This window comes from Phocoena phocoena, chromosome 15 (assembly GCF_963924675.1).
Source record: "Phocoena phocoena chromosome 15, mPhoPho1.1, whole genome shotgun sequence".
NCBI classification, from domain to species: Eukaryota; Metazoa; Chordata; class Mammalia; order Artiodactyla; family Phocoenidae; genus Phocoena; species Phocoena phocoena.
Window position 1 is genome coordinate 78,301,942 of NC_089233.1, and position 72,089 is coordinate 78,374,030.

The following is a 72,089-nucleotide window of genomic DNA, read 5'->3' on the forward strand; positions in this document are numbered from 1 at the left end:
ACATCAAAGTGATTCAGTTATACCTACATATACATGCATCTATTGTTTTTCAAATTCTTTTCCCATTTAGGTTATTACAGAACACTGAGCAGAGTTCCCTGTGTTATACAGTAGGTCCTTGTTTGTTATCTATTTTAAATATAGTAGTGTGTACATGTCAATCCCAGACTCCCAATCTGTCCCTCCCCTAGACTGTTCCCCCCAGTAACCATAAATTCATTCTCTAAGTCTGTGAGTCTGTTTCTGTTCTGTAAATAAGTTCATTTGTATCATTTTTTTTAGATTCCACATATAAGTGATATCACATGGTATTTGTCTTTCTCTGTCTGACTTACTTCACTTAGTATGATAATCTCCAGGTCCATCCCATTATTTCATTCTTTATAAATGGCTGAGTAATATTCCATTGTATATATGTGCTACATCTTCTTTATCCATTGATCTGTCAATGGACATTTAGGTTGTTTCCATGTCTTGGCTATTGTAAATTGTGCTGCAGTGGACACTGGTGTATCCTCTTGGACCATGTTTTTTGCGGCATATTAAAAGCATATATTTTCAAAGTGTATGTCCATGAAAGCTCTTTGTAAGGTTTGGGAGAATACTGGAAGAGGATATTGGGAGAGTATCAAGAATAGAAGGAACTCTAGGGATCCATACCATTATTCTAAAACAAAAATTCACCTCTGGTATTTAGTGCTTAGCTGCTTTTCAGCTACTGGCCCCAGATGAAGCGGCAGTGTTAACATAATGCCTTGTACTTAGAGCCTCATGAATAGACCTCGATTGCTGTTCACACAGCAGTTCACCTGTAAGTCCTCATAACCCCAACTTCAAAGGCTCATCCCATTTAGAAGGAATTCTTTTTTTGTTTGCAGTTTAAATGATATAAGTACTCAGTGATCTGTAGACACCTCCTGCTGTTTCTGGTTTTCATCTCAAAAGAACCGGAGACTGTGTCACGTACTGCAGATTTAAAAACTCATTTGCGCAAGGAGAATCTTACTCTTAAAAGTTCCCTGTTATTAATTGTAGTTTTATTATTGATCCTTTTAAGAAACACAAATGACTTTATTTTTTTAATGACTTTTAAAAAAAGATTTATTTATTTATTTTTAATTTATTTTGGCTGCGCCAGGTCTTAGTTGCAGCACGTGGGATCTTCCTTGCGACCTGAGGGACCTTTTAGTTGCAGCACGTGGACTTCTTAGTTGCGGCATGCATGTGGGATCTAGTTCCCCGAACAGGGATCGAACCCGGGCCCCCTGTGTTGGGCGTGCAGAGTCTTACCCACTGGACCATCAGGGAAGTCCCCACAAATAACTTGAAAATGTTTTCCTTCAGCACACCTCAGCAGATGGTGCACTCAGTGAATGGTTGGTTTGGGATACAACAGGTAGAACCCTAGGTCTTGGCCTTGTGAATAAGGCCAAGATGAGACCATCATATAAGGCAAAATTCAACAGTCTATATTAAATAGAAGACAAAAGAAAACAAAAATCATGACTGATAACTGAGTCAGGTTCATAGAATTTTTAACACTTGCCATTGGTAGTCAGGGTCATGGAAACCAAGTTTCTTAATCCTACTTGCCCATGATGAGGACAGACCTAAGTCTACATAATCCCGGCTACATGGCCACTCCATGTGAATCAATAACATGCTTGTGGGATAGCGTTAGTACTGGCAGAAAAATTCTTAGCTGAACATCTGTTTCAGCCAAATAAAGAACTTTCTTATCAACAAAATGTAACCATGTCCATGAGAATCTTTTTATCAATTCTTTATCTTTCTACAGGCACAGGCAGGAAAATTTTAAAGAGAAAGATGAGAGAGCTCCAGATCTAGAGTATTGTCTTATAAAAATGTGTTTTCAGGCTGTTTAGATGATTAGCAAACCACAGTGCAACTAGAGGTCTCTCAACTCATCACAAGGACCAGACCTTCAAGATGATATGGGAAATTTCTGAAGGCTGTTGGAAAGAACTGTGTTTGCAAAATAAGAAAGGGAACTCCTTTTGTTGGGCACCTGCTCAACTGTAGACATTCTGCAAAATGCTTTCAGATATTTATCCACTCAACAACACTGTGAGGAAGGTACTAGGGTCTCTCTCTTACGGATGGAGGAATGGAGGTTCAAGATCACAGCTAGTACACAGCTGAGTACACATCCGTGAGCAGTTGGATAGATTGCGAATCTGTATTCTTCTATCGAGCTGTGTTGGCCCAGTCTCACTGTAGGTGTCACAGCCTTGTTGGGGATATATGACATGCACATGTGCAATGTTAAAAAGCAATGAAGGGACTTCCCTGACGGTCCAGTGGTTAAAACTTTGCCTTCCAATGCAGGGGGTGGGTGGGTGCGATCCCTGGTCGGGGAGCTAAGATCCTACATGCCTCGCAGCCAAAAAACCAAAACATAAAACAGAAGCAATATTGTTACAAATTCAATGAAGACTTCAAAAATGGTCCACATCAAAAAAAAAAAATCTAAAAAAAAAAAAAAGGAATACAAGACCAAGGACATGAGGAGAATGCAGCATGTGCTTAATTGACAAGTGAGAGCTAGGAGCTGTGAACTTGTTATGAACCAGAGCAACCTGGGAAGGCCTGGTCTCTCTGTAAGACTTAAGTAAATAGGTCCAGGTGAATTGTAGGCAGGCTGAAAGGTATGAATCTTGTGGGTGATAAGCACAAGGAATGCTTATCACGTTGCTGATAGACCTGTTTGACTATGAAAAGTTTGTGAAGGAAGCTTGAGAGTAGACTTCAATGGACCTTGAATTTCAGGTTATCTACACTTTTATGTAGAAGGTCAGTTTTTCTCTGGACCTTCCTTTATCCCCCCACCCCCTGCCCCACCACCTTGGGGGTCCCGACACATTGTCAGGGGTTATGAAGTTCCACGTGAAACTTTACTGTTTATTTTCTAAATTTTAATGATAATTAGAAAATATTATAAGCATATGGTAGAAAACCAACCTTGTCACTGTGTACTATCTCGTGACGGTGCTACCAAGTGGAGGCTAAAGGATGTCACAGCAGCCGCATGCGTAAGGATCTCGCAGTTGTTTGAATAGAGGAAAGTTGTGGCCACTGAATCTGTACACAACATCCAGTAGGATGGACATACCAGACTTCTCCTACAGAGTGAGTGTCCTACCTGTGTGAGCAGATCTCATTATGGAACTTACCAACTTGAAACCCTTCAGTATTGGACAGTACAGCTGTTAACACCCAAGGAAGAAATAACCTGCTTCTGAGACAGATGCTGTTGGTGCCCTGCCCATAGCTGGTTGGCACTCACTCTTCTTGCATGTGCCCAGGTGTCCAGCTACAAACACCTCTGACTCTTAGGGGCTTTCTCTTGGCAGGCCAGATGTGTTGGGGAGTTAATTTTGGGAGCAGCCATCCACCAATGACAAATGGGAATTGGAGGATAAATACCCCAGTTGCCTCCTTTCATGGTGGGTCAGTTCTGAGGTTTCCAGTTGCCACTGAGCCCCAGTTGCCTGCAGCAGTAACATGCCTATCACTGCATGCTGTATTAACCTCCCTTCCTTCCCTATATCACGTACCCACATTGCTTACCACTGCTTACTAAGATCAATTCCGAAACAAACCCCTGTATACAAATCTTTGTCTGAGGTTTGCTTCTGGGAAACCTAGCCTGATCCTGCTTCCAAAGCATTTGGAAGAAATATTCATTTGATGAACATTCCCAGAAGAACACAATACTAACCTTATCTTTTTTTTTTTTTTTGGTACGGGGGCCTCTCACTGCTGTGGCCTCTCCCGTTGCGGAGCACAGGCTCCGGACGCGCAGGCTCAGCGGCCATGGCTCATGGGCCCAGCCGCTCCGCGGCATGTGGGATCTTCCCGGACCGGGGCACAAACCCGCGTCCCCTGCATCGGCAGGCGGACTCTCAACCACTGCGCCACCAGAAAAGCCCTAACCTTATCTTTAAGTGAACAAAATAGTTCTGCAGCGTTATCAATATATGCCTTAATACAACTGACATACAAGGGTTATTCTTAGATTTGGGTTCTGATTATCCTGAATTAGAAATAAAAATTACAGCCATTAATACAGTTTTAGACAGCATGCTTGTGAGAATGGCTATTCCTTACATTAGCATTATTAAAGTTGAAATACAGAAACAGATTAAATACACAAACAAACCCGAGATTACATCCTTCTGCTATTAAACCAAATATCAGCGATTTTTATCCCAGCAAAATGACATAATCTGTCACATTAAATTAATGCTGGGAATTTAATTTTTATTGGTTTTGTAGTTGTGTTTGACTGTAATTTGAAAATTTATTCTGGATTTATAGTTATATCAAAGCTGTCAGTATAAGGAGTTTATAACTAGTTTTAGGTTTATACATATTGAAATTAAATTATAATGAATTTTAAAAATTACATTGAGGGTCTGTGAGAGTATATATATTTTCCTTTCTAAAGGAGACTACTTGAGCCTAAGGGAAAACCTCTTGAGGTGATTGGGGAGCCCCTGGAAGGTTTTGATCAATAAAGGGACTTCGTGAAAATGATGTTTCAAGACAAATAAATGGAAGATGAATTTAAGTAGAGAGCAGCAGTGCCTGGGTTACAGTAGAGACACAATACTATTTTCAAATGCTATATATATATGTATATATATATACACTTTACTGCAAGTAGAAAATGGAGAGTTAAAAGAAATTCATGACATTGTTTTTAAACTTTTTTATTGGAGTATAGTTGATTCACAATGTTGTGTTAGTTTCAGGTATACAGCAAAGGGATTCAGTTATACATATTCATGGCTCTTTGTATATGGGATGTGCATTAGTTCCAGGTCTGCTGGAGAAGAACCCCAAGACAAGAGTTCATGGACAAGTGATTTATTAGGGATGTGCTTCCAGGTGAAACAAGGAGAGATTTCAGGTGAAGTCCCCCAGAGGGAAACTGAAGCCTGACCCCACTTCAGTTTGGGGAACCATGGAATGTAGGTTATACTTCCAAGTTGATCTCAGTTTGAACTAAGGGAGCTGGGCTTTGACATTCCTACACCAGCCAGTCATTGTCAAAGGGCTGCCATGTTCCAGCACATCCAGCTTTCTGAAGTCAGACAGTAGAGGTGACAGCCTGGAAGCTACAGCACCCATAAGCCAGGGAACAAGTGCACAGAAATGACAAAAGGGCATCTGTGTGCAGTGCCGACCATGTCCATCACCAAAAATAAAGCATCAAGGTGACTTGAGTGCTTTGACCTATGAGGTGACAAATGGACATCTCATTGAAAGAGAAAAGGAATTTGGGAGGGGTCCTGGGAAGGAGATGATGAGTCATGACCACTGGAGTTTTAGGAAGAATGAAACACTCAGAACCCATTTGCTCATCCACTGCTCTGTTCCAAGCCGCCATCATTTCTTAGCCAGATCACAGCCTTACCAAATTACTTTCTTTTGCCTAAATATACCACTTGTGTGTTTACAACTCTGTGCCACTTTGTTCCCTTCCTGAGAGATGCCGTTTTCACCCTTTTCCATCCTTTTCATCCTTCAACAATCATCTCACATATTACCTGTTCTGTGAAGCCTATGCCAGAGTTAGTCAATGCCTCTTTTGTCTTCCCACAGTCCTCGGAGCTCACTGCTAGCAGAGCTCGTAGCATTCCACACTATTTGCCTATTCATGTCTGTCTCTTCAGGAAAGTGGAAACCATGTCTTATTCTTCTTGTATCTTCTGTGCCCATTAGTGATCAGGACTCTGCTTTCAGCTGTGATCTTCAAACCTCATTAACTGTAACCTCACAGTAAGAAATACAATATATGTTCATAACACACACACACACACACAGTTGAAACAAAACTTTTTTTTTTTTTTTTTTTGCGGTACACGGGTCTCTCACTGTTGTGGCCTCTCCTGTTGCCGAGCACAGGCTCCAGACGCGCAGGCTCAGCGGCCATGGCTCACTGGCCCAGCCGCTCCGCGGCATGTGGGATCTTCCCGGACCGGGGCACGAACCCGCGTCCCCTGCATCGACAGGCGGACTGTCAACCACTGCACCACCAGGGAAGCCCGAACAAAATTTACTACGACAGAATGCCACACACTCTGATATTTTCCATTCTCTTCTATTCGTTATTCACACGTTCGGGACAAAGCCCACCAAACCAACTTACTAATGACTCATGATTATCAGTTTGCAAAACTCTGCTTAGCATAAGCTCAAGAGCTATTTGTTGATCCGAATTGCAAAGTATTGGCTTATTTTGAAGCAAACTTCAGATATCATGTAATTTGATCCATAAATACCTCAGTATGCATTTCTAAAACATAAAAACTCTTTATTTCTTCATACTTAAAAATACAATTTTCACACCTAAAATATATGATAATTTCTTGGTATCAAGTATCCAGCCAGAGTTCAATGCCCCCAGTTATCTCATAGTTTTTAAGAAATTGTATCTGATTCCCATTTCTCTTAGATTTCTTTTAATCTATTAGTCATTTCTCTCTCTTTCTTTCACCCTCATCACAACACTTTAGGTCTTCTGTAATGTAGGTTTGCTGTATTATTTGAGTATATTCAAATCTGCTAGACAAGACAAGAAAGCAAATGGGATGGATGAAGCTCATAAGAGATTTTAAGCATTGATGATAAGTAATCTAGTGGCTTATGAGGTATAAGTGATACTCCCAGGCTGTGTTAAGAATGAATAATGAGTAAGGAAGAATCTTATGGAACAAAGGTAGAATTCATGAGATATGCTAAATATAGAGAGTAAATTGGTAATCCATAAGGATGATAGAAATGGAATAGATGGAATGTTTGGTGGAACAAACAAGAGTCTCACTTATAGACAGAAATGCACAGAAAGACCAAGTCAGAATGAATGATCATGACAGCTCTGGGTCGACAGCTATGTCATCCTTAAATCAGCCCCCTTTGGAGACCGCCAGTATGGTCCTGCTTTGTCCCTGCATGTGCTCTACCTAGAAATGCAGATAAAACCCATGGTGACTCAGCAGGCTAATTGGCTAGAGATAGCTGGGGACAGGTGTATTTGCCAGGATAGAGCAAGTGTGTGTCATTGGTCCCAAGCATCCTCCATTTGTGGTCCCCTTGCTCAGACCTCAACTTTGGTCCTTATAACCCCACTATGGGCTTGGGCGAGGCTGATGCAGGAGGGAGACACAGGATGCATGAATGTTTCCTAATCTATGACTAAATTGGTGTGGTGCTTCCACTTGCTTGCATTTTATTCCGTGTGATACCCCATCTCTTTCCCTTTTCTCCTTTTCTTAAAAAATTAATTTTTAAAAAAGACTTTACTTTTTCAAGGAAATTTTAGTTTCATAGCAAAATTGAGAGAGAAGTCACAGCAATTTCCCATATATCCCTTATCACCAAACATGCACAGCTTCCCCCCATTATCAACATCACCCACCAGAGTGGTACATTTGTTACAATCATTGGGCCTGCACTGATGCATCATTTTCACCCAAAGTCCATAGTTTACATTAGGGTTCACTCTTGGTGTTGTACATTCTGTGGGTTTGGACCTGTGTATGATGACACATATCTATTGTTATGGTGTCATACAGAGTAGTTTCACTGTCCTAAGAATCATCTGTACGCCACATATTCATTCCTCCACCCCCACCCTCACTTCTGGATATGTGTTTTCAGTTGATTTATTAAACTGTGATTCAAGCATCTTACTTTGGTCTGTGAACCTTTGTGTTCTGTGATAACTGGATTAGCTTCCCTGGCAATGTGCTTGGAGGTTACCAGTGCCTTAAGGCAACTTCCCACACATCTTTAATGCAACCTAATTTTAAGATGCTGATTATAATTCTTTTTAACTCACCTAATGCTGGACCCTGTTAGTTGCTGATCTAATTTCCTCACCATCGCCACCTCTACTTCTTTTCTGTAGAATCCTAGTTTTGTTCAGATACCCACACCTTCTTCATTCAACCAGTTGCCTTAGGGGAAGCCAGCCCCATTCCAGTTCCTCAGTAAACCTGATTGGTGTAAGGTTTTCTATTCAAATCCCATGTGCCAACAATTGACTCAGGAATGATCACTTGATATAATTCTGGCCAATGAGTTGTGGGCAGTCTGTTGGGCTGGGGGTGGGTGGAGTTCCTGGAAAAGGATTCTCTAGTCTTATGAGAAGACACACTTCATAGGATAGGAATCCTCTCTTATTCCTCTATATATTGAACCAGGAAGTGATGTGGAATTGCTAGGCCCATCTTGTCAATAGCCCCATGGGGATGCAGAGAATTGAGAAATGGACAGATTCTACCTTGTTAATACAGACATCATTGAGCAGACTCAACCCACCCTAGAACCCACATTACCTCTTCTATTTCTGTTGTTAAAACTTCTTCATTCTTGAAACCAGCTTGGGTCCAAGTTTTCATTTCTTTCAAGTGACAGCGTATTTAACTGAAAAACCTCCCCATAGCTCTGGTTTAAATGACTTAAACTGGCCATTTTTTAAAACATCTTTATTGGAGTAAAATTGCTTTATAGTGTTACGTTAGTTTCTGCTTTTTTAACAAAGTGAATCAGCTATACATATACATATAGCCCCATATCTCCTCTCTCTTGCGCCTCCCTCCCTTCCTCCCTATCCCACCCCTCTAGGTGGACACAAAGCACCGAGCTGATCTCCCTGTGCTATGCAGCTGCTTCCCAGTAGCTGTTTTACATTTGGTAGTGTATATATGTCAATGCTACTCTCTCACTTCATCCCAGCTTACCCTTCCCCCTCCCCGTGTCCTCAAGTCCATTCTCTACGTCTGCAACTTTATTCGTGTCCTGCCCCTAGGTTCTTCAGAACCTTTTTTTTTTTTTTAGATTCCATATATATGTGTTAGCATATGGTATTTGTTTTTCTCTTTCTGACTTCACTCTGTATGACAGACTCTAGGTCCATCCACCTCACTAGAAATGACTCAATTTCATTTTTTTTTCCTATGGCTGAGTAATATTCCATTGTATATATGTGCCACATATTCTTTATCCATTCATCTGTTGATGGACACTTAGGTTGCTTCCATGTCCTTGGCCATTTCTTAATATTTTATTGTAGCCTATCAATACTGGAATAACTTTGGGAGTTTATTAAAATACATATTCTGGGGTCCAGTGCAAACATACTGAGTTGGAATTTTAGGGAGGCACTGGTTCTCTTATACACACTAAGGCATCACACATAATAGCATAAACTTGATGAGATTCTTTTGAAAATTTATCCAAAACCTACAGATAAAGCTAAGGATGACTCCATGTCTTTCACTGTGAGTGATAAGAAACCCAAGAGTTATTTAATATTGAGGAGAATGCACCCATGTTCGACCTGCTGTTTGCCATTTGCTTAGAACCAGATAGCTTAAGTTGTATGTTAACCTGTAGATTTCTGTCTGGAGAAAAAGAACCTCAGGAAGACCTTCAAGATGGCGGAGGAATAAGACCTGGAGATCACCTTCCTTCCCACAAATACATCAAAAATACATCTACATGTGTAACAACTCCTACAGAACATCTACTGAACACTAGCAGAAGACCTCAGACTTCCCAGAAGGCAAGAAACTCCCCACATACCTGGGTAGGGCAAAAGAAAAAAGGAAAAACAGAGACAAAAGAATAGGGACGGGACCTGCACCTCTGGGAGGGAGCCGTGAAGGAGGAAAAGTTTCCACACACTAGAAGCCCCTTCGCGGGCAGAGACTGCGGGTGGTGGAGGGGGGAAGCTTCGGAGCTGCGGAGGAGAGCACAGCAACAGGGGTGCGGAGGGCAAAGCAGAGAGATTCCCGCACAGAGGATCGGTGCTGACCAGCACTCACCAGCCCGAGAGGCTTGTCTGCTCACCCGCTGGGGTGGGTGGGGGCTAGGAGCTGAGGCTTCGGAGGTCAGACCCCAGGGAGAGGACTGGGGTTGGCTGCGTGAACACAGGGTGAAGGGGGCTAGTACGCCACAGCTAGCCAGGAGGGAGTCCGGGAAAAAGTCTGGAGCTGCCGAAGAGGCAAGAGACTATTGTTACGGGGTGCGCGAGGAGAGGGGATTCAGAGCACTGCCTAAACGAGCTTCAGGGATGGGCACGAGCTGTGGCTATCAGTGTGGACACCAGAGACGGGCATGAGACGCTAAGGCTGCTGCTGCAGCCACCAAGAAGCCTGTGTTCAAGCACAGGTCACTCTCCATACCTCCCCTCCTGGGAGCCTGTGCAGCCCGCCACTGCCAGGGTCCCGTGATCCACGGACAACTTCCCCGGGAGGACGCACGGTGCGCCTCAGGCTGGTGCAATGTCGTGCCAGCCTCTGCCGCCGCAGGCTCACCCCACATTCCATACTCCTTCCTTCCCCCGGCCTGAGTGAGCCAGAGCCCCCTAATCAGCCACTGCTATAACCCCCTCCTGTCTGGGTGACGAACACATGCCAGAGGGTGACCTACACGCAGAGGCGGGGCCAAATCCAAAGCTGAACCCCAGGAGCTGTGCGAACAAAGAAGAGAAGGAAATCTCTCCCAACGGCCTTGGGAGCAGTGGATTAAATCTCCACAATCATCTTGATGTACCCTGCATCTATGGAATACCTGAATAGACAACAAATCATCCCAAAATTGAGGCAGTGAACTTTGGGAACAACTGTAGACTTGGGGTGTGCTTTCTGCATCTAATTTGTTTCTGGTTTTATGTTTATCTTAGTATAGTTTCTAGTGCTTGTTATTATTGGTGGATTTGTTTATTGGTTTGGTTGCTCTCTTTTTTTATTTTTAAATTTTTTAAAGAAATTTATTTTATTATTTTTTTCTTTCTTTTCTCCCGTTTCTTCTGAGCCATGTGGCTGACAGGGTCTGGGTGCTCTGGCTGGGTGTCGGGCCTGAGTCTCTGAGGTGGGAGAGCCGAGTTCAGGACATTGGACCACCAGAGACCTCCCAACCCTATGTAATAGTAGTTGGTGAGAGCTCTCCCAGAGATCTCCATCTCAACGCTAAGACCCAGCTCCACTCAATGAACAACAAGCCACAGTGCTGGACACACCATGCCAAATAACTAGCAAGATAGGAACACAACCCCAGCCATTAGCAGAGAGGCTGCCTAAAATCACACTAAGTTTGCAGACACCCCAAAACACATGTGGTCCTGCCCATGAGGAAGACAAGATCCATCCGTATCTACCAGAACAGAGGCACTCGTCCCCTCCACTAGGAAGCCTACAGAACCCACTGAACCAACCTTACCCACTGGGGGCAGACACCAAAAACAATGGGAACTATGAACCTGCAGCCTGCAAAAAGGAGACCCCAAACACAGTAAGTTAAGCAAAATGAGAAGACAGAGAACTACACAGCAGAGGAAGGAGCAAGGTAAAAACCCACCAGACCTAACAAATGAAGAGGAAATAGGCAGTCTACCTGAAAAAGAATTCAGAGTAATGATAATAAGGATGATCCAAAATCTTGGAAATAGAATGGAGAAAATACAAGAAATGTTTAACAAGGACCTAGAAGAACTAAAGAGCAAACAAACTGATGAACAACACAATAAATGAAATTAAAAAGTCTCTAGAAGGAATCAATAGCAGAATAACTGAGGCAGAATAACAGATAGGTGACCTGGAAGATAAAATAGTGTAAATAACTACCGCAGAGGAGAATAAAGAAAAAAGACTGAAGAGAATTGAGAGTCTCAGAGACCTATGGGACAACATTAAATGCATCAACTTTTGAATTATAGGGGTCCCAGAAGAAGAAGAGAAGAAAAAAATGGACTGAGAAAATATTTGAAGAGATTATAATTGAAAACTTCCCTAATATGGGAAAGGAAATAGTCAATCAAGGCTAGGAGGTGCAGAGAGCCGCATACAGGATAAATCCAAGGAGAAACACAACAAGACACAAATTAATCAAACTATTAAAAATTAAATACAAAGAAAAAATATTAAAAGGAGCAAGGGAAAAGCAACAAATAACATACAGGGGAATCCCCATAAGGTTAACAGCTGATCTTTCAGCAGAAACTCTGCAAGCCAGAAGGGAGTGGCAGGACATATTTAAAGTGATGAAAGGGAAAAACCTACAACCAAGATTAGTCTACCCAGCAAGGATCTCATTCAGATGTGACGGAGAAATTAAAACCTTTACAGACAAGCAAAAGCTAAGAGAATTCAGCACCACCAAACCAGCTTTACAACAAATGCTAAAGGAACTTCTCTAGGCAGTAAACACAAGAGAAGGAAAAGACCTACAATAACAAACCAAAACAATTAAGAAAATGGTAATAGGAAAATACATATTGATAATTACCTTAAATGTAAATGGATTTAATGCTCCAACCGAAAGACATAGACTGGCTGAATGGAAACAAAAACAAGATCCATATATATGCTGTCTACAAGAGACCCACTTCATATCTAGGGACACCTACGGACTGAAAGTGAGGGGATGGAAAAAGATATTCCATGCAAATGGAAATCAAAAGAAAGCTGGAGTAGCAATTCTCATATCAGAAAAAATAGCTTTTAAAATAAAGACTATTACGAGAGACAAAGAAAGACACTATATAATGATCAAGGGGTCAAACCAAGAAGAAGATATAACAATTGTAAATATTTATGCACCCAACATAGGAGCACCTCAATACATAAGGCAAATGCTAGCAGCCATAAAATGGGAAATTGACAGTAACCCAATCATAGTAGGGGACTTTAACACCCCACTTTCACCAATGGACAGATCAACCAAAGTGAAAATAAATAAGGAAACACAGCTTTAAATGACACATTAAACAAGATGGACTTAATTGATTTTAATGTCCTATTTATAAGACATTCCATTGAAAAACAACAGAATACACTTTTTTCTCAAGTGCTCATGGAACATTCTTCAGGATGGATCATATCTTGGGTCACAAATCAAGCCTCGGTTAATTTAAGAAAATTGAAATCATATCAAGTATCTTTTCTGACCAGAATGCCATGTGAGTAGATATTAATTACATGAAAAGAACTGTAAAAAATACAAACACATGGAGTCTAAACAATACGCTACTAAATAACCAAGAGATCAAAGAGGAAATCAAAAAATACCTAGAAACAAATGGCAATGAAAACACGATGACCCAAAACCTATAGGATGCAGCAAAACAGTTCTAAGAGGGAAGTTTACAGCAATACACTCCTACCTCAAGAAACAAGAAACACCTCAAATAAACAACCTAACTTTACACCTAAAGCAATTAGAGAAAAAAAAAACAACAAACCCCCAAAGTTAGCAGAAGGAAAGAAGTCATAAAGATCAGATCAGAAATAAAGAAAAAGAAATGAAGGAAATGATAGCAAAGATCAATACAACTAAAAGCTGGTTCTGTGAGAAGATAAACAAAGTTGATAAACCATTAACCAGCCTCATCAAGAAAAAAAGAGGGAAGACTCAAATCAATAGAGTTAGAAATGAAAAAGGAGAAGTAACAACGGACACTGCAGAAATGCAAAGAATCATGAGACATTACTACAGGCAATTCTATGCCAATAAAATGGACAACCTGGAAGAAATGGGCACATTCTTAGAAAAGCACAATCTTCCGAGACTGAACCAGGAAGAAATAGAAAATATAAACAGACCAGTCACAAGCACTGAAATTGAAACTGTGATTAAAAATCTTCCAACAACAACAAAAAAAAACCCCAGGACCGGATTGCTTCACAGACGAATTCTATCAAACATTTAGAGAAGAGGTAACACCTATTCTTCTCAAACTCTCCCAAAATGTGGCAGAGGGAGGAACACTCCCAAACTCATTCTATGAGGCCACCATCACCCTGATACCAAAACCAGACAAAGATGTCACAAAGAAAGAAAACTACAGGCCAATATCACTGATGAACATAGATGCAAAAATCCTCAACAAAATACTAGCAAACAGAATCCAACAGCACATTAAAAGGATCATACATCATGATCAAGTGGGGTTTATCCCAGGAATGCAAGGATTCTTCAATATATGCAAATCAATCAATGTGATACCCGATATTAACAAATTGTAGGAGAAAAACCATATGATCATCTCAATAGATGCAGAAAAATCTTTCGACAAAATTCAACACCCATTTATGATAAAAACCCTCCAGAAAGTAGGCATAGAGGGAACTTACCTCAACATAATAAAGGCCATGTATGACAAACCCACAGCCAACATTGTTCTCAGTGGTGAAAAACTGAAACCATTTCAACTAAGATCAGGAGCGAGACAAGGTTGCCCACTCTCACCACTATTATTCAACCTAGTTTTGGAAGTTTTAGCCACAGCAATTAGAGAAGAAAAAGAAACAAAAGGAATCCAAATCGGAAAGAAGTAAAACTGTCACTGTTTGCAGATGACATGATACTATACACAGAGAATCCTAAAGATGCTACCAGAAAACTACTAGAGCTAATCAATGAATTTGGTAAAGTAGCAGGGTACAAAATTAATGCACAGAAATCTCTTGCATTCCTATACACTAATGATGAAAAATCTGAAAGAGAAATTAAGGAAACACTCCCATTTACCATTGCAACAAAAAAGAATAAAATACCTAGGAATAAACCTACCTAAGAAGACAAAAGACGTGTATGCAGAAAACTATATGACACTGATGAAAGAAATTAAAGATGATACAAACAGATGGAGAGATATACCATGTTCTTGGATTGGTAGAATCAACATTGTGAAAATGACTATACTACCCAAAGCAATCTACAGATTCAATGCAATCCCTATCAAACAACCAAAGGCATTTTTCACAGAACTAGAAGAAAAAATTTTACAATTTGTATGGAAACACAAAAGACTCTGAATAGCCAAAGTAATCTTGAGAAAGAAAAATGGAGTTGGAGGAATCAGGCTCCCTGACTTCAGACTATACTACAAAGCTGCAGTAATCAAGACAGTCTGGTACTGACACAAAAACAGAAATATAGATCAATGGAACAGGATAGAAAGCTCTGAGATAATCCCACGCACCTATGGTCACTTTATCTTTGATAAAGGAGGCAAGAATAGACAATGGAGAAAAGACAGTCTCTTCAGTAAGTGGTACTGGGAAAACTGGACAGCTATATGTAAAAGAATGAAATTAGAACACTCCCTACCACCATACTCAAAAATAGATTCAAAATGGATTAAAGACCTAAATGTAAGGCCAGACACAATAAAGCTCTTAGAGGAAAACATAAGCAGAACACTCTTTGGCATAAATCACAGCAAGATCCTTTTTGACCCACCTCCTAGATAAATGGAAATAAAAACAAAATTAAACAAATGGAACCTAATAAAACTTAAAACTTTTGCACAGCAAAGGAAACCATAAACAAGACAAAAAGACAACACTTAGAATGGGAGAAATTATTTGCCAACGAAGCAACTGAGTAAGGATTAATCTCCAAAATATACAAGCAGCTCATGCAGCTCAATATCAAAAAAACAACCCAATCCAAAAATGGGCAGAAGACCTAAACAGACTTTCTCCAAACAAGATATACAGATTGCCAACAAACACATGAAAGGATGCTCAACATCACTAATCATTAGAGAAATGCAATCAAAACTACAGTGAGGTATCACCTCACACCAGTCAGAATGGCCATCAAAAGTCTATAAACAATAAACGCTGGAGAGGGTGTGGAGAGAAGGGAACCCTCTTGCACTGTTGGTGGGAATGTAAATTAATACAGCCACTATAGAGAACAGTAAGGAGGTTCCTTAAAAAGCTAAAATTATTACTACCATACGACCCAGCAATCCCACTACTGGGTATATACCCTGAGAAATCCATAATTCAAAAAGAGTCATGTACCACAATGTTCACTGCAGCTCTATTTACAATAGCCAGGACATGGAGGCAGTCTAAGTGTCCATCAACAGATGAATGGATAAAGAAGATGTGGCACATATATACAATGGTATATTACTCAGCCATACAAAGTAACGATATTGAGTTATTTGTAGTGAGGTGGAATGGACCTAGAGTCTGTCATACAGAGTGAAGTAAGTCAGAAAGAGAAAAGCAAATACCATATGCTAACACATATATATGGAATCAAAAAAAAAAAAAAAAGGTTCTGAAGAACCTATGGGCAGGACAGGAATAAAGACGCAGACGTAGAGATTGGACTTGAGGACCGGGGAGGTGGAAGGGTAAGCTGGGACGAAGTGAGAGAGTAGCATGGACATATATACACTACCAAATGTAAAATAGATAGCTAGTGGGAAGCAGCCACATAGCACAGGGAGATTAGCCGGGTGCTTTGTGTCCACCTAGAGGGGTGGGATAGGGAGGGTGGGAGGGAGACGCAAGAGGGAGGAGATACAGGTATATATGTATATGTATAGCTGATTCACTTTGTTAAAAAAGCAGAAACTAGCACACCATTGTAAAGCAATTATACTCCAATAAAGATGTTTTAAAAAGAAAAAGAACCCCAAACAGTTATGGTTTAGTGACTGTAGGACTTTGCCATGTTTTGAATCTCTTAGCAAATTCGTGTCGGCTCCTTTTGAACAACTTACAATATATACCTGCATTCCTTGCCTCCTCCTTTGAACCACTCAGCCATCATTTTGGTTCCCTCATTAATAAGTTGAGTAAAAATTTTGACACATTTATTCTATACTTGTATATCAGTCATGCTTTCAGCTTTTTGAGGATTAACCTTTAATGGGATTCCTAGCCCTTTTGTTCATTTCTTCACTCCCAAGGATGGCACGATTCCCTCCTCATTACCAGTAATGGTTGCTTATCTTGATACCTGCAGGACAAAGGTAAGGAAAGAACTCAGTCTTTTCATTTATGCAAGTGTATGTTTGTATGTTTCTAAAGTAAACACTATTGAGGCTATTATTTTACCTTTGGCCACTGTCCCTGGTGATTGTAAGTGATATCTCAAATGCATTTAGGTGCTGTGCTAATATCCTGTTTCACCGAGCAAATAATGGTTCTATTGTCTGGAATATATTTAGAGCATCCAAGGCAAGTGTGACCCAAAATTTTAATTAGCTTCCACTTAAAATCTAATTTCCAGCAGTTTGCATCATCATTTGGAACAGGTTTCTTTGGAGACAGGGTCACATAGGGGAGAGTGGTCAGCCAAGCAGAGCTGGGTTCGAATCCCAGTGCTGCTGAACCCTGGCGTGACCTTGGGCAGGTCCTTGAAATCAGTTATCTTTCATTTGGAAAAACGATAATGGCAGCTGTCTCATGATGTAGTTCTGTAAGTGTCAAGGAAGCAGTTGGATGGAGCGGCTCACTTCTGAGACGGAGCACGCAGACAGAGTCCAGGTGCTGCCGCATAGGTTTGCGATTTTGAATGAGTCACCTAATGTCTTGGGGCATCACTTTCTTTACCCAAAAAGTAAATAATAGTTTCTATCTTGTAGGATTATGGTAAATTGTTTGCTATAGTAAACATTATTTGTTAGAATATCACTTTCACATATATATATATATATATTTTTTTTATAAATTTATTTATTTTTGGCTGTATTTTGGGTCGTAGCTGTGTGTGGGCTTTTCTCCAGCTGGAGCGAACGGGGGCTACTCTTCGTTGCAGTGCATGGGCTTCTCATTGCGGTGGCTTCTCTTGTTGCGGAGCATGGGCTTTAGGTGCACGGGCTTCAGTAGTTGTGGCACATGGGCTCAGTAGTTGTGGCTTGTGGGCCCCAGAGCGCAGGCTCAGTAGTTGTGGCTCATGGGCTTAGCCATTCCACAGCATGTGGAATCTTCCCGGACCAAGGCTCAAACCTGCGTTCCCTGCATTGGCAGGCAGATTCCCAACCACTGCGCCACCAGGGAAGTCCACTTTCACATATTTTGCTCTATCTCCATACCATCTTGCAAACTTGTTGCAAATTTTGCTATATTTAGGTACCACTTATGCTATCATCTGCTTATTATTTTTATTTAATTAATGTCATTAAAGAAACATTTACCAATTGTCTACTTGTCTAGGCACTGTTGAGGTTTGGGAGATACAGAGGTGAACAAATAAGACAAAACTCCTTGCTCTCATGGAGCGCATGTCTCCATGAGGGTGATACCCGATATCACCTCCATCAATTGAAAAACCAATATCACTTGAAAAAGATGACGATTTATTTATTTATTACTTTTTAAAATTTTATTTTATTGACGGATAGTTGATTTACAATGTGTTAATTTCTGCTGTACGGCAAAGTGATTCAGTTATATGTGTATATACATTCTTTTTCATATTCTTTTCCATTATGGTTTATCATAGGATATTGAATGTAGTTAGTTCCCTGTGCTATATAGTTGGACCTTGTTGTTTATCCATTCTATGTATAATAATTTGCATCTGCTAATCCCCAAATCCCATTCCATCCCTCCCCCACCCCTTCTCCCCCTTGGCAACCACAAATCTGTTGTGGTCTTTATGTGTGTCTCTATTGTGTGTCTCTATGTCTGTGAGTCTGTTTCTGTTGAAAAAGATGAAGATTTAAAAAATGAAAATAGTAAAAGCAAAACAATGCTGGCCTCACAGAATCTAGCTTGATATGTTTGCCCTTCCTTTGTTTAAAAAAGAAATTTTCAGTTGTTAGGTGTTTGAGACAGCCTAGTACCACACAAGGTCTCTCCTTGATGTAATTGGGAACAGGATAGAGAAGCAGAAAAGGGGTAACTTTTCTCAGTGTGGGAGTTAGTGTTGCTCAGTTCTGTTGTCAAGGTTGACTCCGCCGGGCATATGTGGTCCACCTTTGGAATCGCCACTTGGATGCAACCTTATGCAACATTATACACTCAGCACTGTTCCTGGCACAGAGCGAAGGACAACAAATGTACCTTTTGGTTATAGAGATATTCATCATAAAACAGAACATGTTCGTTTGTGCACCTGCCTGGATGGGAAGGTCTGCAAATCGCCTGCAGAGTTATTAATTGCTCAGAGATTTCATGTATGCTTTCCTGAGGCTGCTATTTTCCTATTCCATCTTAGAATAGGCCTTCAGAGCTTCGAGATCTCCTGGGCCTCTCGTCTTTGTATCATTTGGCTCCTAGTACTAAAAGCCACATCCTGTTATGTTTGGTTGCTAGGTGGAGAAATGTTGTCATGGGCTTCAGCAATAATTTATCCACAGAGCTCAAGGAGCTGTCATGTTCTCCTGACAGCAAGCTGCAGCACTTTATCAGCCAGCCTGTAAATCAGGCGTGTGTGGGTGCGGATGCTAGCACTGTTTGATCTCTCCCAGACACTGTAATAACCTGCTTTTGTCTGATTGATTCCTTCACATCACCACGCACATTGCAACAGGGAGCGCAGTGCCCTCTGTTTATCTCCGCTGGTCATCTGCCGGAGGCCAACAGGGCAGAAAATGCTCTTCGTGCCGAGATGGAAGAGTTTTTGGAATTAGGGCCTTTCCATCATATCCCTGAGCTGGTTTCGTTCAGTAAATCAATGATAGCAGAATTGAATGCACCATAAATACCTCAAACCATATCTCTTACAAGAATGTAAGAGTAATTCATAGAAACAGGAAAGGTAACTTTGCGGGAAAGAATTACGACCCCTACAAGCCACAGACATTCAGGGCTTTTTACTGGCTGTGTTCACATCTCACCCTTTGAACTTTGGGGAAAGGAGAATACACTGCTGGCTGGTGTTTGCTTCCGGAAAGCGCAGGGGGCAAAATTGAGTTGAAGGGACCCTGTCGAGACTGATCACTGCTTTTCAATCTGAAAACAAGTTTTTCTCAATTTCTATCGGCTCCTGTTACACGTGGTCCCTCTTTATGAAGGAATGCGTCACATCATCCTCATGGAGCGAACCGGGCTCTGCCTTTTGATGGGTTATGAGTCACTCTTCTGCTACCCCTACATCAGGCCTTCATGTATGGGTTTTGCCAACCTTCCTGATGCTTAAAAGATCTCCCTACCCAGGAAACCTGGTCCCTGTTTCCTGTGCTCCTAATTGCTGACAGGTATTTTGGAGCAGATTTTGGCATCCCCAGTCCCCAGGAGTTGGGTTGAAATCCACGAGCTGACGACCGCCTTGGGCATGGCAGCAGCTTGCTGTACCGTGCCCCAAGAGCAGTCCCAGATGTCCACACCTGCCTTAGTTGAAAGCAGAGGTCAAGCTGTATTGTCGATGTGATTGACTAAATCCCATCGGACAGGAGGATTTTGTTGTAGCTTCCCCCTCTTGGATGGCGGCAAGATGAAGTTAAATAAAGAGGCCTTTCAGTTCAGAAATGAATGTAGCTCTGGAAGAAAAAAAGACAGCTTGAGTTGGCTGTTTTTGTGTAATCAGAGACACACACAGTTGTTCTTATTTTCATAATGGGAGTCAATACTATTAATGATTATTTATTCTAATATGCATACTAGCAGCAGTGGTCCTAACGTAGTGGTAGAGTAGGAATGAGCAAACAACGGCCAGTGGGCCAAATCCAGCCTGTTACCTGTTTCTGTCAAGAAAGTTTTATTGGAACATGGTCACATCCATTTATTTCCATATTGTCTGGGACTGATTTCTGCTACAACAGCCAAGTTGAGGAGTTATGACAGAGACATATGGAAAGCTGAAAATATTTACTATCTGGTGGCCCTTTACAGAAAACATTTGCAAACCCTTGGGTTAGAGGGTTTTTCCTGGTGTCAGACTGCCAGTTCCAATCTTGACTTTACCATTTACCAGCTGAGTAACCTTGGGTAATTACATAACCTCTCTGATCCTTGGCTTCCTCGTGTATAAAATGGGGATTATAATAATATTTATATATTATCAAGTTGGTGGTGGTCTGATGAGCACCTTAGCTATAACAAGCAGGTAACACTATTCCTTCTGAATGGCTTGTTACCTGTACCCTTGTGCCCACCTTGAGCAGGTGCACCTGACCTTCGCCTGGCATTTAACTCCTGATGTCCCACACGTGCCGTGCCAGTGCATTCACTGGTACGAATTTATGGGGGTGGACAGGGCAGAGTTACAGCCTCCTCAAACAAGGCTGCCTTTACAAGGACTTCAAAATATGTTCCCAGAGTTAGAAGATTTATTCCAAGGTCTGCACAAAATTGAGTTATTCTGGCTGTACAAATTAGAAAGATGGTGGCCTCAGTGGTGTTACAGGATGATCTACAACATATTTGAGAGTGCGTGTTCACTCTTTACAACTTTAAGAGGACTTAGATATAATTTAAACAAATTGCAGGTTAAATCACCTATGTGAAACCCATGACTCCTGAAGACCACATCTTGAAAACCACTCTCTATGCTCTCCCAGCAAACATTTCCTGTAAAGGGCCAGAGAGTATATATATATATATTTTTTTTGTGGTACGCGGGCCCCTCACTGCTGCGGCCTCCCCCGTCGCGGAGCACAGCCTCCGGAAGCGCGGGCTTAGCGGCCATGGCTCATGGGCCCAGCCACTCCGCGGCACGCGGGATCCTCCCGGGCCAGGGCACGAACCCGCGCCCCCCGCATCGGCAGGCGGACACCCAACCACTGCACCACCAGGGAAGCCCTAGAGAGTATATATTTTAGCCTTGCATCTACTCAGCTCTGCCATTGTAGCATGAAAACAGCCATAAGCGATAAGTACATAAATGGGCAAGGTGGTGTTCCAATAAAACTTTATTTACAAAAACAGGTGGTAGGCTATGGGCCCAGAGTTTGCCAGTCTTGCTCTACCATCTCTCTCTTAATAAAGCTCATAGTTAGTCCTATGGCAATTAGTTTATTAATCTTAATAAGGATCTTATGTGTAGGTATGTTGATAGCCTCATCACACACCTTTACCAATGAGGAAGTTGAGGGACAAGGAAATTAAGTAATTTGGTCAAGGTCACACTGCTAATAGTGATAGAAACAGGGCTTGAACCCAGCCTACCTGCTCTAGAGTCAGTACATTTAGCCACTATTCTACATTACCTCCTTTACTCTTAGTGCAAATAATGCTATTCCATACAAGAAAGTCATTCCAGCCTTTCAATTTCTTTCATGTACCTATAAACACTCCTTTATAGAAGATAATATTTTTGATTTTTCAAAGTGGCCCTTGTTGGATCAGTAACCAAAGCAGAGAATGCTTTGTCTTTATGGATGCTAATGGTTTGAGGTCATTTCCTGGGCATGTAACCAGGGCAGAGCCAGAAGATTCTACACTCCAAAGGGGGCCCCGTGCTTGAGGTTTAATGTTCTTGGCCACCATATTCAAACCCTTAATTTTTTCTGTAAATTTGTGTTTTGTAAGTCTGACGGGACATCACTTGTGTCAGGGACTTGGAGCTTCGGCTCACACTAGTTCCTGCTTTCTGCTGCCTGTCTGCCTCCCTGGGTGGGTTCTGGCAGCCCGCTTCCAGGCACTGCCCGATGTCGGCTGCTGCCCTCCGCCCTGGTGGGCTCACCCCATCAGTATCCCCATGCTCAAGCGAGCACAACATTAAAACACAAATTAGAAAACATGACCGATAGAAAGAGGGACCATAGAAGAAAGGAGAAGATTATTTCCTTTTTGTATGGGGGGACCCCATGTTTTCATTTTGCACTGGGACTCACGAATTATGTAGCTGGCCCTCTATGACTCTCAACAACAGCATCACCTGGGAGAATCTCAGGCCCGCCCCAGACCTGCCAAATCAGAATCTGCATTTTTACAAGACCCTCGGATGATTCCTGTCCTCTCATGTCTGAGATGCACAGCCCCGAAGATGGCTTCCACACGGCCTGATTATCTGATTTTAGGCTTCCACACGGACCTAAAATTAAAAACGTTTTAACTAGAGCTGCTTCATCTCAAGCATCTGCGTGTTTGCAGGTAGCAGTTAAGAGCCATCTCAGTGGATTACAATGAAGAAGCAAATGTGTGTGTTTGGGAGGCCTGGTATCATAAAGATATGAAGATAAAGCAAGACAGCCAGGCCCCTGAGGGTTACTTTGGGCGACCTCTGTTGACATTAGAACGATTGAGAGGGAGACAAAGAGCAGTACTTTCATCCTGCAGTTCTGTGCGCACTGAATATGCTTTAAGAAAAAACCCTTGGGCCATTGAGTGGTGGTGGCAGCCAGAAGGTCAGCAGGGTTTTAGACTACACCAGGGATGAACCAAGAACGGTGGCACCTTGTCCTGTAGAAAAGCACAGGGTATTTGGATCAGGGGTATTGGCACGGTGGTTGCCACTGTACCCCAAGGCAGATATACAGGCTGGAAAGAAGCTGAGTCCTGCAAGAAAGCTGGTCTTTTTTTTTTGTGGGAGATGCAGTGGGCAGTCACCTCTGCCCCCCTGCAAAGTCAGACGAAAGTAGCTAGAACCTTTTCCAAGCACACAATGTATACAGAGGTATTAAAGCAGGGGTTGCAGACTCCAGGGGCCATGGCAGGACAGCTGGTGACAGGTCCCTGCTAAAGGGGACGAGCCCTCAATTCAAGCCAGTGGTTGCCATGTGGGGATGTGGGCTCAGCATTCTCTGGGATTCTGCTTTTTTGAGAGAACCCCGAAACCTGGATTTTCATGTTAAAATAATGGTGATGAATCTTAAATTAAAAAAAACTCCTAGATCCCTCACTTGTGAAATGGCAACAGGATGTAGAACGAACATCTCCGGCTTCACTTGCTCTATATTCCCTGTTCCTCTTCAGCCCGTGACAAAGCCTGTTTTCCTTTGGAACTGCCGTCCCCTCCTCTCCCCAGGGTTTGGCTGGGACTGACTCTGTCTCCATTCTAGGGGACCCGGAGCCTAGTGGATCAGATCATCAACTCCTTCCTGGACATTGTGATGTGCTTACATCACTTGTGCCCAGGCTTGACCAATCACCTGTCCCATTTCCCTCAGTCTCAGCAACCGGTTGGGGGGTTGTGTGTACAAGAACCCAATCTGGGGCAGTGGGATGCAGTTCTAGAACTTTTATCCCAGTGTTGGGAAGAAGAGATCTGATCTTTTGGCTGAACCCAGGAGCTGCTGGGGAGCACCAGGTAGACAGAACATGGCTGGGGGGAGGCCAGTGTGGAGGGGAACAGAGCTGAGAGATGGGCAGAGTCTCATGCTGTTGTTGGAAGCTCCCCATCCATCCCTGCCTGAGGCCAGCTGTATGGGGGATTTTCAGTTTTGTTACCCAATACTTTTCATCTCTTTAAGTCATTTTTGAAGCATTTCCTTTCCCCCCCGCCCAGTAAGCCAGTTTAAATTCAAGTTCAGTCCCTTGAATCTGAAAAAAAATAAAAATCATTAGTGATACAGTAGTAGTTCTTCTACTTTGGGATAGGGGGTGGTTGAGAAAATTAAATGAGATAATCCACGTGAAATCCTTCGCATAGCGCTGAGATGGTAAGTGCCTGATTAGTGCTAGCTACTCTAGTTGTTCCTGGGAAGAGAAAATGTAGACTTGTGTTATATTTTCAGGCACTGAAACTCACCTGAAAAGGGTTTATGATGACAGATTGTAGAACTCCACTGTCAGTTCATACACCTGTCACATCAGTGGGAATCTGTTTGCCAGAAATTGTGCCACGGGTGACTCACACATGGACAAGGTGCAGCCCCTTCCTGAGGCTGTTCTGGGGGAGGGGAGAAGTCATGGGTAAGAGCATGGATTCTGGAGCCATAGAAACCTAGCTCCAAATCCTCTTTCCTCTGCTCAAGGGACTTCACCTCTGTGCCTCTGTTTCCTCTTCTGTAAAATGGAGATAAAGTTGATACATGCACCAAGTTAAAGGGGTGAATCCATGTGACAGCAAGCCTGGTAAGTTGTTCAATGAACGGAAACTGTCATTTCCTATCTTATCATTTCATATCACTATCCTGTCATATGACATCATATTATAAACTCCTAGGTTGCAAACTCTGTTGTGACAGCAATCTTATCTGCCTTTTATTGTTTTATCTCTAGACCCCAGCCCAGTACTTGGCATGAAGTAAAGCATGATGGAACTTTGTTATATGAAATGTTTTTTCTTTAGCAAATCCTTTTTGACTCAATTACTACAAATCACCTCCTGAATGGATGCCCTGAAACCAGCCTGGTCCCCGTTTGACCTGTTCTCTATGAATTCACTTTTCTACCATGGTCACTGAGTGACCACTGGGGGCCAGTGTTTGGGGCACTGGTGTTAAAGCAGTGAACAAGTCAGACAAGGAACACCCCTTAGTGGGTCTCAGAGTCTAGTGATAAACAAGTGGATATATACTCTAATATCAAGAAGGGGTGGGTGCTCTGGAGAAACAGAGGAAGGTAAAGGGTAGGAAATGGCAGTGGGTGTTTCTTTGGATCAGGTCCTCAGAGGAGACCTGTCTGGAGAGGGGACATTTGAGCAGAAACGTGAATGGAGTGAGGGGGTAAATGAAGCCATGTGGCTCTCTGAGGGGGCGGGGGAATAGCATGTGCAAAGGCCCTGGTTTGTTCAAGGACGAGTGAGGGGCTGGCATAACTGAGCATAGTGAGCGAAATTGGAGAGATGAGATCAAAAGCTAAGCCAGAGCCAGGTGATTCTTCACATTTTGGAAATGTCTTTTAAATTCCTACATTTGGTTTTCTTATCAATAATCACATCACATCAGTAATCAAAACTTTCTGTGACTTCCAGTTACTGTCCAAGTAACGTGACTTGAATTTGGAACCTCTGTGTAGCTTCTACCAATTTCTCTTTGCTTCGGCATGGCTGGTTTTTGAAGTCTTAAAACAAATTCCGTCTTCTTGCTGCCCCAGGGCTTTTGCACATGCTGTGTGCGCTAACATTCCTTTCTCTCCCTTTACCATCTAACACGTGCTCATCTGATACTTCCTCAAGGGAGCCTTCCTTGACCCCCATCGTGAGACTAGATCGGGTTCTGCTGGGACACATTCTCAAGGCTTTTGTTCTCCTTTGAAGCACTTCTTACATCTGCAAATAACTAACATACTGAGTACCTGGTATAATGCCTGACGCCTCTGATAGTTTGTAAGCTTCCAAGAGTAAGCTTCCTGTATCACTTATTTACCTGTGTCCTCAGCTCTTAGGAAAGTGCTAGCAAATAGCAGTCGATAAATATTCATTTATAGAATGAATGGATGAGTATTCTGAGGCAAGACCTGTGCCCACCTTCACTTACCTACATCCACTTTCACTCATCTGTACACACACATGCAGGTAACATACTGGCGTATCAAATTGGGGGTTTAAAAATTCAGAGATAGGAGAATGGCTTCTGGGAGTCTGTGTGGAAGGCTGGAGAGAGCGCCTGAGAAAGTTCCGTGGGGGTGATGAACTTAGGTACAGATGGTGGGAACTAGCCAACCTGTGCTGTGGGGCTTAGATGAGGCTGGATCTCTTGGGTCAGGGATGAGACGGAGTTAACATTTTCTGATACTGAGCATAGAAAGAATCTAAACGATGAGAAATAAGAGAAACATTTGTCCCATTGCAATTCCATCGCTGAGAGCAGACATACAGAAGCTGTGGGCCAGCCCGAGTGAGGGTCCAGAGTTTGCTTTGGGTGGTATCAATGCTGTTATCAAACCTGTTACAAAGCCTCCTTGCTGAAGAACTGACCTTTTAGTTTACATCTGAGTGACACTGGCTGCAGCATTTCTTATAATGAGAAAGTGAGTAGAAAAAGGATGTCTTAAACCCTTCCTATCATGTTTAATGGGAGAGAAGTTTTTCTCTTCCACTTCTTAATGAAATGCTTCAAAAATGACTTTTTCATCAGAAACAGGAAGCTGATCACGTCTTGTTCTGTGATTCTGCATTCCCTGAGCTGGGATGAGCCAAAGGGATTGTAACATGAAAAGGAAGAAGTTTCTATGAGCACCCCTGGGCATGTTTGTACTCATTCTTCCTGCAGAAATGGTGGCCTCTCCCAGCCCACAGCTTGCAGTGTTTGCATTCTTTCCATCGCCCCGAGATGCTCCACACTGGTTACGTCACTCCACGGCTGTCATCATCTGTCCATCTTCAGGGAAATGGCAGAGTGAGGTTTAGAGAGGAATATGTTTGAAAGGTTCACATACTAAATGGTCCAATAAGCACATAAATAGTTTTAGATGGTCCAAAATCACAGGCTGTTTGACCTTCCGGACATGTGGTCACTGTTTTCATCTAAAAGGGAACCATCATAAGAGTATCCAGTGCTTAAAATATTCACTTGTTTTCATGCAATATTATCTAAAGTATTATTTTGACCAAAAAACCGCTCATTCTTCTTTGGATTTCATTAAAGTGTCAATAAAGATGTTTGTTTTTTATTTCTCTTCTCTTTCCTCTGGGTCTGTCCCCAATTAACCTCATAAGCACTTCATAAATCTTGCATCTGGGTAATATAACACTGTACACTGCTTCTTAACCAGAACATTTTGTTTTTTGAGTGATCTGGCACTGAATCTTGGAAACTGGCGGCTCCGTGGAAGGTAGAAAGCCTCCGAGCTCTGGCTGGGGAAGAGCCTTCAGGACACACTGTGGGGTTTCTGGAGTACTTCCAGTGAGTTCTCAGTCATGCCATGGTGCGGAGAGGGGCTTCAAAGTCACATGGACTTCTTCCAGTTCCGACTTCTCGCTTTTCTAAATTTTCTGAGTCCTACAAAATAAAAGTTTTTTTTTCTTTAGCTCTTTTCCACACCGCCCCCCAAAAGAGGTATCTCTTATTTCCCCCCACATGCCAAGAAATTTAACTTAGGATTTAAGTTTAGTGGGTAGTAGCTAATCAATATTTTATTTTACTTGGGATAATGGAGAATGTGTTTATACTGCCCAAAGTAGTAAACAAAATGAAATAATAGACAGAAGTAGATATAGAAATTTAGGATCCGGGAAAATAGAAAATGTAATATAACATCGAGAACAAATAAAAAAGAATTTAGTAAGCGTATCACCAAGGTCAACTAAAACTGAGTTTTAAATTTGGCTCTGAGCTTTTGGTGGCCAAAGAAAAAAGGGTGTGGGTAGCACAACTAGTTTCATAATTCCTCATTACCTAGAAAATCTAAAATATTGCTAATCCTTAGGAGATACAAGGCATTTCATAAACCTGTATTTGTAAAGACATCTGACATAGGAGTATGGAGGGATAGATGAATTGAGTAACAAATAAGATGGTGATTTTCATGGGATACTACCTTATAGCATCATTCAAGAAAAAAGAACATTAACGCCATTAAAGCAATTCAGTGAGGGGTTTCCATAAAGGTACCATGGCCCAAGAACAAGGAAATAATTAAGAGAATCTGCTCTGTAGTTACTTAGAGAAATGAATGTCATGTCATTGTTACAGAGATTGTCTCTTGCATTGGCCAATGAGAGGCACGAAAACCGTCTGTCTAGATTGGGAAATATGTGGATGGACTGGCTGAGCTCTCACCCGGGAACACTGAGCTCCCATGGTGATTCACAGGGCCACATTTGACCTCTTGGGTAGATTAATGGCTTGGTTGACAGGGACTGCTTAATTTCAGTCATGTCATGGGGGTTCTCAGCCAGAGTGTTGCATATCTGGCTGTGATTGAGACTTTGCCTCTCAGGTAGGGCCCAGAGCTTTTAATATGACTTGGACAGAATATTAAACACCTTGTCATGCCTCAATCTTCTTAATCATTACTAACAATGATAATAAAAATAATGACAATATTCCAGGCAGAGGTGCACAAAGGCAAAGCATTGGGTCATCCAGTTGAGCGAGGTGTCGTGGAAAGAAAGCCCAGGCTGGAGATATGGGCCCGCTACGTAACCCAGGCAATGCTTTTTTATGTTTTCAGGTTTCCCTGATTTGCGAGTGGGGCTATTGTAGTGATTCTCAAAGTGCCATCCCTTGATCAGCAGCATCAGCCGTAACTTTACCTGGGAACTAATTAGAAATGCTGGTTCTTTGGCCCCACTCCAGACCTACTGAATCAGAAACCTGTGATGGTCCCCAGCAGTGTGGTTTTTAGCAAGAGCTCCAGGTGATTCTGATGCATGCTAAACCTTGAAAACAACTGGAGCTTGGACTAGCTCTCCTTCCACGTGTGGTAGATTGGTATAAAACTGACCCCAATTTTCCATCTATTGTATTCATACCTTTTGCAAGCTCCTCCTTTTTGGAGGTAGAGTTTATTCCTTCAACCCTTGAATATTTGCTCCCATTGCATCTTGCTTTGGCCAATTGAATGTAGCAGCAATGATGGGTGCTATTTCCAAGCCACTCAGTTTCCCCCCTACCGCTCTCTCTCTGTCTGTCTCTGTCTCCACCTCTCTCTCTCCCTGCACCGCCCCTCTCTTTCTGTCTCCTCTTTCAATTTCTCAGGTCCCGCCACAGCCATGAGACGAGCCTGGGCTAATTCGCCAGAAGATGAACATTCACATGGGAGACAGTTGTCATTCCTACAGAGGCCGTCCTGGATCATCCAGCCCCCGACCCAGCTGCTAGCTGACCAAGATGCGTAAGCAAGCTCAGAAGACGCACTAAGCCAACCCACAGACTTGTGAGCTAAAAATAAATGGGTATGGCTTTAAGCCACTGGGCTTGCGGTTTTTTGTTATACAAGATTATCATGGAAATAGTGATATAAGATGGAGATTCTATAAATCTGCAATTCTAACTGTTCTCACCCTAATTTTATGCCTGCAATCCCTGAATCACAGATGGCAAATTCAGGTGTTAAAGGAATGTAACTTTAATTTTCCTTGACTAAATTTGTTTCCTTTTCTGAGCCCCCATTCCATCATGAGGTGGGAGATTAGTTACTTAACTCTCGGTTAACACCAATTGATCTGGGTCAATATGTTTATGGTAGATGTTACATCTATTTACCACTATTTCCAGTTCTTCTCTTCTGGGTGCACAGGAGGATGGCACCTCCCCACCTCCTTGGAGTTAGTTGTGACCATAGACTGTTTTTGGCCAATGAAATGTGAGCAGAAATGGGTCACTCTTGGGCGGAAACATTTAGGAGTTGATATGTAATTATCCATGCTCTCTTTTCTTCCAGTTGTGGACGGATGTGTTGATACATAGATACCGCAAGATGGAAATGTCTTCAAATACTCTGCTGCCATTGGAGGTCAGCTGCCCCAGAGAGCTGGCTGGACGTGTCGCTGGCTTTTCATGAGCAAGAAATACACCTTCCTGTCCAAGTGTTAAGGTTTGTTATCCCAGCATAGCCTAGTTTATCCTGACTGATACAACGAATTTTCTGTCACTGAATTTTCTTAGGGTCTTCCCTGCTTCAGACTCTTTCTCCCAGTGTATTAGGTTTGCTCGGGCTGCCATAACAAGATACCACTGACAAGGTGGCTTCCACAACAGAAATTAATTTTCTCACAGTTCTGGAGGCTAGAACTCCAAGATCGAAATGTTGCCAGGTTTGGCTTCTTCTGAGGCCTCTCTCCTTGGCTTGCAGACGGCCACCTTCTTGCTGTGTCTTCACACGGCCTTTCCTCTATGTGTGTGTGTCCCCAGTGTGTATGTGTCCAAAATTCCTTGTTTTATAAAGACACCAATCAGAGTGGATCAGGGTTTATCCCAACGGCCTCATTTTTTAACTTAATCATTACTTTAAATACCCCATCTCCAAATACAGTTACATTCTGAGGGGCTGGGACTTAGGACCTCAACATATGGATTTGAGGGGACACAGTTCAGCCCATAACACCCTGGAGATGCATGTACTTTCTAAAGCGACCTAAATAGGACTCCAGAGTCAGTGGAGTTGGGGTGAGGACAGCACATCGAATCAAATCTCCATTGTGTATCCAGGCTGTCAGTGGACGAAATATTTAATACTGCTGCTTGGATTCTGGTTGTCCAGTTCACACATACTGCTTCTGCATTCTGTTTGTCCTGACCCACGTGGCTGGTTCATCTGCTCTGTTGGCCTCATTTGCATCACTCTGGGCACACTGGCATGAACAATACTGGGAGATTCCCCAGTCCCATCTGACTTTGGGGGACTTGCCTAACCAGTTCGACTCCATGGCCCTCACTCCAGCTGTATTAAGAATTTCTCCACAAAGCTCACCATCTCTTTAAGTTTTACCTGGGGAACAAAGTCCAGCACCCTCTCTTTTTTGGACCCCTGGAAATTCTCTAGGGTTTCTATCATTTCCATCCATGTTGGGGCTATTCTGGGATATGTCTGTGTGTGGGTAAGTGGGCCTAGGATTTGGGGACCCTTTCTAGGGACCTACAGTTCCACTACCATCTAAAGCTTTTTGCTTTGGCTCTTTCTCCCCCAGCCTCTAACTGGGTGGGAAAAACTTGCTCTACCTAATCATGTGTTCTTTTATGACTTAGGATTTTTTTTTTTTCCTAGACCTTGGAAACTCAAAACCTGAGAGTCTGATACCTTCGTCTCTCAGATCCTCTATGATCAACCCAGTTGGGGACAAGGTATGTCAAACTCTATGGAGAAGAGCCATGAGTTAGGAATACATTGCTAGGAATTAAACACAACCTCACTTTAACATTTCAAAATGCTTACCCCCTGCATTAGAATGCAGAAGTTTGTCTGATGGGATTTCTTCTTCTAACACCAGAAAGTAAGACTGTGAGTTCCACCTTGAAAGAATTCAGCTCTCATAGTGAGAACTCAACAGCTTTGTTTTATAAGGCAAGTTCAGGGTTCAGAAAGAGGGGGAAAGCTGTTTGATATTAGCCAACCATTGGGAAAATTGAAATAGTTCATCTGGTTTGCAGTGTTTGAAATATAGTGCAGAAATGGAGTATTTCAATATAAGAGCAACAGTGATATTAAAAATAAGCACCATGAATACTCCCAAGCAAAGCAAGAACATTTTGAGTGCAGAAATGAATTTGTGATTGATATAAGGAAGGATGAATAGAGAATGATCTATATAGCATTTGTCTGAAACCTCATAAAGGTGCATCCAAATACTGGTTTTCCCCAGTTTCATTAGTAGTGAATCACTATATGAAGAATGTGTGTCCAGGTTTTAATGTGAGGGCCTCGGAGTTATTTTAAATTAAAAAAAAGTTTAATTCTCTTGGATGGGTTTTTCCCTATGATCATTTGGGTCTAATATGTTGAGATTAGGGTGTTTAACATTCGGTTTCTAATTTTCCCTCATGAATCTCCAATTTTCCACTGTCATTTAGTTCTCCTCTCTAGTCCTTCGTGTCATCTTGATCTCTCCCAATTTTTTCTGTTTTTTTTTTCTGTGTTGTTGTTGTTCCTTTCATCCTGTTCTCATCTTCTTCCTCTTCAAAAAGGAACTGAAAGCAAAGCAAGGCAAAACATACTTAAAAGGTAAAGGATGGTGCGGAGGCCAATATTTAGAGGTGAAGACCACGCAGAGACTAATAATTATCCAAGTTTGCAACAGGTGCCCTGTGGCCGGGCTCAGCTGTCACAGTGGTTCTCAACAGGGGGCAATTTTGCCTTTTAAGGGACACTTGGAAAAGTCTAAAGACATTTTGGTCATCACAATTTGTGGGGAGGGCCAGCCCTCCTATAATACAGAATTATCCAGACGAAAATGTCAGTATTCCTGAGGTTGAGAAACCCTGAGTCCTAAGCATGTTTGTTTTGATCCTCTCAAGTTTCGTTTTTCTTTTTGTTTTTTAATTTGAATGAATTGCCAGCATTTCACATATGAAGCAGGAAATCCAGGCTTTTTAGAAAAAATCAGAAGGATCTGGCAACACTAAGTCCATATCGCCCATGACCGAGTAGAAGCCACCCTCCTTAGAGAGGGCATGTGCTCCCCAGGGCACCGCAGTCTCCCCATTTCCAGTTGTGTAACACAAACTCACTTCATTTATGTGTTACTTTTCTGGACCTTGTGGAAAATTGATTTTGCAGCCTTACTCCTATGGTAGGCAAACTATGACCTGCAGACCAAATGGGGCCCACCACCTGCTTTTGTAAATGAAGTTTTATTGGAACACAGTCATGCCCATTCATGTACATATTTTCTGTGGCTGCTTCTGTGCGACTTTGAGTAGTTGTGACAGAGACCACATGGCCTGCAGAGCCGAAAATATTTATGTTCTGGCCCTTTACAGAAGTCTGCAAACCCTTGACCTAGTCTGTTCAGTTTATTGTTAGTGTTAATCTTTGTTTGAACTCAGGCTTCCTGTCTGCATAATTGTCATTAATCCAGACAGGAAATGACAATGTGTTTAATCACATAAACTGAGGTAAATTTCGATTAGGGACTGAGGCTCAGTCAGTAGTTTCCTGTATTGACCACATTGTAATAACACGGTTGAGGTCAGAATCCTCAACTGAAACATCAGTAAGTCTTCCAAATAGGATTAGTAACACGGGATAGACTAAAAACCGTGCTATTCTTTACTGTGGTAGGTGAATGACACATTTCCTTCCGTCATGATTGGCTTAACATGTGGCCTTGTGTTTTGTAAACAAAATGCCAACTGCTCTGTGGTCTTTCTTAGAAGATCGGTCTTAGAAGAAATGAGAAATGAATTTCTTTATGTATTCAGTTTATTGCTTACCACCAAATAATAAAAACATTTAAACTATGCTTTGTTCACTTATTCATTGGTTTAGTGTAGGGGTCAGCAAACATTTTCTGTAAAAGGCCAGATAGTAAATACATTTGGCTTTGAGGGTCAGGTGGTCTCTGCTGGAGTAGAGTAAAAGCAGCTATGGGCAGTAAGTGAATGTTTGTGGCTGTATTCAAATAAAACTTTATTTATAAAAACAGGCAGTGAATGAGATTTGACCCGTAGGCTGTAGTTTGTGATCCCTGGTTTAGTGACACCTTGGTCATCCTTGGGGTGGGGGTAGCAGAGCTACCTAATAATAGACCTTCTCATTTTCATCCTCATTTTAAATTTCCAAATGCTCAGTCTTTGCTCCTTCCTCCAGTGGCTCAGGGACCTGAATGCTGCAGGAGCAGCTGGAGTGAGATGGGCACGTTAATTCTATTTTGGGTCCTGCTGTTAGTCAGTAGAAAGGGAGGACCACCTGGATTCAACTGGGGTGGGGGGTGGTGAGAAAAGCATCTACCTGCTCCTGAAACAGGACAAGGTAACTTAACGTTTCTTGTAAGAAAAGGAAGAGCTGGTGCCTGCTCATAGCTAAGGAGCCAAGCTGTAGGCTTGCTGGGTTCTTGCTCCCCTCCCATCCCCGCATCCTTCTCTCCACGGTGTCTGGAGGCTCTTCAGACATGGCCTGTTCCCTCCAGGGTATGTGTCTTGTGAAAGCACTAAAGGAGAGCTGACTCCACCAAGGGGATTTTCTTTTATCAGGGGCTTTCAAAATCTTTTCTGTCATTTAGTTTCTTCTGATTATAATAATCGTGTTTGTTCCTTATCAAAATTTGGCAACTACTGGAAAAGTCTAAATAACATTTGATAAGCCACTACTTATTGAGTGTCACATTTACTCAGCACTGTGCAAATCATTATATATGTGTATGAGTGTGTGTGTGTGTGTTTACATATCACACACACACACAGATATATAACCCTCATGCCAAATCTCTGAGGTAGATAGTTTTAGGCAGGAAGGAGTTAAGTGACTTGCCCAAAGTATACAATGAAGTCAGAATTCAAGGATAGAGGTATCTGATTCCAAAACCCATTTTTGATTATTTTCAGGACAACACCCTATCTTTAAGAAGAGAGAAAAAATAATCACCTGGAGTTTCCCTCAGGGAAAACTGCCATTACCTTTTGCTACATTTCCCCCCTTAGTGGTTTTTTTTTTTTTTGTTCCCTTCTATTTTTAAAGCATAGTTGAAATCATGCTGCAAATATAAATTAATTTTCTTGTTTTTTTCATTTTACATTATTACTTAAGCATCATTTCAAAACCTCTTTGTCAGTATCCTTTTAATAGTACACACTTTCTTCATTTGGTGTACTGTAATATTTTTTAACCAACTCCACTCTGTTGAACATTAAAGTTATTGCTAGTTTTTCACTCTTTTGAATAAAGAGGTAATGGACATCTTTGAGTGTGAAACATTTTTCCCCCATAAAAACTTCAAAACTCTGAAATATTATCAAGAAATGTAGAAATGCTATTCTGTAAAAGGCGGGTGAGGCAAATAAGACCCTCGCTCTGGATGCAAAATTTAAGGGGCACCCCAAAATAATTGTTATTGAGACAAAATAATATTTTAGTGCAATATTTAGAAAAAAAATCTAAGGCCAAAGAATCCAAATCCATCATGAACAAATATCAACATTTTAAATGAAAGCAGGGTTAGTATTGCTGAGTGTTTTTCAGCCTGAGGCTTCAGTATGGCCCAGCATGGCAATGGGATTGACCCTAGGCTAGGACTTCACCTAGTCCTCCTAGGCTTTGAGGAGACATAATGTGTCTGGAAGGAGGTACTCAGAACCACCTTTATTATTTTTTATTATTAATATGCCCTGTGGGAAGCTCTCTGTTAGGCGTTCTCTCCTGGGAGATGGAGCAGTATGATGGGTGTAAACACAGGTGCTGGGTGGAGACTGCCTGGTCTCAGCCCCAAGCTGTGCCACACTGCAGGAACTTTGCCGAAATACTTTATGCTCTCTGAACCTCACTTTCCTGATGTCCTCCATGGAAATGATGGTAGTTGTTCATGCCTTCCAGTTGACAGGAGAACTTAGTAAGCTATCCATGGGCATCTTCTGGCAGCCAGCACTTGGCTTGTAATAGAAACTCAAATGCACGTTCTTCTACAGCCAGGTTGAGAGCCCATGCCCGCAAGCTGAAGGCAGCCTGCAGACTTGCTTGTTTCCTTTCAGGGCACATTGTTAGATTTTTTAAAAAGTTAGTTGTCAGCGTTGTAAATCACTAGATTTTATATTTCAAAAATTTGCTACAAAAATCAGAAGATCTGGGCTTCCCTGGTGGCTCAGTGGTTAAGAATCCACCTGCCAATGCAGGGGACATGGGTTCAAGCCCTGGTCCAGAAAGATACCACATGCCACGGAGCAACTAAGCCCATGCACCACTACTACTGAGCCTGCGCTCTAGAGCCCGCGAGCCATAACTACCGAGCCCACGTGCCACAACTACTGAAGCCTGTGCGCCTAGAGCCCGTGCTCCGCAACAAGAGAAGCCACCGCAATGAGAAGCCCGCACACTGCAACGAAGAGTAGCCCCTGCTCGCCACAACTAAAGAAAGCCCACATGCAGCAATGAAGACTCAATGCAGCCAAAGGAAAAAAAAAAAAAATCAGAAGATCTGGAAACACTGCCTTTCCTAGTGGTAACATTTAGTCCAATCTGCAAACCAGCAGATCTCTTTAGATGGAATGAATTCCCTCCAGTTCACCCCAGACCATCAGGTTTTACAAATAAAAATACAGGATTCCCAGTTACATTTGAATTTCAGATAACAAAATGCTGTATTTTAGTATAAGTATGTCTTATGCAATGTTTGGGGCATACTTATCCTAAAAAAAACCCCTTATTTTTATTTTTTCTAAAATTATGGGACATGCTTACACTAAAAACTATTTGTTGCTTATGTGAGACTCAAACTTAATTGGGCATCATGTATTTTATCTAGCAGCCATCCTCCACCCCTCCCCCTCCCCTACACCTGTCAGCTCACTTGCCTATGATCCCTACTTGACCTCTGTAGACATCAGCATGAATGACCCCAGGATTTGAGATAAAATTCCAAGCAGCATTTGGGTGTAGTCACTGAAGTGCAGTTTTCACTTCATGTGAGAGTTCATGTTTAATGAACTTCCTCAAGTTTTGGAGCCCTCACATGCCTACATGCATAAAGCCCGTGCAAGGAATAAAATCATTTAACACCGTCTCAGCACTGTAGACGGGTGTGTTCTCTGAGCAAGTTCTTCTGTGCATGAGCGAAGTTAGATGAACCCAGAGGCCCCTGTGAGCATTTTGCTTTTTCTTGCTGCTGTTGGAGTGCTTTCAGATAAGAGAATCAGGTCTGATAACATCCCTACGGAAACAGCAACCATTTTTTAGGGCCAGGACATAAAGGATGGTGACGTTTTTCTTACAGCAGGTTGAGAAACCCTGCCAAGGAGGGCAGGAGTTTTTCAAGAGAGCTGCTTATGCCTCTGCTTGATGAATGGGAGTAGTAGATACTTCTAACAAGATGGCTGTGTGCACACTGAAGATTCTCCTTCTGGCTTCTATCAATGGAAGCACGTGAGTTTTCGCGGGAGAGGATGCGAGATTAGTTAGAACAGGGCTTCTCAACCTCAGCACTTGGGGTCAGATATGGCTTTGTAGAACAGGTCTGTCCTGCGCATTGTAGAATGTTTAGCAGCATCCCTGACCTCCACCTACTAGGGATGCCAGTAGCATGTCCCTCCCGCCCACCCCAGCTGTGACACCAAAAACTTGTCCACTCATTGCTGAATGCATCCTGAGAGGCAGATTCACCTCCAGTTGAGGACCACTGTACTGGAAACATCACCATGGAGATGAATTTGGGCACAGATGCCTTAGGGCCAGGCAGTAGTGCCCCGTGAGAGGTTTAAGGTCATGGTGGTGGAATGGGGGCGCTGGGAGGGATGCCTAGAGGTTAGGTCCCACCTAAACTGCTCAAATTCAACTACAAAATTGTCGGCCAAATTAAACTCCTCTGTGGGCAAAATCGGGGTGAAGAGAATACAGTTTGCAACTCTTGAAGTGGAAAAATTAGTTCAGTCATTATTTGGTTTATGGTGCTGGTGAGTATGTGTTTCACTTCTGTTTGTGCCCAACTACACTGAAAGGATCAAGGCATCTCCCGTGTTTTGGACACATCACTCCTTCTCTCCTCATCCCCACTCCCTGACCCCCACAAGTGCCCCATAGGCCACTGCTTCTCAACCAGGGCGATTCTGTACTCCCCTCTCTCTAGGGTACATTTAGCGATGTCTGGGGATGTTTTTGGTTGTCACAGCTGGGGAGGGGTGCCACTGGCACCTTGTGGGTAGAAGCCAGGGATGCTGCTAAACACCCTACAATGTGCAGAACAGCTCCCCTCCACAAAGAATTTTTCCAGGCCCCAAATGTTCACAGTGCTGAGACCAAGAAAGCTGGCTACAGTAGGTATGAATACATAGGCTCACCTAAACAATCCAGGAGAGCTTTTCCTCCACAGCCCAGGCACCTGGGGGTTAGTTGGACTCGTCTTGAATCGTAGCTGGGCAAGTGTCAGCGTAGCAACTCTATGGAGGGACATTGCCTGTTCTTTGCATTTTGCACTTGTGCCCAGAGATAGCAAGAACAGCAATTCTGTAAGGGTATAGGTGCTTATGTAACTTTTCCTTTCTTTCTTTGGGGGTTTAGATATTTTACAGAAGTTCACCTGGGTCTCAGATTCCTACCTGATCCAAATCTCTGCTGAAACACCATCAGATAAAGAGATTCTCCTAACATATTGAGGCCATAGAGTGAAGAAGCTTAGGTCTGTGGAGAAGAGATGAGGAAGGTTAGCCCAGGGGGAAAAATAGACCAACTCAGTCTCAACATACAACCTAACATCATCTCAACATCATTATCAAAACACCATTTCCACTATTTATCGTGATTACAAATGTAGACCAGCCTTTGATGACCTATGTTTGAGTTAAGTCGCTGAGGCAACCCCTCCCAGCTCTTTTACCTTCTGTTCCCTTTGAAAGATTGTTTGGCTCCAGTTTTCCTCCCGCGACTCTCCATCTCTCCTTCTCTTTTTGTGTGTGCGTGTGACCACAATTGTAGTTTCAGTAAATAAAACGGCTGCTTGATAACGTGGAACGGCCCAGCGCTTAACTGTGCCCTTGGAGATCCTTTACATCAAACCAGTGATCAAAAAGTGGTGCAGATAAAATTTGTCATCAGGGATTTCCTACAAAAGAATTACAGTGGAGAAATGGCCTGATCGATACTATGGATTTTCACTGCAGGGGCTGGTGGTCCAATTGCCGTGAGACACTCATACAGATAAAAGGGCATGGCTGCCACTCAGTCACAGACTGCTGACTCAGCAAAAGCTTGTCAGGTATTTATAGGCCAGAGTGATACAGAATTATCACCTTGCAGTGCCCGGTGCTTGTTCCTTCTGAGATTGCCTTCCTTTATGGGATTGCTAAATGCAGGTGAATGGAGAAATGATGGCTAACAGCTGTCAAAATGCAACAGAATGAAGTACTTAAATCTTTTTTTATCCATTAAAAGGGTAACAACCGTACATATATCATGGCACAGACATTGTAATGATATTTGGGGGCTGGTAAACGAGGGGGTAATAAACAATTTATGTTCTGATCAGAACGGTAGAGGAAATAGACTTGGGGTGAAGGCAGGTCTTCCCTGAAGCCTTATAATTACTTTAGTGGTTGAACATTAGCTCACAGAAGAAAAGCAAAGTTACAAAATCACAGTTGCGTCCCAGTATTTGGGAGACCCGCTCTCCCCTTATGTTGCCATTTTTGAAGGCATTGAACTATTCCCTAAAACATTTAACCAGGCTTGAAGCATCCTGAAATTACTGAAGTTTACGTATACCAGGTTAAATAAAGTGCATGGAATAGTGCTAATTTATTTGTAAGATTCTCCGGCTTTAAGGTCTGTGGCCCAGTGAGAACTTTCTCTTGTGTAATTTCCAACCTCCAGGCTCTAGCTGAATTTCAGATGTGCTGTGGACAGACTTCAAAGGTGGAGGAGCATGTTTATATTTTCCCTCACACAGAATGAGATTATTCCTGGCAGAGAAGTACAGTCCGCCAGTCACCCCAGCTCTGGAGTTCCTTAGCCATTTCTTACAAAAAGTAAGTAATTACCCTGACTCCCAGATAATGTTTCCTTAAGGAATCCACTTGGAAAAATCTTACCAATCTATCTAAACCATCCATACAATATTTGTCTTATTAAGTGAGGATCAGCTTCCTGAAAGATTTGAAATACCTCTTAGGGTTGCTCTATAGAATCTTGGCTTGTTTGAAAAGACACTGCATTGTTTCTTGTGCTTTCTTTTCCCTAATGCATGTTACGTAAATTTTCAGTGAACAGTTTTTGGGGAAGCTATTAAAAGAAGAATGTTTTTCTTATTCTCTTCAGTATTTAAAAAAGTATTGCAAAGCAGTGGGGAAATGAACAGAATATATAGACTATCATCAATAACAAGGCATGTTGACATTAATGAATTCTCCATTTCTTGAACACCTGTGGTGAGATGGGCCTTGCACGGGATGTTGAAGAAACACAGTGAGTGAGACAGGCTTTCAAGGAAGGAGTGTATAGAAAGGGGGGCCAGGGAAAGTGTTTATTGAAGAAATACTTTGTGCCAGGCAGTTGGCATATGTTGTAACGAAATAGCAAACAGTTACAAAATGTTGGGCAGATTCCTATGTGTCATATGGACTTATGTGATCCTCATAACAGCTCTGTGAGGTAGTTTTATTATCATCCGCACTTTACAGTTGAAGAAACTGATGCAACTCGGAGGCTGAGTGATTTGCCCAAGGTCACTTGGTTAGGAAGGAGAGGAGCCGGAACATAACACAAACTGTCTGACTCAAGGTTCAGGTTCCTGTCGGCAGAGCCACACAGCCTCTCACAGTTCGGAAACCTTCTCCTTTTAGCCTTAAAAGTGTCCCACGAAGTAGGTGTTCCTGTTGAACAAATAAGAAACGTGAAGTTCATAAATATTGAAGACTTTGCCAAGCCAGTTTGTTGCGGAGCTGAGATCTGAACCCAGGCATGCCTGCCTTCAAATTCCCCGTTAGTTTACTCTGTCATTTACACTGGACCTACCAAGCAAGCAAGGTTCTGTAGCTTCTAAATTCAGAAAACAAAATTCAGGAAGTGCTAGCCATAACGTGTAGTCCAGGGAAAAGAATTTAATTTCAGGAAGTATGCCACCGCCTGGAAGGAACATTAACAAGACCTCTGTACCCAGATCGTCCCTGGCCAACATCGGGTAGGACTTGAAAATGTAACCCGCACCTTCCGGAACTGTCCACAGGGAAATCATCTTTGTGCCTGTTTGAACTGCCTTACTGTGGTAGAAATCATTGCTACTATCATCACAGGATTGTTGTATGGAAGTTTACTGTCACTGGCAATAAACATAGATGAAAGGAGGGGGGAATAAGAAAACAAAAGGGAAAAATAGAAGCAAAAAATGCACCAAAGTGAAAAAAAAAATCCATAAACGAGTTGTTTTTTGCCTCTCTAGTTGCTCTGATGTGCACAAAGGAAATAGACGGAATAAAATCACATCTCAGGAACACCAACATAAATTCCCTCTTGCTTTGACAAGTACGTAATTTTCTTCAGAGATGCTCTTCATGTCTGGAGAGTTATGAGGCAATTTCATTCCCATCTGACAAATTTACAAAGAAACATTAGAGAAAAGGGATTAGGAAAGCGAGAAATCTTTATAGACTTTTTCCTCGGGCTGTATTTCCCTTCCATCTTTTGGTTCTTCCTTGAGGATCATGCATGAGTGACTCACACAGTATGGACCCCATAACTGAGATGCTTAAGAGAGAAGCAAAACGTGAAATGTGCTTTCAATCAACTAACTGTATTTACATTATTGAGAGGTGGGAGGTGGCACTGGGGGACGAAGAGAGAAGTCTTATTGGCAAACATTTAGATGAAGTCTCCAAGGTATGGATGCAAAGTGGTATTTACAAATTAGACTTTCTGAAAGAAATGCAGGGAGAGAGGGAGAGAGGGAGGGAGGGGGAAGGGAGGGAGTAGAGAAAGAAGAAGAGAAAGAGGAGAGTGGGAGAGATAGAGATGGAGAGAATGGAGTGGTCTAAGGGGGTTTATAACGGAGATAAGCAGTCCGGGATGATGACAGTAAAAAATTAATAATAGCAAAGTATACATTTGTTTCTCCTTGTAGCCTCATTGAGTCTAAGAGGAACTTTAAAAAAACCTCCATGGATAATTTCATTGTGCAACTTTAAGAGTGACCAACTGTCCAGTTCGCTTGGGACTGTCTTGGTTTCAGGACTAAGAATCTCACATCCTGGGAATCCTCCCGTCCTGGATAAAGTGGGATATTTGGTTACTTTACAGCTGATGATTGTGATTCCCACGTAAGTTACTTGAGTTTTTGGCAGTCGTTAATTCTCTTAAGTATTTGCAACCTTGAATTGGGCCCTTTTTGGCTCCATTAACTTGCAAAGTTGGTGTGTACGCACACAGACGCACACATACATATATGTATGTATTTTGATCGTTTCGAGATTCTGGTAAGAATCTTCAATTAGGGTCACCGTGAGGGCTTCGAATCTTGATGGAGAAATCATAATAGCGCTCAAAAGTTCAAGAAGTGTATTCCTTTCCTGGCGTTGAGATTAAACATAACATAATGCAGGTGCTGTCAGATACAGAGCCCAGATGACAAATGTTTTATAACTGGGACTTGGGGAATGAAGAAAAGTAAGAGATACATAGCTTCCAAGGCTTTCGTTGAGAGCCGCAAAGCACTCATAATACTGTGTGTATAATTTGGCAGGAGAAAAGTGAGATATTTGTGTGCGTATTAGGATTGTATATTTTTCAGAGGCCAACTGGATTTGTGGCAGCCTTGTTTATGATTCACTGGCCTTATCAAAAGAGTGAAATGGAACCTCATTTGTGTAATTAATTTCAGATTTCTGTTCTTAAAGTTTTCCCACTGTGGTCCGCATTCAAGTCATTGGCATTTTAAAAAGTTCTATTTTTGGCAGCACATATTATTTTTATTATTTATTTATTTAATTTTGGCCACACCGCACGGCTTGCGGGATCTTAGTTCCCCGACCAGGGATTGAACCTGGGCTCCGGTAGTGAAAGTGCCAAGTCCTAACCACTGGACCGCCAGGGAATTCCCTTATTTTTCTTCTTTAAAGTCACAAGAAAATCTTTATGGTTTACCTTTGTAAGAAATGGTGATTCATATTGGAATGGGGTGTTCAAAACCTTCAGTGTGGAATAGAGACCAACCATATCTTTTGCCTGAAAAATTCACAGAAAAGTATTGCATCGGGGGGCTTAAGTTTAACATCCCAAATCCAAATGTTGAAGTTTAATGTGGATTTAAATGTGTTGAAGTTTAATGTGGAACTCTCTTGAAGCTCTTACAATCAAACTCTCCCTTTGGTCTGTCTGCTGAACATAAAAAATGGGGATTCTTTGAACTGCAAGTAATTCCTTTTGCCCAAACTTAGAGAGATAAACAATGATAAGGAATGTTCATATATATAAAGTCTTGTTTCAGAAGAATATGAAAGTTGTGAGGTATCTGAACTGCCCGACCTCTGTAAAACCTGCCCCATACTAGATGGGGCATAGTTTACCCTAATGTGACCGATGGAAGGTGCAGATGGCTTTTTGCTTACAAGCAAGCTTGCGTACAATGCCGCCAAGAAATGAGATTGATCATGATGAGAGGTATAAAAAATTTAAGTATTCCCTGGTGGGGAACATTTTTCCTTTTTATTTCTGCATTTGAATCTTTTAAATACTGTAACTTTTGGGGGAAAGTTATTGAGACATAAAAGGAATATTTGAACTGCTTTGGAGTTTATGATAACCACTGTATAATACATTATCTTGAAAGCCTTTATAGTACGCAGTTACAAACTTCCAGGAAATCTATTAAAATGCAGCATTAATTAACATAAACTTTTTATAGTGTTACTAATATTCTGCAAACAACTAAGGGTTTAAAAGTCCTTTCTTACAGGCATTTCTTGCTGCCTATACACCACAATCAGAGTGAATTATAGGAAACACTAAAGGGAAAGAAAGAAATGAATTGTCACTGATTGTCCTGGATGGGAAGTTGGCCTCAGTATCTGCCTTTAAATGGAACAAGTATAAGGATGATATTCTTGTCAGTTTGCTTAGCATCTTCTTTGTAAGCTCATACAATTTACCAAAAGCAAAACACTGATGTTTCTATATGCATTCTTCCAGAGGAGGATAAATAACATCTTTGAAATAACTTTAGAAATCAAAGCGGCTTCCTTGAATTCTGTGAGATGGAGTTTGGCTGTGTCCTCTCACTAAATGTTTACCATCTCTCCGGTGGCTTAGTCCAGGCTGCAGACTACATTTAGACACTTACAGATGTGTCAAGCAGTTACAGAAATTGAAGCAGTATTTTAATTTTTTGATGTCTGGTTCCAGGTTGCACTGGCAAGTCTCCCAAACTTGAGGCGTGACCTTTTTTAGAGGGATGTTTTTCATTTCTGTTTTGAATCCCAAAGGGGAGGAGGCGTTTCAGTCTCTATGCCCAAAGGGCAAAACTGTCACCACTCAGCAGTGGAGTGAAGATGAGCTGGCCCTGAATTATCCAGTCATAATTACTTCCCAACTCTTCATGTTTAAATGTGTCTGCTCAAACATGAATCAGGCAGGGATTCTTAGCTTCCTCTTTGCAGTGCCTGTCCTCTGTTTGTAAATACTGGAATTTTGATTCTGGCCAAAGGTCCCTCGCTTTCCTAGGTCTTTGGTGTCATTTGGGTAAGACTGATGATTTTTCTATTTTAGTACCTAATTCAAACCATGCTCTCACTTTACTCTGTCTTTTTTAAAATAAAATATTTTCCAGGCCTCTTCCCTTTGGATGCAGAATCCTTCAAACATTTCTCGTTGTTCTGCTCTTCTCTCTTTTCCCACATCATCACCTGATTCTCAATCCATATGGGACTGAGATTCTACCACAATGATCATAAGAACGTATTATTATGCATATACGTTATTTTGCGTGTGTGTTTCCTCCCTTAAGCCTTTTGTTTATCTATTCAACAGATACTTGTTAAGTGTGTATTATGTGCCAGGTATTGCAGAAGTGCTGGTGGACGTGTCAGATGAAATTTCTCCTCCTGGAGTTTATCTTCTAGTGGGGATAAGCAGAGGACAAGCAAACACATGAATAACAAGGTGATAAGTCTACGGAGGAGATAAACTGATGATGTGATTGAGTGTGACTGATGGGGTACTTGAGGCAGGGTGGCCAGGGATGCCTTCTGCGAGAAGGTCCCATCATAGCTGCATCTTGAGTGATGAGAAGATGCAGAGAGCTGGGGCCCAGTGTTCCAGGCAAATGGCAGGTGCAAACTCTCTTGGTATGTTTTAGCAAGAGCGCTCAGGCCAATGTGGCTGGAGCAGGGTGAAGAAAAGCATCAGAGAGCGGAGAGATAGACAGTGTCTATGATCATAACAGCTATCTTTTATCCACGTGAGCACTGAAAATGCATTACCTCTATACCTTGCAAAAACTGTGAAGGGAGGAGATTAGTATCACATTTATCCGGTGGTTAAATAGAAGGTCAGAGAGGTAATGTAACCTGTCCAGGTCACAGCTAGTAAGTGTCAGAGCTGGAATACAAATGTATGTAGATTTGTCTGATTCCAATATTTATTTGTTCAAGAAAGATATACTGAGTACTTACTATGTGCCTGGCACTTTGTAGGAGCTGAGGATAAAGTAGTGAACGAAATAAAAATACTTATCCTCATGGTACTTACCTTCAGTAGAGGGAATCAGAAAAGAACTAACTTCTTTTCTTTTTTTTTTTTAAAAAAAATTGAAGTATAGTTGATTTACAATGTTGTATTAGTTTTTGGTATACAGCAAAGTGATTTAGTTATACATATATATATATTCTTTTTCAAATTCTTTTTTATTATAGGTTATTACAAGATAATGAATATAGTTCCCTGTGCTCTACAGTAGGACCTTATTTTTTTAATCTATTTTGTATATAGTAGTTTGTATCTACTAATCCCTTACTCTGAATGTATCCACCCCCCCTTCCCCTTTGGTAACTATAAGTTTGTTTTCTATGTCAGTGAGTGTAAGAACTAACTTCTTTATATATATAGTTTGTCAGATTGTGGGAAGTTCTATGGAGAATGATGAACCGAGGTAAAGAGGGTAGAAGGGAGGCACTGGGGCTGGGCTCGCTCTTTTATGTATAGGATATTCAGAAAAGGCTGCATTGATAAGCAGGGATATCTGAGCACAGACCTGCAGGAAGTGAGAACAAGCCATTGGGCTCTCGCCGTGAAGAGCAAGCAGTCCACGCAGAGGGGCAGCAGATGGAAAAACTCTGAAGTGAGTCCCTGTGTACCACGTTGGAGGAACAGTAAAGATATCAGTGTGCTGGATTCAAGGGAACCAGGGGGAGAACAGGAGACCTGCTGGGCAGTTGTAAGAACTTGGCTTTTACTCTGAATAAGATGGGAGGCCTTGGAAACTGTTAAATAAAGGAGGACATGATATAAATTTGGTTTTTAAAAAGATTCATCTGAAAACGGGGCAAAACGTAGACTGCTGAGGGGATAGGGCCAAGAGTAGGAAATCAGGAGGCCGTGGCAATAATTCAGGCCAGACATCCTGGTGGCTGGGATCAGGGTTGTGGCAGTGGATCTGGCGGGAAGGGGCAGGTCTGTGATCTGTCTCAACAGTAGAGCCAACAGAATTTGCTGTTGTGAGGTGTGAAAGAAAGAGAATTCAGTCAAGGATGACTAATGTTTTGGACAATGAGAAAGATGGAGTTACCATTGACTGAAATGGGCAAAATCAGTGGGGATGGGCATGTTTTGGGGGGAAAATAAGGAACTTGGTGTTCATCCTCTCATTTTATTCCGTTTCTCTTCTTACATTGTCATGGATGCCTATTATTTCTGCTAAGTGGGTCAGCGGATATGTGGATGTTTTTTGAACAGAAGAGTGTCAGCATTTCTCCTGTTTAAAAAAAATCGTCAGTAAACTGTGCTAGTGCATTAGTTAGCTTTGCTGCGTAAAAAACAACCCCCAAATCTCAGTGACAGTAACAGTAACAGACATGAAGTTTTGTTAAACCAAAAATGTGGCTTGGTTGCAGCTCAGGTCGACTCTGCTCCATGTGCCTCCTTATTCTTGAACTTCAGCCTGGACACATCTGCTCACATCCCATTAGCCAAAGCTCATGGCCAAGCCCAACAATGATGAGGGAGGGACCATATACCTCCCACAAATAGCAGGGCCTTCACTGATTAAAACCTGGTTCTCATCCTGACCAGTCAAAAGCAAATAGGTCCAGGATAACCATGCAACAGCCTCCAAAAAGGATGGGAGGCCAGAGCCCCCTGAAATCCAATGAGAAATTGTTTTTGCCTGTGTCCCTGGCCCCCAAACACATCTACGCTGGAGCAGCTTAGAGTTGGCCGTGAGCCTGTTAGCTAATTTATTTCTCCCCGTGTGATCTTGAGCTCTCTGATGGCTAGCCACGTCTTTACTCACTGTTTTGTCATCAGCGTTTGGTGCCGCCCTCCATATAGTAGGTCTGTTTTCGTATGATTGCTTCAGATGCATTGCATCTGACCTTAGAGTTCATTCTGAGGTTGGTTTCTTTTTAGAAAAGTAAGTAGAGGTATGGAGAAAAGAAAAGGAATAAAGTCCCAAAGGAGCAAATTCACATACCTCCAGAGGCCAGGCAGGTAACATATATGTGCCTCAGTTGGGTTTGAGACATATGGGCCTGATGGGATATTTAAGCAGACTGGAGAGTGAGTACACACACCCAAATGGTAAAATTAAGAATATTAAAACAAAACCAAACCTGTGCTAGTTAAAAAACCATTTCGAGGGCAGATTCTTCCTGAGCCTGGGCAGTTTGGTAATCTGGTAATAGAGCTTAGAAGATTTGGGTATATTGAAGGCCAGTTTGGGGATTTTTGTTTTTTTTTTGTTTTTTTTTGAGAACATATCTGTCATATGTCAGATTTGTCTTCCACCCTCCTTTACTAGGTAGTTCTTTGGTGAAAAAAAATCTGTCCACTTGAAACTGGGGCAAGAACTAGCTAGAGAAAATACCTTTATATCTTTTGCTAAAGATACATCTTGAGACTTTGTTTTTATTTCTCTTTTATCTTCACGGACCCAAGTCTTCATACACAAAACCATTTGCAACTTCTGGAAAGCAGAAGGGCACAACCTTCACACTGTTTGGGTTGTGGTAGGGGGTGGATAGAGAGGAGGAAAAGGAGAGACATTTATACAAAACCCAGAGTGAGTCCTGCTTCCACGTGTGAGGTGTGGAGGGAGCTTGCGGGAATGTCTCCACAGCGAGTCTGGAAGCCCAGGCCTCCTGCCAGAGTGTAGTTCTTCCATGTCACCGGGACATCCGAGGCCAGCGCTGCAGAGTCTCTGCCCAGCACGGTATTCCTGAAGGACCGGCCGTGGCCAGCCCCTCTCTCACTAGTACCCCAAACGGTGTCAGCTCTTAAATGGGGCTCCTGTGGGGCTGAACAGCCAGAATGTTCTCCCACCACGATGCTTGGGAGCTGGGAACAACTAGGACATAGGTTAAGATTTGTGGTCCCCAGTAAATTCAGCTTCAGATGTATTTTGTTTGGCCTGCACAACAATGATAAAATTATGTACATTTAAAAAATTAATTACGTGTGTCAATATTTAAAACACGGGAGATTTTACTTGAAAATGAGAATTTCTGGCTTCTTCTGAACTTTGGAAGCTCTGTCCATATGGGGCCACACCTGCCCGGCCGCAGTTGGCTGAGAAACATCTGCCCATTTCATTAAGAGCCTGGTCTCTGTATTCCCTTCCGTCTCTACTCAGCCCCCTCCACTCAATTATTTCACCCGTCTGGCTATTCTAGACAGTTTGGAGAGGACTCCTGACCTATATATTTACGTATAATATTGGTGGCCATAACATATATTGCTGTAAATGCCTCAGATATCATCTTTAATTTAAAGAGCAGCCTGCCCTTTAGATAATCAACTTCGGCTTTTTGAAACCAGAATTGTTAATTATCCTGGCAGTATTTTCTTTGCTTTAGACCTGATAAAGTCACTGTTAAGGGATGTGATTATTTGGTGGGTTCATCTAGAAGGTATCCTTTCTCTCTTTTTCCCCCCCTTATGCTATTTTCTCTTTACTCCCACCCTCCCTGCCAACCAATCCAACGTGCAAGAAACACTTCAGGTGTTTAAAGGAGTTGGAAAATATTCCAGGAGATGCTGAAAGTTTGCCACATTGTCAGAGGATAAAAGCACAGTGTTCAATCCAAAAGCTTTGTGTAGCGTTTTTGCTTTTTCAGTGCAAGTTCCAGCTTACATTTTTGGATGCTTATATTCTCTACATTTTAATGAGAAGATTTTGCTAAGGATTTTTTTCTAAACAAAGGCACAAAAGTTTAAACCCTTTGCACAATAGCAGTGAGTACTGAAACAACATGCTGTTTTTTGTTTTTTGGGTTTTTTTTTGCGGTACGCGGGCCTCTCACTGCTGTGGCCTCTCCCGTTGCGGAGCACAGGCTCCAGACGCGCAGGCTCAGCGGCCATGGCTCACGGGCCCAGCCGCTCTGCCGCATGTGGGATCTTCCCGGACCGGGGCACGAACCCGCGTCCCCTGCATTGGCAGGCGGACTCTGAACCACTGCGCCACCAGGGAATCCCATGTTTTTATAATTCAAAAAACACCAATGCTCAATCAGCAGGAGCAGGAATACTGGACGAGTAAATATGGACTATTATGCTCACAAGCAATAACTGTGTCTATTAAACATGCAAACCATGCAGCATCATATGGATTTTTTCATCACATCATTTTATAGGTATATGTGTGTGTAAGACTGGGTGTATAGTAAACTTTTATGAGATAAATCATTTTTTCCCATTAGTTTTTGTTGTAATTACCAAGATGTTTATTGTGATTTCTGATTGATCTTCAATTGGCAGTGCTTCATAACACTTTATCATGTAACTTCTCTGCCTGTAGGCCTCTTAGTTATGTAGTGAATGATTTATCTATAAACCTTTAACATACTCAAGAGTTCAACATTAAAAGGGACCCGCTTGTAAAGTGAAGAATGCTTCTATAGAGCAAATAGCATTGTGGTCATTTTTGCGTTTAGGAAAATTAGTCACATTGACCCAGAGGAGAGGAATTTGTCCCCCTTCATAGCAATTCTACTATGTGTAGTTATATATTAATTTCTCAGTTTCTTTCATGTCTATCTTCCCACTAGGATGTCATTTCTACGAAAGCAGGCATCATACCTTTGTGGGGTTTTTTTCTTTAAAATTTTGGTAAAATATCCATAACATAAAATTCACCATTGTACGCGGGCCTCTCACTGCTGTGTCCTCTCCCGTTACGGAGCACAGGCTCCGGATGCGCAGGCTCAGCGGCCATGGCTCACGGGCCCAGCCGCTCCGCAGCATGTGGGATCTTCCCGGACCGGGACACGAACCGGCATCCCCTGCATCGGCAGGTGGACTCTCAACCACTGCACCACCAGGGAAGCCCCATTTTAACCATTTTTAAGAGTACAGTCCAGTGGCATCAAGTACATTCACATTGTTGTGCAACCGTCACCACCATCCATCTCCAGAACGTTTATCATCTTCTCATACTGAGACTCTGTGCCTATTAAACAGTAATTCTCCATCCCCCCTCCGCCAGCCACTGGCAGCCACTACTCTACTCTCTGTCTCTATGAATTTGACTAGTCTAGGGGCCTCATATAAGTGGAATCTTACAGTATTTGTCCTTTTGTGACTGGCTTATTTCACTTGGCATGTGTTCAAGGTACATCCTCGTTGTAGCCTGTGTCAGAATGTGCCTTTGATTTTTTATAACCACACACCTAGAATCCAGCTCAGTGCCTGGATACAGTAGGTGATAGCAGACAACAATACGTGTTTGTTGAATGAATACATGAAAGAATGAATCAATCTGCTACATTATATTCCTCAGAACCAGACACCCAGTAGGTCCTTAGTAACGCTTTGAGGGATAAAGAAGTACTTGCCTTCTTGACAGCTGAAGAGGATCCCAAGAACAATCTAGATATTTTTTGAAATATGAAAGATTTACCATTTCCCTTTGCATGTGTTGATGAAATCCAATGTACAAAAAGCAACTCTGTGGCACATTTTCTTAGGCTTGTAATTTGGGTTGCTTTGTGCTGCTAATTAACCAGTTGGTGATGTGCTGTTTGTCTTTTCGTCTGCCTCTGAGCTTGTCAGGAGTCAATGACAAGCCCAGCAAAACTGGGGGATACTCTGATAATTAAGGTTTGGAGGGCTTCTTACTAACCCCATCATGTACCAATCGCTTTCTTGGCCTTGACTGATGGGTAGCTGACATCTGACAAAACAGTGGCCTTCTCTCATCTACACAAGCAGCAGGGCACTTTCCCACCTTTTAATGGCTGAGCAAATTTCATCCCAAGCAACTCTGACAAAATGAAAGTGTACTGTCAAAGTTGTTTGTGAAGATGGCTGTGTTTAGAAAAGAAGAAAAGTCTTGATACGTTCAGCATTGCCAGACACAGACACACAGAGTCTGTATTCTTTGCATCTAAATAGTAAAGCATGTAAAAAGTAAACTGTACAAAGTTTTATTTGACTATGTCAGTGGTGTAAGGAGAAATGGTTTGGTGTTCTCTGTTCTTGTCTTTGACAACATTTACACTTATAGGTCAGTTGAGCCTGTGTCTCGTCCTTAAAGGAACAAGGGTGATAGAAGGATGTTGAAGGAGTTTCTCTGAAACTGGTATATCTTAAGGTGCAGGTCTGAATCTGTAATGTAAACCCATCAGGTTAATTGTGAGTCATGTGATGGTGGGCTCTGCATTTCCCTGCTTATGTTTATCTTATGCTTTCTTGATCTTCTAAACCTAGGGTGGTGTGGCACCAGCAGCACCAGAAACAACCAAGACCTGCTGGATTAGTCTGCATTTTAATCTGAGCCCCATGTGATTCATATACCTGGAAAATTTGAGAAGTCTTGGTATAGGTTACCCAGCCCTTTGGTTCTCTGCTTGTACTTTATTCTCATTCAGTTGAATTTCGCTGGGGCCCGGGCATGGCTAAAACAAACCAAAACACAAAAAATTTCCTAGATGGGTCTCATGAGTGATTAAGATTGAGAACCAGTGACCTTAGGCCAATAAATGCCATCAGCACCTTGAGGGCAGAGACCTTGTCTATTTTGTTTTTGCCTAGGAAGGTGCTTGGAACACAGTGGGAGATTATTTATTTGCTGAACGGAGTGTTATACCAAACCCAAGGCTTAAATAATATATTCATCGTATATCCACATATTCATTCATTCATTCAACGCATTCATTCATTCATTTACTCTATTGGTAAAGTTGGTGACACAGGTTGCAGATGTGGGTGCTGAGATAGAGTTTAGGGTTCAAGGTGTTTATTCGGAAGAGTGAGGCGGGAAGAGTGAGCAGAGACAGAAGAGGAATTGTGATGCAGGCATATGAAGTCTTGACCAACCCCAGCGTAACGGCTGGCATGTGTATCGCCCCTCAGGGCGTCCTGTGTTGGGCCCAAATGGCAAGGCTGTATACCGATGCCTTGCTTGGTCACTCTTGTAGGCTGCCCTGTGCAAGGCATGACCTTGGGAAGGATTTCCGCACGTGTAGACCCTGCAGGAGCAGATATCTGGCTGTCAGCTGACCATACATCCGAAGCTGAGCAGCAAATCCTTCCTTGAAGGGAGATCTGGTCGGCACAGCTCTGTGTCCATCATTTGTGGTCAAGAGGCAAGGAGAAGAATGTTTAGAGATGTAGGCTCTAGAGTTGGACTTCCTAGCTTTGATTTCTGGACCAGCCACTCCCTGGCTGAGTGACTCTGGCCAGCTGTCTGTCTTCTCTGTGGGTCAGTCTTCTTATCCACAGGGTGGTGGTTACTTGACTTACCTGACAAGGTGGTTTGAGAATATGATGCAAAAAATGGATTGAAGGCACATAGTAGACACTTAATAAAGGTTAGGTATTACCCTTCTTATTATAATAATATTTTATATAATATGTAATTAAAAGTTATAGTATTAAATAATATTAAAATATGGAGTCTTCTGTTGCTTATATGTAGGAGCACACGGGGACGATAAAATCTTAGAGAAAGGGCAGTTCTATACATACTAATGATAATGTATATAAACTTTTTATTCCTCTGGGTTTGAGGACCATCTTTGCCTCCTCTCACACTAGGCAAATACATTTGTTTGGGGCCTGTGTGCATTTTTCTTTCTTTTCAGAGCAACAAGAATCTTGACTCTTGCTTTTAAATGAAATAGGTGGGGAGATAATAGGATGATCAGACTTGTAACGTGTCTCCTCTCTATTCCTGTGGGCTCTTGGGCTCCATTCCAGCTACAGTGGCTCCGTTTAAACTCAGAGATTTGGTGTCTTCTTTCAGATCTCAGAAGGGCTCAAGGAACACCCGCCTCAAGTTTAGTAGTGAAGACGTAATGCCAAGATTAAGCAAGGTTGGTTACATTAGTAAATGAAAAAGGCTCAAAGCTTTGTTTGAAACAGCTGATGCAATAGATCTTAGCTGGGATAGAACTCTAGCAGAACTGTGAAATTTCTATGAAAACAACTTCACACCAGTGACTGTTAAAGTTCTAGGATTAACAATGCTACTGTATGCTGACTGCAAAGGTCATCATTAGTTATTATCATTCCACGCTCCATGTCCGCTTGTGATGATAAAACTCAAACTCTGTATAAGTTAGGGTTAGGGTCTGCTTTGCACAGGACCTCCCACAATGATGACTTTAAAACAGTAGGATTTTATTTCAGTCTCACAGAAACAAAAGTCCAATCTGATGGGACGATCCTGCTTTGAAAATCTGTTAGGAACCCTGGGTCTTTCTATCCCATTGCTTTCTATTATTATGCCGCCTTTATTGTCCTCATGACCCAGGATTTCTATCGTTAGGGATGCACTGCAGCTGGGGTTGGGAGAAGGGATGGCATCACCCGCCCCCCGCCCCCATTTTTTTAAGGGCAGAAGGTACAAGTTGTATATCATTACTTCTGTTCGCACATCATTTAACCACGTGGCTATACCCAGCTGCAAGCAAGACTGGGGAATATGGACATTATGTGGCCATGTGTTCAGCTAGAAATTCTGTTGCTACATAAAGGAGGATGGAGATTCTTTTTTACAAACCCTATCAGCCTCCCTTTTTTTTTTTTTTTAAATTTTATTTATTTATTTATTTATGGCTGTGTTGGGTCTTCGTTTCTTTGCGTGGGCTTTCTCTAGTTGTGGCAAGCGGGGGCCACTCTTCATCGTGGTGCACGGGCCTCTCACTATCGCGACCTCTCTTGTTGCAAAGCACAGGCTCCAGACGCTCAGGCTCAGTAATTGTGGCTCATGGGCCTAGTTGCTCCGTGGCATGTAGGATCTTCCCGGACCAGGGCTCGAACCCGTGTCCCCTGCATTGGCAGGCAGATTCTCAACCACTGTGCCACCAGGGAAGCCCGCCAGCCTCCCTTTGAGGGAACTTCCTTCCGCCCCCTCAGAGTTCGTGATGGGCGTAGCGCTGCTCCCACTGCTGCTACCTGCATCCCTTTCTCTTTAGACCTTTCTTCTTGCGCTAAAACATTTGCATTCACCCTGCCTTTCTGTCTTCATCAGAGTGCCTGTATTATGAAGATAGAGAAACTGAGATTCGTTGGATAATCATGCCAATTAGACATGAAAGAAGTCAATTCTTTTGCTTTTTTTAAGATGACATCTCTATAATCACTTGACTGTCTTATCTCCAGTGGGTTCTGCACCACAAAGGCATGAATATCTTTATATTTTAACTTGCATTTACACTTAAAATTTAGAAAAAGTAGTTCTTATCTCCTCCATGTTCGCCAAATGGCCTTCTGCTAATGATGCAATTAGTGAAACTACAAGACAAAGGGGGAGATCTTTCAGTTTTACAAAGTCAATGAAGTGGCAAAATTTGCCACATTTGCTGTATGTGCAAAATACTTTGCAGAACTCTACTGTAGTAATGTGTTTTTTGAGCAGCTACTGTAGTTGCTGAAGCTAAATTATAATAATATGATGGCTGCGTGCAAGATGTATTTGCTGAAACACTGCCTCCCCGATGGCTGTCAGATTTAGTTCCGGATGGGGAGAGGCTCTCTTTCACTTTTGGTCACACCCAGAATGTGTTCTGTGCTGGAGATTTTCTTACCCAGCCTCCCTCTGATACCTTCTCTTCAGAATGCCCCCGGATTATTTTTTTCTTCCAGAATTCTGATTCCTAGTAAACAAACTCTATGAAATCTTTATCAGCTTTAAAAAATGCTTTCTTTCTTTCCCATGTCAGTTGAATTCCTGAGATCACCCCTTTAGTCAAGGGAAGGTGTTAATCTCTGCCTCCTCTGTGTCCTTCTGGGTTGGGAAGTTGGGTTGTGGGATCTCACTCACTGATGCATCTTTCAGATGATTTTTCCTACACACTCGTGGAAAAATCTCTGTTCATTTGAGTTTCATGCCTTTTGCCTGTGTCAACCTCTACCCATCCCAGTGGTTTGCTAGAGCTAGAACCTGTACTGGCTCTGAAGAGCTGGTTGAACACGTATCTTTCCACCATCTGTATTCAGTGATATCGTGTTTGTAGCTTGAGATTGGCCACTGTGAGAGTAGTTACACCATGGAGGTTGGCAGATGCTATGAATCAGAGCCAGTTATTACACACTTCAGCCCACCACTGAGCGCTCCTTTGTGGTTACCTATCTTCCTCCCTCTTCGTTTGTTGAAAACTTGGCTCATGGATCACAACCTACTTCTTCCCTCCATGTCTGACAACACTCTCAGAGATTACAATGTCTGTGTTGAATTAGTGAGTGAGGGCCAGGGTTGCTCAACATCCTGCCCTGTGAGGGAGAGTCCAGCACAATGAAGAATTGTTCCACATCCTGCATGACTTTCTCGTGTTGTGTCAGACAATCGGCGAGTTGAAAAACCTGACTATAATTATCAGGACCTAGAACCAAATTCCATTTTATATATAGCATAAAGTATTCTTTGTACGGTTTTAATAAACACTGAATAAACCGAAGGAGACTTGTACTCTATTTTGTTTGGAAATTCACCAAGAGTTATTCACCATTTCAAAAATCATGTCCCTGTTGGCAATACCACCCTGGTATTTGAGTCACCTATTCAACACACCTTATCAGTTTGTATTTGATTTACTTTTCACCAATTTACTTTTCTCCATAGCAGTTGTAACCATCTGACATATTTACTGCTGCCATGAATGAGAAAAGAGCTTGCTTCGTTTTGTTTTTTTGCTTTTGTTTTTTCATTTCCAGTACTGGAATAGAATGGATCAGGGCCAAGTAGTAAATATTTTAGGCTTTGTGGGTCACATGGCTTTGTCTACTCTACTGACCTCTGACAGTGTAAGTGTGAAAATGGCCATGAACAACATGTAAACAAATGAGTGTGGCTGTGTTCCAATAAAACTTTATTTAGACACTGAAATTTGAAATTCATGTAAATTCACATGTCAGGATATATTACTGTTCTTTTGATTTAAAAAGTGTAAAAAACATTCTCAGTTTGTGGGCTATAAAAAACCAGGCAGAGGGCTAAATTGTGTCTGCAGACTATAGTTTGCCAACTCCTGTACTAGGTACTTAAAAATAATTTGTTTCATGAATGAATGAATGATTCTGTAAGTCTATGTATATATTAATAAATATTTCAGGCACATGTAATAACTTATTTTTAAGCCTACATATTTGAACAGATATCGAGCAGGATCAAAAGTACCTTTCAAATATACATGTCTTACTAATTTTAACATTTTAACCATCCCTCAATAGACAAAAGGATTAATATTGTGAAGTTCAGAAACAGGATCTGGTTTAGCAAATGTCTAATAACAGTAATGTAGCCCATAGACCACAACACAGATCATCTCCAGTTTATTATATATATATTTTTTAATAAACAGAAGAGGGGTGGAAAGACCCTGTGCATTTTCAACTTGAATGGCCATCTGCTGCTTTCTCCTTGGGTTTTTAGAGTTTATCCTAATTGCACTTTTAGCACTGCCATCATCTTTCTCTACAAACTCTGTTTGGAAAAATAGATCTTAAGACCGACCCCGGTAAGAACACTCAGACTCCTCAGAGCAAATAGCTTAAGCATAACAAATTGAAGCTTACAAAAGTCAGAATTGTAAAACTAATAGGGCTGTGAAAACCAGCTTTCCTGAAAATTATGAATTGGTTGGCCTGTTTCGTATAATGGCAAATAGTGAATCTTGATCATTCCTCAGTGCACATGTCATAAATTAGGTGCTGAGAGAGGCTGCAAAATTCTTTATAGCGTCACAGAAAGCTGCTGTGCTGCCTTCGTATCACATTGTTAGATTCCGGTGGTGCCAGCACAGATCCGGCAATGAAAGTTTTAAAACTGTAACAAGTTGTCAAATGTTTATCAACAGGATTTTATGAAGGACTAAAAAGTTATGTACGATACTGCACAGGCCATTAGGGGAATAATAATAGTAATAAAGAGACTTTATTCTCATCAAGACTTATGTGGCAGCTAGTTTTTCTCCCCAAACTTGGTTAATGGAGGTTGGGAGAAGCGAATAATTCAATGCTAGAAGGAGAACAGCTTGAAGCATTAGATGGAATATCTGTATTACGTGTTGAATAGAATATAATGGATATGTGGGGCTGTATCTCTGTAGATATGTAGATCTCTCTGTATTTATGGAGAAAGATATTCAGGAAACACAGCCTTAACAAATGCCCTGTCAATTGTGTTTTATGGATTCTGGCACAGACCAGAAAGAGGGTGGGCCCTGACAGCAGGCTGAGCTGGGTTCAGTTCCTGCCTCTTCTCTTAATATCTCTGTGTCCTCTCTACACGGATGTGCCCTCTTGCATTAAAGGAGGAGTAGCAATAACACCTACCATATTAAGCTTGTTGTAAGGTTTTTAAAAAATAAAGCATTTAGCACGATTCCTTGCACATAGGGAGCCCAGACCAAAAATATACATACAATTTACTACCCTCATTAGCTGTGTGACCTTGGTTGGCGACTTTACCTCTCCCTGTCTCAGTTTCTCCATTTACCCAGAGGAGACAATAATCTGTTCACTCATTTTTGTGACATTGTCTGAAGATTAAGTGAGATATTGTCTGTAAAGAACCTAGTACAGAGTTAGCCACGCAGCATCATGTCTTCATGATAAGTCCCCTTTTCTTTCATTCAGGGGTATATATGTCTGTTTATAAATAAATAAATAAATATATAATTTATTGAAGCATAATTGACCTACAACACTATGTTAGTTCCAGGCACACAACATATTGATTCAATATTTCTATACACTGCAAAATGATCACCATGATACGTCTATTTACCATCTGTCAGGGGTATATTTAAAATTTTGTTGTTGTTGTTGAAATATAGTTGATTTACAATGTTATATTAGTTTCAGGTTGTCGGGGGGGTATTCTTAAAAGTGAGACAAAATACACCATATCTCCAGAGATACAATCCTATTACAATAACTGTTTCATAAGTCACCATTAAAATTCCTTCAAAAGGTTCTAGAAACTTCACGAGCATCACCAGTTTATGTGTCTACTGCTTTAGACTGTAGGAAGCAAATATAGTTATTATCTGGCTCTTCTACTGGATGGTAAGCTCCTTTGGAGCAGGGAATCCGTGTCCATGCCCATATCTGTATCCCTAGCGTGCTTTTTTGGGACACAGGTGCTTCATTTGTAGATGCCCAATTAATATTTTTAAACAAATCTATCTCCAGCAGAGAAAAACAATAAATAAATCTACCAATTCATGTTCTGTTTGTTCCTCTGCACCAAGGGTGGGGGTACTCTTCATCAGGATCCCCGCAGGGAACAGATGGCACACTCCAATTGGGTAATTTGAGGAGAATGTATGAAGAGTATTGACTGCAATATGGGCATTGTGCGTGGAAACCACCAGGGACCAGCAGTACCCTGGGGATGGTGGGCCTGGGGCACTGGTCTCCACCCCCTGACCATTACGGGGAAGGGGAGGAGAGTTTACTAGATGGAGAGAGATGCTGCAAGAGAAGAGGTGGCTATGAGGAGGGGGCTTCTAGGCAGAGCTGTGAGCTTTCCTTGAGGGAGGTGCTGGCTTTGCATGTGCCCCCATAGCTGGGGTGAACTATGCCTCCCAGAATCCCCTCGTTGGAGATGTGTGGTCAGGGAGGGTCACAGAGAGATTCTTGTGTGGGATTTGGAGGGTGATATGGAGCCGCAGGCTTTTTGTGGCTCACACTCATTGTCACCACTCATCTGCTGGCTTACCTCCTTGGCCTAGGCCTGCCCTTGATCCCCTTTTCCTGGTTCCTCCTTTGGCTTCTCTGACTCTAGGACCAGGTATGTGTTCAGCTCCATGATGAAGGGCCCTGCTGCTACAGGACACCATCTCCACAGTCAGAGGCAACGAGAACTGACTCAGATTTCAGTCTGACTGCATGGGCCCCAGCTCATTCTTGTGGGTTTCAGCTTGTCTTGATTCTCCCCAACTTCACATCCCTCTTCCCTCCTGACGGCCTGCCCTGCGGACCCCAAGCTCCAGCATGTGACACGGAGAAAACAGCTGTACAGAGACGGCTTAATGTCACCTCGTGCCTCAAGGGCTTATGGTCAAATCCTTGAAACAAATATGTAGGCATACACACACACACACACACACACACACACACAGACATACACATACACATGTATGCAAACATTTATATATCTCCTTGTTGTTCTGCTTGTCTGTTCTTAGTCAGCTTGGGCTACTATAACAAAACACCACAGACAGGGTGGCTTATAAGTAACATAAATTTCTTTCTCACAGTTCTGGAGACTAGAGTCTGAGATCAGAGTGCCAACATGGCCATGTTCAGGTGAGAGCCCTCTTCTGAGTTGCAGACTGCCAACTTCTCCTTGTATCCTCACATGGCAGAAAAAGAGAGAGCTAGCTCTCTGGCCTCTTCTAATAAGGGCACTAATTTCATTCACGAGGGCTCCACCCTCATGACCTAATCACCTCCTAAAGGCCCCACTTCCATATACCATCACACTGGGATTAGAGTTTCAACATATGAATTTTGGAGGGACATAAACATTCAGACCATAACAAACACTGCTTGAAACATGGAACACAGCTCTTTGTGACACCACTGAAATTGACCAGGGGTGGAGAGAATTTATACCTTGATCTTACTCTCCTCCCTCCCTGAGATAGCCTGCTGGTACATCTCATAAAGCAAACCTAACCAGAAAGCATAATGTCAGCCCCCTGGAGCCCACAGAAGGGTGGAGGAGAGTAGAATGAGATTCTTCAGGAGCAAAGCATCTCTAGGGAGATGTCCACCCTAGAGGCCATTTGTTTAGGTAAATTTAATTTAGCTAAATTCAATTTATTCATTCAGACATGAATTCCTCAAATGTTTATTCAACACCTATGAGCCAGGCACTGTGCTAAATGCTGGGACGCACACAAAGACTAATTCTAATGTGGCAGGTGATTTATTGGGTATCACTGTGTATTTTGTTCTCTCTGATGTATTTCCCCTGCCATACGAAGAAGGGAACTGAGACTTTGAATTTGCCTGGTTGAATTTCAACAAGTCTGTTTAAATGCCTCATTTAACATTTTATAGCAGCTTATGAGTAGTAGGGCCAAAGACAAAAATTTCCCAGCTTAAAATTTGGAAAATCTAAAGCTGTTTGAAGGGTATTGTGCTGGAGGGAGTTGGGAAGAGCAGTAACAGGAGGTGGAGGTGGGAGCAGATGGAAGAGAGAGAAGTCGGGGAGCTACCCCAGAGCTGGTAAAGTGGATTTGCTGTCGCATTTTTGCTGGTAGAATGGGTCTGATCCCTCTTTTCCAGTGCCCCAGGAGGTGGCAGAGCCTTAGAGGGGCTATCTGTGGTGTTCTACAGACACTATTCTTTAGGAGAAAGAGTGTGTATGTTTTGGGGGGCACAGCATGTATCAGCAGTGGTGGCTATCATCTAAAAATCAAAATTCCCTTTTCTGAGTGTTCTGCACTGTGTCCGCCCCCTGGGGTTCTTGTATGATCCTAGACAGGGTTAGAAAGTCTCCTCCCAATGACAGAGATTGAGTTTTTCACCAGCCCAACAGAGAAGGCTTGAAGCAGATTGAACTTAATCTCGAGAAATAAAGAAATGTGATGTGACATTTTGTGTACTGGGTGTTGCTAAAACTTGGATATCCACCATGGTCACCTTCACAGCAGCCACTTTTACAGAACACCTGTTATAGGCAAGTAGCTGTGCTAGGTGCTTTTATTCCTTAATTCGTTCATCTATTCAATGAGTATTGACTGAGTACCCATTGTGTGGTGGGCAGGGTTCTTAGAACAGGGCTTAGCACCGAGGATACGACAGTGAGCAAAACAAATGAAGCTTCTCAGGCAGCTTAAATAATTGTAGGAGTCAGGGGCCGGAATGCAGAAGGGAATCCATGTGAGAATCAGATGGAAGAACACTCCAGGCTGAGGGAACAGTGAGGGCAAAGCACTGAGGCAGGAGTGGCTGGGAGGCCAGTGTGGTTGCAAAGAGTGGGCGAGGTGGAGAGGGGTAGAGAGAAGGCAAGCAAGATGGGGTAGGGAGATGAGGATACACAGATCATGTGTGAAGGACTTTTATTTTATTGGCATCAGCTCTATTAATCAATATCACTTAGTTCCTGTTTCTAAGTAACTTCAGTTTCGTGAGGAAGGCAAATCTATAAGCTGGTAATTTTAACCAGTTTGCTAAGTGACAAAATTCTCTTCCTAAAGCTCTCTTCCAACTCTAGTGAACAGAAGGCAGGGCATAGTTTGGGGTGAGGTCCAAAGAAACCTCGCAGTGGGGAATCTGGAGAAATGTATAGGAGTTTGTCAAGAACTGTGAAGGATCTGAGATTTCTACTCTATTTGCACACTAACAAGTGAGTCACAGTTCCGTGGATTCTGGCAGAAGATTCTGCCCTGGGTCGTCAGAGACAAAAGACTTTATTACTCACAGCACAGCAGGTGGCATGAGCTTTGTGCCTGCATCCGTTCCGGTTGCCCCCAAGGCTCAGGGGGGTGATGTGCAGTGGCTGAGGTAGATGCTGCACATGCTGGGGGTTGATATTACAGCCTAGGAAGCTTGAGCTTAGGAAACCCCAGTCTTTTATAAGGAGGCTGCTAGCAAGCCTCCCCACTCTTTGCCCCAGAGGGGGACATTATCTTTATTATCCTGGCCAGGAAGCAAATCTGCCCTCTGCCTGGAGGGAGCTGCTGTCTCTGTCTGCCAAGGCTATTTGCTATATGAACATCCTGGAGAAGATGGTTCAGAGCAAAAGTTGTGAGGGCCTCTGCTCCCAGGGCATGCAGCAACATGGGACACCCATGGAGAACCGTCCCCCAGAAGAGTGCAGCTGTTAGAGTTAAACTCTTTTAACACTTTTATGAGTTAACAGTGTTCTGGAGAAGGTTAGATAATGGAGTGCCAGTTTTCCTGACTGTTTAGACTGCTACAGCCAGGCAAAGGAACTATTGCTCATCAAAGGCAAGTGAGAGAGGAATTAGAGGATAGGAAATAGGCTAAATGAGGTACTTTAGGGTAGCAAGTTTCAAAATTCACTTACTCATCATTTTTCAACAAGTATTTCTGCCGTGCCTGCTATGTGCCAAGCACCAGGAGGGGGGCCATTCATGATGAAAAAAGGGATGAGCAGAAGAAGGTCCATAGGGCAGGCTACAAAGGGATCAGTGCTAAGGGAGGGCAAGTCTGTTGTCAGCTGGATTTCTAAGCCTGGGCTTCTATCAGGATCACCTGGGCAGACGGCAGAATGATGAAATCAAAATCTGTGGCTAGGGCCCAGGCATCCGCATTAGTTTAAAAACAACATCTCAGGCAGCCGCAGTTGAGAGCACTGCATGGACCAATAAATGTGGCAGGTGGTCCTCCTGCCCAGGCTATTGCTATGGCCTCAGTGGTTGCTTCCATCCTGATGCGTTTTCCAACCTGAACTGTTGCTTTCCCTGAGTTTCTTCTGTGAGGACCCCATGTCTTCCGAGATGGGCCTCAGTTCTGTACTCTTGGGATTAGTTTGATCCCAATACAGGATTACTCTAGATAGAAGAAGAGTGAAGCAATTTTTCTCCAGCTCCAAGGTCTAGGTTGGATGTTTTAACATGCCTTGCCTCTAGGCACTAGTACCTTTTGGGTGTTTTACTGCATCCCAGGACTTGTATATTACCAGTAACATATTTGTGCAGCCATCGGGATAGGAGTAAAAGCATAGACTTTTTTTTTTTTTTTTTTGCAGTACACGGGCCTCTCACTGTTGGGGCCTCTCCCGTTGTGGAGCACAGGCTCCGGACCGCAAGCTCAGCGGCCAAGGCTCATGGGCCCAGCCGCTCCGCGGCATGTGGGATCTTCCCGGACCAGGGCATGAAACCATGTCCCCTGCATCGGCAGGCGGACTCTCAACCACTGCGCCACCAGGGAAGCCCAAAGCATAGACTTTTGAATCAGAGGAATGTGGCTTTGAAATCTGGCTCCACTCTTATTGGCTATGTGAACTTTCCAGACTTCCTAACCTCTCTGGGGCTCAGTTACCACCTTGGCAAGAAGGGGTTGTTTTAAAGATTAAATGAAATAAAGTGTCTAAGGCTTATAACTGTGTCTTAATACATAGTTAGGATTCAATATATTTTAATTTTTTTTTATTATCTCATTTAATCCTCAAAAAAACTGCTCAACAATAAATCGGCATTTTGCTGAATTATAGGAGGAAACAGCATCTCATGTATCTCAGAGGATAAATAAGAATGTGGAAGTATAAAATAAGGTCTTTGTTCTTGAGGAACGTATAATCTAGTTAAGTTGACATGACCTCCTTGCAAAGAATTATATGAAAATAAACACAGGTTATCATTCAAAATTCCATCATAATGATATAATTGTGAGCACATTGGAACAATGTCTCCCAAACATAATGTGTAGAAATCTTACTTGAAGAGCATATAATATGCAGATTCTCAAGCCCAGACCCAGCAATTCTGGGTCCCGGAGTCTGAAATATACTGTTCAACAGACAGATGGCTCCAGATCACTCTGTAACCATAGCTGATGTGTGAACCACACCTAAGCAGTTTGAGAAACCTCCATCTGAAGCAGCTTTCTGATGAGGTAGACTTTCAATTGGGTCTTAAAAATCTGGGTAGGCCCTGAACCAAGATGGCGGAGTAGAAGGACGTGCTCTCACTCCCTCTTGCGAGAACACCAGAATCACAACTAACTGCTGAACAGTCATTGACAGGAAGACACTGGAACTCATCAAAAAAGATAACCCACATCCAAAGACAAAGGAGAAGCCACAGTGAGACAGTAGGAGGGACGCAATCACAATAAAAATCAAATCCCATAACCGCTGGGTGGCTGACTCACAAACTGGAGAACACTTATATCACAGATGTCCACCCACTGGAGTGAAGGTTCTGAGCCCCACGTCAGACTTCCCAACCTGGGGGTCCGGCAAAGGCAGGAGGAATTCCTAGAGAATCAGACTTTGAAGGCTAGTGGGATTTGATTGCAGGGCTTAGATAGGACTAGGAGAAACAGAAATTCCACTCTTGGAGGGCACACACAAAGTAGTGTGTGCATCGGGACCCAGGGGAAGGAGCAGTGACCCCGTACGAGACTGAACCAGACCTACCTGCTGGTGTTGGAGGGTCTCCTGCAGAGGCGGGGGGTGGCTGTGGCTCACCGTGAGGACAAGGACACTGGCAGAAGAAGTTCTGGGAAGTACTCCTTGGGGTGAGCCCTCCCAGAGTCCACCATTAGCCCCACCAAAGAGCCCGGGGAGGCTCCAGTGTTGGGTTGCCTCAGGTCAAACAGCCAACAGGGAGGAAACCCAGCCCCACCCATTGGCAGTCAAGCGGATTAAAGTTTTACTGAGCTCTGCCCACCACAGCAACACCCAGCTCTACCCACCACCAGTCCTTCCATCAGGAAACTTGCACAAGCCTCTTAGATAGGCTTATCCACCAGAGGGCAGACAGCAGAAGCAAGAAGAACTACAATCCTGCAGCCTGTGGAACAAAAACCATGTTCACAGAAAGAGAGACAAGATGAAAAGACAGAGGGCTATGTACCAGATGAAGGAACAAGATAAAACCCCAGAAAACAACTAAATGAGGTAGAGATAGGCAACCTTCCAGAAAAAGAATTCAGAATAATGATAGTGAAGATGATCTAGGACCTTGGGAAAAAAATGGAGGCAAAGAGTGAGAAGATGCAAGAAATGTTTAAAAAAGACCTAGAAGAATTAAAGAACAAACAAACAGATACGAACAATACAATAACTGAAATCAAAACTACACTAGAAGGAATCAATAGCAGAATAACTGGGGCAGAAGAACGGATAAGTGACCTGAAACACAGAATGGTGGAATTCACTGCTGCAGGACAGAATAAAGAAAAAAGAACGAAAAGAAATGAAGACAGCCTAAGAGACCTCTGGGACAATATTAAATGCAAAAACATTCTCATTATAGGGGTCCCAGAAGGAGAAGAGAGAGAGAAAGGACCCAAGAAAATATTTGAAGAGATTAGAGTCGAAAACCTCCCTAACATGGGAAAGGAAATAGCCACCCAAGTCCAGGAAGTGCAGAGAGTCCCATACAGTATAAGTCCAAGGAGAAACACACCGAGACACATAGTACTCAAACTGACAAAAATTAAAGACGAAGAAAAATCATTGAAAGCAGCAAGGGAAAAAAGACAAATAACATACAAGAGAACTCCCATAATGTTAACAGCTGATTTCTCAGCAGAAACTCTACAAGCCAAAAGGGGGTGGCATGATATACTTAAAGTGATCAAAGGGAAGAACCTACAGCCAAGATTACTCTAGCCGGCAAGGACCTCATTCAGATTCAATGGAGAAATCAAAAGCTTTACAGACAAGCAAAAGCTAAGGGAATTCAGCACCACCAAACCAGCTCTACAACAAACGCTAAAGGAACTTCTCTAAGTGAGAAACACAAGAGAAGAAAAGGACCTACAAAAACAAACCCCAAACGACTAAGAAAATGGTAATAGGAACATACATATCGATAATTACCTTAAACATGAATGAATTAAATTTTCCAACCAAAAGACAAAGGCTTGCTGAATGGATACAAAAGCAAGACCCATATATATGCTGTCTGCAAGAGACCCACTTCAGACCTAGGGACACATACAGACTGAAAGTGAGGGTATGGAAAAAATTATTCCATGCAAATGGAAATCAAAAGAAAGCTGGAGTAGCACTACTCATATCAGATAAAATGGACTTTAAAATAAAGAATGTTACAAGAGACAAGGAAGGACACTACATAAAGATCAAGGGAGCAATCCAAGAAGAAGATATAACAGTTATAAATATATATGCATCCAACATACGAGCACCTCTATACATAAGGCAACTGCTAACAGCTATAAAAGAGGAAATCGACAGTAACACAATAATAGTGGGGGACTTTAACACCTCACTTACACCAATGGACAGATCATCCAAAGTGAAAATAAATAAGAAAACAGAAGCTTTAAATGACACAATAGACCAGATAGATATAATTGATATTTATAGGACATTCCATCCAAAAACAGCAGATTAGGGCTTCCCTGGTGGTGCAGTGGTTGAGAGTCCGCCTGCCGATGCAGGGGATACCGGTTCGTGCCCCGGTCCGGGAGGATCCCGCATGCCACGGAGCGGCTGGGCCCGTGAACCATGGCCGCTGAGCCTGCGCGTCCGGAGCCTGTGCTCTGCAATGGGAGAGGCCACAACAGTGAGAGGCCCGCATACCGCAAAAAACAAACAAACAAACAAAAAAAAACCCAGCAGATTACAATTTCTTCTCAAGTGCACATGGAACATTCTCCAGGATAGATCACATCTTGGGTCACAAATCAAGCCTCAGTAAATTGAAATCATATCAAGCATCTTTTCTGACCACAATGCTATGAGATTAGAAATGAATTACAGGGAAAAAAACATAAAAAACAAACACATGGAGGCTAAACAATATGTTACTAAATGACCAAGAAATCACTGAAGAAATCAAAGAGGAAATTAAAAAAAGCCTAGCGACAAATGACAATCAAAACACGATGATCCAAAACCTATGGGATGCAGCAAAAGCAGTTCTAACAGGGAAGTTTATAGCTATACAAGCCTACCTCAAGAAACAAGAAAAATCTCAAATAAACAATCTAACCTTACACCTAAAGGAACTAGAGAAAGAAGAACAAACAAAACCCAAGGTTAGCAGAAGGAAAGAAATCATAAAGATCAGAGCAGAAATAGAGAAATAGAAACAAAGAAAACAACACCAAAGATCAATAAAACTAAAAGCTGGTTCTTTGAGAAGATAAACAAAATTGATAAACCATTAGCCAGACTCATCAAGAAAAAGAGGGAGAGGACTCAAATCAATAAAATTAGAAATGAAAAAGGAGAAATTACAGCAGACACCCCAGAAATACAAAGCATCCTAAGAGACTACTAAAAGTAAGTCTATGCTAATAAAATGGACAATCTGGAAGAAATGGACAAATTCTTAGAAGGTATAACCTTCCAAGATGGAACCAAGAAGAAATAGAAAATATGAACAGACCAATCACAAGTAATGACATTGAAACTGTGATTAAAAATCTTCCAACAACAACAACAACAACAACAAAATCTTCCAACAAACAAAAGCCCAGGACCAGATGGCTTCGCAGGTGAATTCTATAAAACATTTAGAGAAGAGTTAACACCTATCCTTCTCAAAATCTTCCAAAAAATTGCAGAGGAAGGAACACTCCCAAACTCATTCTATGAGGCCACCATCACCTTGATACCAAAAGCAGACAAAGATACTACAAAAAAAGAAAATTACAGACCAATATCACTGATGAATGTAGATACAAAAATCCTCAACAAAATACTAGCAAACAGAATCCAATAACGCATTAAAAGGATCATACACCATGATCAAGTGGGATTTATCCCAGGGATGCAAGGATTCTTCAGTATACGCAAATCAATCAGTGTGATACACCATATTATCAAATTGAAGAATAAAAACCATATGATCATCTCAATAGATGCAGAAAAAGCTTTTGACAAAATTCAACACCCATTTATGATAAAAACTCTCCAGAAACTGGGCATAGAGGGAACCTACCTCAACATAATAAAGGCCATATATGACAAACCCACAGCAAACATCATTCTCAATGGTGAAGAAGTGAAAGCATTTCCTCTAAGACCAGGTACAAGACAAGGATATCCACTCTCGCCACTATTATTCAACATACTTTTGGAAGTCCTAGCCATGGCAATCAGAGAAGAAAAAGAAAGAAAAGGAATACAGATTGGAAAAGAAGAAGTAAAACTGTCACTGTTTGCAGATGACGTGATACTATACATAGAGAATCCTAAAGATGCCACCAGAAAACTACTAGAGCTAATCAATGAATTTGGTAAAATTGCAGGATACAAAATTAATGCACAGAAATCTCTTGCATTCCTATACACTAATGATGAAGAATCTGAAAGAGAAATTAAGGAAACACTCCCATTTACCACTGCAACAGAAAGAATAAAATACCTAGGAATAAACCTACCTAGGGAGACAAAAGAGCTGTATGCAGAAAATTATAAGACACTGATGAAAGAAAATAAAGATGATACCAACAGATGGAGAGATATACCATGTTCATGGATTGGAAGAATCAACATTGTGAAAATGACTATACTACCCAAAGCAATCTACAGATTCAATGCAATCCCTATCAAATTACCAATGGCACTTTTTACGGAACTAGAACAAAAAATCTTTAAATTTGTATGGAGACACAAAAGGCCCCGAATAGCCAAAGCTGTCTTGAGGAAAAAAAGCAGAGCTGGAGGGATCAGACTCTCTGGCTTCAGACTGTACTACAAAGCTACAGTAATCAAGACAGTATGGTACTGGCACAAAAACAGAGACATAGATCAATGGAACAAGATAGAAAGCCCAGAGATAAACCCACGCACCTATGGTCAACTAATCTATGACAAAGGAGGCAAGGATATTCAATGGAGAAAAGACAGTGTCTTCAACAAGTGGTGCTGGGAAAACTGGAGAGCTACATGTAATAGAATGAAATTAGAACACTCCCTAACACCATACTCAAAAATAAACTCAAAATGGATTAGAGACCTAAATGTAAGACCAGACACTATAAAACTCTTAGAGGAAATCATAGGAAGAACACTCTTTGACATAAATCACAGCAAGATCTTTTTTGATCCACCTCCTAGAGTAATGGAAATAAAAACAAAAATAAACAAATGGGACCTAATGAAACTTCAAAGGTTTTGCATAGCAAAGGAAACCATAAACAAGACGAAAAGAAAACCCTCAGAATGGGAGAAAATATTTGCAAACGAATCAATGGACAAAGGATTAATCTCCAAAATATATAAACAGCTCATGCAGCTCAATATTAAAAAAACAAACAACCCAATCCAAAAATGGGCAGAAGTCCTAAATAGACATTTCTCCAAAGAAGACATACAGATGGCCAAGAAGCACATGAAAAGCTGCTCAACGTCACTAATTATTAGAGAAATGCAAATCAAAACTACAATGAGGTATCACCTCACACCAGTTAGAATGGGCATCATCAGAAAATCTACAAACAACAAATGCTGGAGAGGGTGTGGGGAAAAGGGAACCCTCTTGCACTGTTGGTGGGAATGTAAATTGATACAGCCACTATGGAGAACAAGTATGGAGGTTCCTTAAAAAACTAAAGATAGAATTACCATATGATCCAGCAATCTGACTACTGGACATATACCCAGAGAAAACCATAATTCAAAAAGACACATGCACCCCAGTGTTCATTGCAGCACTATTTACAATAGCCTGGTCATGGAAGCAACTTGAATGCCCATCGACAGACCAATGGATAAATAAGATGTGGTACATATATACAATGGAATGTTACTCAGCCATAAAAAGGAACGAAATTGGGTCATTTGTAAAGACGTGGATGGATCTAGAGACTGTCATGCAGAGTGAAGTAAGTCAGAAAGAGAAAAACAAATATCGTATATTAACGCATATATGTGGAACCTAGAAAAACGGTACAGATGAACCGTTTTTTAGGGCAGAAAAAGAGACACAGATGTAGAGAACAAACGTATAGACACCAAGGGGGTAAAGCAGCAGGGGGTGGGGTGGGGTGGTGGTGTGATGAATTGGGCGATTGGGATTGACATGTATACACTGATGTATATAAAATTGATGACTAATAAGAACGTGCAGTATAAAAATAAAATAAAATAAAATTCAAAAAAAATCTAGGTAAACTATGGATGAGCAAAGGGAGCAGGAGAGGGTAATTTTCAAGAGGGAACAAATTATGTGCAAAGCTGAGAAGGCAAGAGAACTATTTGCAGAGCTAACCATGTTAATATACATAGTAATTTAAGTTTATTGGTTTTGCTGGACTTTAATAAGGTAAGTATTTTCTCATTTTCATGACATTTTTCTTGCAAAGAAACTTAATTAACAAAGCTTTTCATTTCTTGGAGGTCTTCTCTCCAGTAGCCCCACATCTCTTGCTGAGCACCACACTAGGGTGTATTTGGATATGGATATTCTATCTAACTTACGCAGAAAGTGAAGCTCTGAGAATCAGGCAGGGGTGAGTGTTCTCTTGATCAAGGGTGAGACAATATGTAAGGTTCCAGGAACTTGGACCGTCCCTGTGGTGTGCAATTTGGGATAGATTCCACTGAGAGCTGAGAATTAAGGGGGCAAGCTAGGCCAAGAGTTGAAAAGAAATGCCTCACCCCCATTCTTATTGAAGGCTGTTCTGTTTTGTGTTGTTTTAATCAGAGGGGGCTCTCCTGTAAAATATTAAAAATTAGTGGCCAAGATTTTTTAAATGGGATCACAAAAAATGAAATTTCCTACTTCTCTTGAGAAGGTAGAAGATTGGTATATCCCTTGGGGGTAGTTTTGCCTGCAAGTAACTAAACCTTACTTAGTCTGGCTGGGTTTAAACCATAAGAAAATTTGTTATCTCATATAAAACAAATTTCAGAGGTTGGTTCCAGGTGTGGTGTGTCTGAGATCTGCTCCAGGTGTCCTGGGTTCTGTGTGGCAAGATGGTGACAACCACTTCTGGCATTTCAGAGAGACACAAATCTGTTCAAAGGAAGAAAGACCATCTCTTCTTGTTTCTTTCTTTGGAAGTTCAGGCATCAAGGTGGCCTTTTCTCGTGTGTTATTGGCTAAAATTGGGTCATATGCCCATTCCTATATAAATCACTGACAAGGAAAATTGGCTTAGACCAATATGGCGCCAGCCCTGGAGAATACAATGGGAATAGGATCAACATTCTCTGGGTCACACAGGGGAGGGGATTGCATGGACAAAGAAGTGGAGAATGGGTATTGGGAGGCAATCAACAAAGTCCATTACAATCTGACATTACAGGTTCCATATTCCCTCTTGGAAGAAATTGGCTGGAGCTGGGTTTATGTTGCCCCCTTGAAAGGTAGATGGAGTCTTCAGTTTGCCGCTGTACCACCCATATTATTTGATATCCTGTTTGCCTCAATATTTATGTTACCTGCTTAGCTCCTACAGGCATTTAAGTTCGGGACTGTTTCTATACACTTCAGGTTTGCCATACTTTTCTTAAGCGGTGTTTCCCATCGATATTATCCAGCATGCTTGGGTAATCGATTAGAGTGATTGTTTAATTGCTCCTCTCTCCCTTTGCCCATTCGGTGCTGCTTGCCAACCTTCCAAATGATTGATATTTTCTTTCCTCTTGTGGCCAATTTTCCCCCTCATTTCTTACTTTTGGTGATGTACTGATCCTGTGGGCCACCAGGAAAATCCCAGCAAAACTCCTTCGTCCCATTCATGCCGCTGTGAAAGGTCTTCAAGAATTTGAGTCTTCAAAAAGCTGCCTCCATAATGAACTAGTCTTAGTGAAGAGAGAAAACATAACAGTGTCCATCTTGGCTAGCGACAGGGTGCAATTAACCCAGGATCAAATTGCAGCAAGATGGAATGGGCTAGATGGTCCTGTTATCCTAACAAAGGGATTATACCGTTAAGTGCCCTTCAGAAGGGAGACATTATTCTATGCGGAACTCTAGAATGAAAAGAGACAAGGTTGAACTCTTCACAATTTCCAAACAGATATTATAGAGTAGGGAAACTAGTAAATGATGTTTTAAATAATCATTCCATTTCTTAACTGATGACTGGTAAGGCATACATACACTGTCAATTTTGATAGTTCTTGCAGCTGTAGCTACTAGAAAATTCTAGGTTGAAAATATCTTAACCTCTATT